At 43.9% G+C, this 72089-nt stretch overlaps 1 long non-coding RNA gene and 6 other non-coding genes across 7 annotated transcripts; 4 read left to right on the forward strand and 3 right to left on the reverse strand.

Annotated features, from left to right (window-relative positions):
* Positions 1–2984: 2984 nt before the first annotated feature.
* trnar-ucg (transfer RNA arginine (anticodon UCG)) lies at positions 2985–3057 on the reverse strand. The gene has a single exon. It is a non-coding gene; the product is annotated as a tRNA-Arg (tRNA).
* A 13279-nt stretch (positions 3058–16336) lies between these two features.
* trnaq-cug (transfer RNA glutamine (anticodon CUG)) lies at positions 16337–16408 on the forward strand. The gene has a single exon. It is a non-coding gene; the product is annotated as a tRNA-Gln (tRNA).
* A 14540-nt stretch (positions 16409–30948) lies between these two features.
* Positions 30949–31031, forward strand: trnal-cag (transfer RNA leucine (anticodon CAG)). Its single transcript has one exon. It is a non-coding gene; the product is annotated as a tRNA-Leu (tRNA).
* Positions 31032–32508: 1477 nt separating this feature from the next.
* trnas-aga (transfer RNA serine (anticodon AGA)) lies at positions 32509–32590 on the forward strand. The gene has a single exon. It is a non-coding gene; the product is annotated as a tRNA-Ser (tRNA).
* A 7596-nt stretch (positions 32591–40186) lies between these two features.
* On the reverse strand, positions 40187–40259 carry trnak-uuu (transfer RNA lysine (anticodon UUU)). Its single transcript has one exon. It is a non-coding gene; the product is annotated as a tRNA-Lys (tRNA).
* A 4607-nt stretch (positions 40260–44866) lies between these two features.
* LOC114429832 (uncharacterized) lies at positions 44867–47522 on the forward strand. Its single transcript, XR_003669951.1, has 3 exons — positions 44867–44926; positions 45016–45073; positions 47432–47522. It is a non-coding gene; the product is annotated as an uncharacterized LOC114429832 (long non-coding RNA).
* A 23564-nt stretch (positions 47523–71086) lies between these two features.
* Positions 71087–71168, reverse strand: trnas-gcu (transfer RNA serine (anticodon GCU)). Its single transcript has one exon. It is a non-coding gene; the product is annotated as a tRNA-Ser (tRNA).
* Positions 71169–72089: the final 921 nt, after the last annotated feature.

A 72089-nucleotide genomic window follows, 5' to 3' on the forward strand; every position in this document is an offset into this window, starting at 1 on the left:
GGGAACATGCCAGCAATGATACCTGTGCCAAAACATCGATGGCTAATGCAGGTATACTGTCAGGATGTGCTTGGCAGGTTAGAGGAGATCAAGGCATCCATCACCTCGCTTTTTGGCAGAGTCTTAAAGATGGACTCCACTAAGAAAATTGTCAAGAAGCTGGCAGGTGAAAGTCGCTCCACAGCATCATGGGCCACCAACATTGGCAATGAGCATGGCCAGGTCATCATGTCTGTGCTGACAGCCAGTGAGGGCTATGGCCTCGGCAAAATGATTGGTGGCCTAATCTGCCGCTTCCAGGATGCAGGAGTACCACCTCCTGAGGTGCTGTATGTGGACCGGGACTGCTGTGGGTCCACACATCTTCACAGCATGTTTAGACCATGGGGCTGCATGCAGATACGACTCGATGTGTGGCACTTCATGCGGAGGATTGCCGTGGGATGCACCACAGACTCCCTTTATGCTGGCTTCATGAACCAGCCGAGCCAGTGTATTTTCATCTGGGATGAGGATGATGTGCGTGCCCTGAGGGAGGCCAAGTGCGCTGAGCTGGCAGCAAGACACCTACACCCCTCCACCACTGCTGCTGTCATGCGGCACATCTCCAGAGCAGAGATGGCGCTGCACTGCAGACGGACCGCCAGGAGTAGCACTGAGATAGAGGCACTCATCACCCAGCTCTTGGTGGCCTATGATGGGGACAGGGGGTGCAACACCCTTGGTGTGCCCCTCATCAACAGCGAGCGGATGGTAGAGATCTGGAAGGTGCAGAAAAAACACCTCCGTTGCCTCCAGGACCCCCCTGGCGTGCAGCTGTACATGCAGACGGGGACCCTGCAGAAGGGGGGGCACACACTGCCAACATACAGATGCGCCAGGGGATCAACATCTGGAGAGCTTTCATCTCCACATGAATAGATTCATCCCAGGTGAAACTTCTTCCCAACTTTTGCACAGCTAAAATGTAGTTTGGTGTAGAGAATTAAGCACAATTTAATAACAGAGATATATTTTCTCTTTAGGAACTCTGGCCGGTGCCAACTTTTTCCAGGCCTATCTGGTGGATGGACTTGCCAGGTGGAATGAGGACAGAGGCAGGGCAGCTGAAGGAAGAGTGGAGCCCCATTCTTACAGTGGCCTTCTCCGGCATGCAGTCAACCAGCTTGCAGAGAACGTCATGGGACTGAAGCTGGTGAACTACACACCACCAAGAAAATATACTGGTACAGTTTCTTAATGTCTGATAAAGCTCATCTGTATTATTAAGTTTATTGCATCTGTTTGTACATGACATATAATTTGATGTGTTTGTGTATGTTTGTGTGATTTTCAGGAGAGCTTATTGGGGTGGAATATTTGTATGACCAGACAGGCACTGCACTAGAGGACTACAAGCACACATTGGCTGCCATGGAGACAGACACTGTGACTGTGGCTGATGATGAGGGCTATGTTGAGCAGGCGCCAGAGGAGTTTGAGGACTTCACTGTACCCTTGCCAGAAGATCCTCTACTCACAGGTCCCACTGCCACAGCTTCTCCACTCACCACAGACGTGTCTCCAGCTCCTGTTCCTGCTCCTGCTAGCTCGGGAGATTCGCTTACTGGGGCCTCTCCACTTGCCACAGACGTGTCTCCAGCTCCTGTTCCTGCTCCTCCTGCTCCTGCTCCTGCTAGCTCAGGAGATTTGCTTACTGGGGCCTCTCCACTTGCCACAGACGCATCTGCTGCTGTGTCTGCATCTACAGTAAGTTTTCACCTTTTTGCAAATGATTTTGGCTAGAGCAGAACCTCCTACAACTAACGTAAGACCTCACACCACTGCAGGCTTTATAATTGCACATTAGATGTCTGTGTACTGCAACATTTGGTCATTGCTTTTTCAAAATAACATGTAAAAATGTAGTTAAATAACATAGGAATGTTATTAAGTTTAGAATTTGAATAATTTTAACAATATATATTCACAATCAGTGGAAAAATACATGAAATATTAGAAAGCTGTTACAAGAATCAATCAGATATTTTGTTGAAGTTTGTCAATGCATTTCATTCATTTAGGACTCTGTTGGGCCAGACAACATCCCCAGCTATGCAGCAGTCCAGGAGTTGGCACGCTGCCTTGTGTCTCTGAAGGACCACAGCCTTGCCCTAACACAGGAGGAGGCACGACACATCATAGACCTCTGGCATGTGCTGTCAGACTTTGACAAGGCTAGAACTAAATACCCTCCTCGGCATCAGGATAGCCTAACCAAGGGTCGGTTTAGGGCCACAAAAAAGTTGGTGGCACCAGGGGTGGAGTCCACCAAACGGTATGTTCAATTAATTTTTGTGTTTGTTTCTTTATTGACTTGTTTTGTTTAAAGCAGGTGTGACCCATTATTGCTAAGTTTTACACTGCCTTAAATTTCCAGGTCTTTTGTCGGGTCACATGCTCCGGCCCAGTGGCCAAGCTGCAACCGGCTGGTGGAAGCCATCTTTATCCACCTCTGCATGACTATCACTGGCCGAAAAAAGAGTCCCACAGGCAGCCAGAGCAGTCAGTCTGACCCCTGTCTGGACAAAAGTCTGTGGCTGAAGGAGCCACCCACTGTCTCATGTTTTTATATTTGACTCATTTTCACAGCACTTCATTAGTTTGTTATCATAATCAGCCACCATGTACAGGTGCATCTCCATAAATGAGAATATTGTGTGATCAGATGATGAACTCAAAACACCTGCAAAGCAGACACAATCATGGGGAAGATTGCTGACTGGACAGATGTTGAATAAATAAAAAATAGTCAGCATGGTTATCCTCAGGAGCAATAATTGGAATATGACTCCCATCCATAACCCCTGCACACTGAGGGAACCCATCAAGACGGGTATAGTGGCATAGTAGTGTAGTAGACCCACTAAAGGTTCTAGCAGTGGAAGTGAGTTGCGGATAAACCACAGATAGAAGTTGGCTCATTTCATACGTGTATAAAACCTCAACCACGAAGGGACTCGAACCCTCAATCTTCTGATCCGAAGTCAGACGCCTTATCCATTAGGCCACATGGTCTAGTGTGTTTGCCACATAAACTTGTCAGAATGTTATGGCATAGTGTTCATAATAAGAGTTTTTGTTGGTGCAGTTTGCCAGCGCAAATAGAATAGAATAAAAACAGTTTACATATGAACAGTTATTGCACAGGTGAGTGGAGGGAGAAGTGGTCTGTAAGAAAACTGTACATAGTGCATCAGAAACTAAATAAATAATGTGTTGTACACTGTGGTGTGTGAATATTGCTCCTATCAGAAGTGGTTATTATACAGTCTGACAGCAGCAGGAAGGAAAGACCTTCTGTATCTCTCCTTCACACACCGAGGGTGGAGCAGTCTGCCACTGAAGCTGCTCTGCAGAGCTGACAGGGGGTCCTGCAGGGGGTGGACTCATTGTCCAGCATCAGAATCAGAATCAGAATCAGAATGACTTTATTTATCCCCGAGGGGAAATTCTTTTTTGTTACAGACATTAGAAATTAAAGATACATTGAAATATATAATAAATATCTAAATACCTAGATAGCATTTAAATCCCTGAGTTGTATCTAAAGAACATATTCACTACTGTATAAAACCTTTCCATAGTAAAGAGCAGGACATGAATGTACCAGTATGAATGTACAGTGTCTGAGTGACACTTCTACTCTTATACTCTGTACTTAACTGCATTTAATGTAACTTGATACCTCTGGCACAGGAATTTCCTTCGGGATTAATAAAGTCTTATCTTGTCTTATCTTACAGTTCAGAGTTCAGTAGTTTGATTGAGACAGGCAGGAATGACTTCCTGTGTCTCAGTGGTGCATCATGGGAGTCGGTTTTGTCAGGACCCTCCTGTCACCCACCTCCTGCACTGAGTCCAGAAAAAAGCCAGGTCTCTCTGACTATCCTTAACTGTGCTACATTGAATCAATGTGAGAGGTCTGTAAAGTATTTCTGTCTGACCTTTAATGTTTGATCATGTTTGATATTGCTACACTAGCAGAATTGATATTATAATATAGCAAACATTTATTTCCCAATTTGACTAATAGAATATCTATATTTGTATGTATATATTTGATGATATGAGAACTCTAATTTAGAACTATGTATGATACGATTTGTACTGTATTATTATTAGATAGATGGACTGTGTGCACATTAATTGGTCCTGTGCTGTGTGCAGGCCAGGGTTGATGGCGAGCTAGGATTGAGCTCTGCTTAGGCTCGAAGAATACGATTCAGCTCAACGTCTGGATCTGGCCCAGATCTCTTCTGGTTGGAGGAGTGGTAGGAGGCTCCTGCAGCCCCCTTTATTTTGAACTTTTGTCCCATCGCTGCATGAAATGAACCTTATATTAGTTTACAGCAGCATAAAAAAGAGCTAACTCCTTTAACTTCTCTCATAAATACATCTGCAGTAAACACATGTTCTGTGACAAAACATAAGACTGAAAATACCTGAAAGTCTATACTGACAACAAGCTTTGTAACAACACAATTATCTTCTTCAGAGTTGAATTTATTTCTCCACCTTTCATAGTTTCAGGGACGTCATCCAAGCCACTTGTACATGTGAACTACTATGGATACAGGTCTGTGTTAATAAGCCTCAGCAGAGGAGGCAAGCTGAGGGTCGAAGGCATAAGGCTACATAAGGCTTTGTCTCCCATATCTGACCAACCTTAACTGTCAGTTTCCACAATAGCAGGCGGAACAAGACCATCATTTGTGAGAAACATGCTTATTCATGTCACATCAGTGCCTGAGAACACTGAAAAACAACAACGCTTATATTTTATAAAAGTACAAACAGCTGGTGTGCTGAATGCCAGATGTCCTTGTGTGATGGCAATGGCTTGCTGTATTTGATGCATATATGTGTGTCAAGTAAGAGTGTTTACTCAGACACAGAACTAGCTAAAGCCTAAATGTGAGGGCGCCTCATATTGGAAGTACATATACGAATACAAGATTCTGCCCCGTATCAAGTCTGAGTGAGCATACGATATAGAAGCTAGGGTACAGTTTCATCACAAACCAATGTATATGTTCTGGGCAACAGCATTTATAAAATATGCCTATTGTATTATAACATATAGACGGATTCTTGGAAATATGTGTGTGAAAAATGCATGTCACATTTTTGCGTCATTGCTTTTATTACAGCAGTAGCCCCTACAGGTGCATTATGAGGCACTTGACTGTTGATGTTGGGAGGACTGTGAACATGAGAAATCAATCCATCTCTCATACTATCCAGTATAATTTATGATGTTGAGTGACTGAACAAAGCAGCATCTGCAGGGATTAATGAGGTTTTTCTGATTCTGCACAATATGCACTTTAGGACAGATTTAAAATGGTGGTCAGCCTCCACTCTATGAACCAGCTATTCACATTTCTTATATACATTTCTTGTTTACAATCTTCCAGTTTTTTTTTCATTTGACTCCCACAGGCTGCATGCACTCCCACCAGTCTCCTGGGCTTGAAATCTGCCATTTACAAACAGTAAGCGCCAGAGAGGAGGAAGGAGACGGCAATACCTCAGAAACAGCTCAGTCATTTCAGGGCAGGAGACTTTTCACAATTCCAATTAAGTCATTCAAATGGAAATATAATGAAATATAAAGCAAATAGAAACCTAGTCTGAAGGAAATATTGGCATTTGTAAGTCATACAAAATGTATGGTTTGTAAAAAAAACGTGAAGTTGACCCGGAATGTCCTCTGGGAGATGAACAACAGATGAGCAACGGCAATCAAACAAAGAAGAAGAAGAAGAAAGAGGGTGAATAACAAGAGTTGATTGCCTAGCAACGGCAAGTTGCCTAGCAACGGAAATCAAACAAAAAAGATGAAAGAGGGTGAATAACCAGTGTTTTATTGCCTAGCAACGGCAATCAAACAAATGAACTGAACAAGGAGAAGGAGGGGGAAGAGGAACTAGAAAGACGAGCACAGCGACAGCAGAAGTTCAACAGAAGTTTTCCACTGTAAGTGTTTTATTACATCTGAATGGCTGCTGCGGAGTCTCTGAGAGCTTTTATCAGCGAGCGGCTAACTGCTGCTGCTGCTGAAATATTGGGAGTGTTTGAACAAACTATCGTCCAGTACGAGGGAGAGCTGGACCGTCAGCGCAAACTGCTGGATCTGCTCCTGAAGCCTGAGATCAAGCTACACAGAACAGGTATGTAAACATGACAATGTCACGGAACAACAACGGCTCTGTGTGAAAAGAGTGACATTCAGCACATAGTGTTTCTGACAGGAGGACACTGACTTCATGACTTGGAGCTACAAATGTGTCCCTCCAGCTGTTCTCTCTCTGCTTTAGCTCCTCAGAGCTCTGTGCTTTGTTTATTTACCGTTGAAGTTACCGTCAGTTAGCATCAGAGATGGCGCGCTTGACCGGCATAAAATCGGCATATCTCAGTCTGATCTGCGGATGCCGGTCAAGCGCGCCACATGATCGGTTGCGTCACAACCGTTAGCTTACCTTAGCTTAGTTTAGCTTAGCTTAGCTTAGTTTAGCCTAATCCACCAGCTCAATCCGCTTGTGGAAGCGTGCTCACCTGTATGTGCGCATGTGTCTGCGTCCTATGTGCAGACTGTATGAAGTTACATTTAATCAGTGAATTAATTAATGATTTGCTGCCTGTCAAATAAGATAAATAACATAAGGCTGTTTAGTTTGTTTAATTAGTTAGCAGCTGTGGAATTATATAAGGGTACCTACGCACTGACATGATATAGAGCACATATGTACTCGATTGTATATGCTTACACTCAGAGAAAAAGGGAGTTTTTACATACACATACACCCTTACAGAGAGTTAGGGAGGATGTTTACATTACTGGAGCCCTTTTGTTATGGTGAAGGTGGACGTAAGATAAAGCATCCAACAGAGGGGGGATAGAGAGTGTTTCACAGTCATAAATAACAGTTAGACCAAGTATTATAATTGGTAGGTGGGAATAACAGGGCAACATGTCCCAATATGGGAATACCAACGAAGGTCTTGAAAAACTGTTTATATATTATGCAAATGTACCTCCACTTTTCAATAAAACGAGCCTGTGTCCAGGGAAGGGGCAGAACACTTATGGACGGGAGTGAAGCAGACTGAGAGGCCTGTGGTCACTAGGTGTTCTCCCTTTTGCAAAAGGCGAAACTACAAAACCCAGGGTATTTTCTTTCACTCAATGTTCTGATTACAGAAGACGGAGTCTGACAATCCGGGGTGACCAGGGAAGGTCACGACATTTTGGGGGCCCGTCCAGGATAGAAGGTAATTGTATTCTTCTCAGATCCGTCAATTGAACACAGGGGTTGATTACGAACAGACAGAGGACATGTGGCGCGCCAACAATAAGGTGAGCAGACCTTTTATATCTGCACTGACTACTCTAAAGTGTAACATGTCCCGAGTCTTAGTAGTAATCTGCCTGTAAATTATACGAACATTGACTGAAACAAAAAAAAAAAAAGAGGTTAAAGAATTCTTGTAAGAGTAAAGATAAAGAATAAGAGAAAGGAAAAGGAAAAAGGGGTTGCAAAATCCTGAGTGTGGCGACTCCACCGGTGCTCTGACGAGAGGCTGGAAAAGCTGGGTTTGAGTCCCGGGGCTTGAGGAACCCTAAATCACTAAAAAAAGAGAGAGGAAAAGAACAAGAACAGGCAAACACATGGTATGAATGTTGGAATGACTGGAAACTGAAACAACGACCGCACTAGTTAGGCGGAAGTTGTAGTAAGTCAACAGGCTTCCAAATTACAGACATATAAGATTCTGGTGTCGTGGAAGAGAGGCTAGTCTCAAATCCACTGGACTGAGTACTAGGGACATAGCGTGCCATATTTCTCAGTCGGCCTGAATCTAGACAGTGAAGAACACTGTTATAACTGTGAGCCGTCTAAAAGAGAGACGGCAAGAACAGATGAACTGTGAGTAGTCGGACCGGCTACAAGAACAGAGGAAAGTCCTGTGAGTTCAAAAGCACCCCTTACTGAGACACACAGCTGAGAGTGAAGCTGTAACACACACACATACTGAGCGCTCATATTATGGGTAATGCATGAATGAGAAGGGATGTGCCATGCCAGGGACGTGTGAGCTGAAGCAGCAGCACTGCTGGAAACCTAACTGGTGCTAATGTAAAGCAGTGGTCTGTTGAAGTAGGTTCACTCACGAACTGGATTAGTTTTTTCTTCTGATGTGTACATAGTTTGGTAGAGGACATAGAAACATTGTAACTGCAGTTTTGTAAATTTGAACTTAAACTATAGTTTTGTAATTCCTACGTGAGCACGAGATTAAGACTTTAATGACTGACGACATGGACTTAAGTGTGCACCGAGACACGACTGACGACAGGTGGGGTCCGCACAGCCCACTAAAGACGGTAGAAGAACAGCTGACGGTCTTAGGCGGAATACTGAACCAGACTTATGACTCTAAGACTGCAGCGGCAGAAGTGATTCTTATGAAGGATGCTGTAGATAAGTTGTTGGCAGAAAGATGTTGTGAAAGTTGATGGTGAAAGATAGAGGAAGTTTGCAGAAGGAGTTCCAGAGAAAAGGGGGAGAGAGAGTAATACTGATGTACATCAGTGTCCTCTTAGACAACATGGAAAAAAGACACCCGCAGTGCACACAACATGCAGGAATAGCTAAGCTAATTCAGAAAACTGAACACATGGTCATGGGACACCAGCTGTATGTACTCACAACACATAGTGTAGTCGCATATGTAAACTCAGAGACATTCACACTCACCCCACTGACACAGGAGGCGTATGGAGGGGACCGGATGGACGACCCATACTGCCACCTGGATTGAGACAAACTGCCATGGAAGAAGCACATGGGCTAGGCCATGTGGGGGTAGCTCAGATGTTAAGAAATCTGGAGCACTGGTGGCACCCCTACATGAAAGACATGGCTCAGTATGTAATTTGAACATGTGATCAGTGTAATAAATACAATCCGAGACCAACCATCAAACCAGAAGCAGGACACTACCCACTAGAGGCCAAGACGGGCAAAGAAATCATCATTGACTACACTGACATGATTAACTCTGTGGGATTCAGATACATTCTGATGTGTGTTGATGCATACTCAGGATGGCCAGAAGCCTGTCCTGCGAAAAGGGAGGACAGCAAAACTGTCATTAAATTTCTGATTAACACCTACATCCCTAGACATGGTTTTCCTGAAAAAATCAGATCTGACAATGGAACACATTTCAAAAACAAAGACCTCCAGCAGGTGGAGGCTATGTTGGGACTGAAGCATGCTTTTGGTACTGTTTATCATCCACAGTCTCAAGGAAAGGTGGAAAGGATGAATCAAACCTAAAACAAAAATTGGCTAAAATCTGTGCACAGACCAAATTTATATGGGTTCAAGTATTATCTATTGTATTGATGTTCTGGTAATAACGCCATATAATCTACACCCTATGAGCTTCTTACAGGTCGACAGTTTCCTGGACCAGCTGGCCGGCTGAGACTGAAAGAGTATGTTACGACCCTGGCTCAGGGGGTAGCAACATGACAACACAGCAAGTGGTTTAAAATAAGATTTACATTTATTTACAAATTAATTTACAACAGAACTAACAAAATAAACAAAGTGGTGTGGTGTGGCTCTGCTCCTGCTGGCTGAGAGAGAGAGAGTGAAGAGTGGAGGAAGGGCCTTCTTATACCCTCAGCAGATGACCAGGTGCAGCTGATCAGTAGAAGGTCCCTGTTGATTGGGCATCTGAAACAAAGCACAGAACCAACCAAAAAAACGAACACCCCAGTGGACGTAACAAGTATGTAGTATGATATTAATATAAACCATAATATAATGAATTTAAAGCTTTGGTGTTAGTATTTAGCCGAGTGGGTACTCCTGAGGGTCATCAAGAGGAAGTGGTCGGAGCCAAGGTGGACAGGTCCCTATCAGGTGACGGAACGCACCTCACACGCGGTTCGGCTGAGAGGAAAGGGGGACACCTGGTTCCACTGGAGCCAGTGCGCAGCTGCAGAGGAGCCTCAATGATCTCTACAGGACGTCCACGCTGATCTGAGGGCGCAGAAGTCTGAATCGGCTGATTCAGATACGGATCCTGTCACAAAAGGGGCAGAATAATCCCCTGACAGGAATCCAGGATCCCGGGTAGTCTAACCCCAGGGATCCGAAGAAAGAAAACACATCCTGAGGGACGAGAGGACCAGAGAATCAGGCGGGGCGCTGGACGATGAGGCAGACGGACAGGAACACATACATGAACTGATAAAAACACAATTTTGAACATTTTTACTGTAGAACAATTTTCATTATATTTGAGCTGTTAGGAGTATCTGGGGGCGGGAACGGTGAAAGACCGACCGATTAAAATACCCCCACATGCTATGATGTATAACATGTTTACTGTTTGACTGCTCACAAACTTTTACTTATATTTTTGACACATATAACCTTTGTCACGGTTTTCTTTGGGTGTTGGGGGAAAGGGGAAAAGGGGGAGTTGTGGGATTATATAAGGTTAACTACACACTGACATGATACAGAGATCTTTTACTTTTTATGTACTCTTATGTATGCTTTCACTCAGAGAAAAAGGGAGACTCTCTGCACACACACACATACTCCCTTACAGAGAGTTAGGGAGGATATTGACATTCCGGGAGCCCTTTTGATGCGGTGAAGACCGAAGCACTGGAAGGCATCAGACGTAAGATAAATCGTCAGACATAGGAGTGATACAGAGTGTTCCACAGAAATATGTTAGACCAATTATAATCATTGGTAGGTGGGGATAAAAGGGTAACATTTCCCAATATGGTAAAACTGTTTATCTATTATGCAAATGTACCTCTACTTTTGAATAAAACGAGCCTGTTTCCAGGGAGGGGCAGAGCACTTATGGAGGGGAGTGAAGCAGACTGAAAGGCCTGTGTTCACTGAGTGTTCTCCCTTTTGCAAAAGGCGAAACTATAAACCAAGTGTATTGTCTTTCACTCAATGTTCTGAATACAGGAGACGGAGTCTGACAATCCGGGGTGACCAGGGGAGGTCACAACAAGTGACACCCCCCGGGTAAATTGAGTTTGAGACCCCTGCTTTACCTTTTTTTTTACCTTTAGCAAGTCGATAGAGCCTTTTTAAAATTTGCTAGCTCTGCGTCTGTAAACACAAAATCACATACAAACAAACCAGCCTGTTTCCTTAAGGACCCACGGTGACATAGGTGTCACCGGTCCTTTAGGACCCCAATGGTACAGCAAATCATTCATTAAGGAATATGACAGCAGTTTTTATTTAGTAAACAATGTTTAGCTTTTAATCTTAGTGAAACTGAGGGAAAATCGCTGCATATCAATTTACGATGAATGAATTCCTCGATAATTTGCATCCCTATTCTGACCTGGAAGATTGAGAAGATCGGACCAGTTGTATTTTGTTTTTTTGGAATATTTGAATGGTTTTTTTGTGGAATACTTGATGCGGCCCAGCCTCACCCAGGCTCGACCCCCATCGCCCCCCGGGTAAGTTGAGTTTGAGACCCCTGCTGTAGATTTTTGTTAAAAAAAAAAAAAAAGAAGACCATACGTCCCAATTTTTAGGCCTAGGCTAGCGCCCATGTGTCGACGTTGATGCCACAAATCGCGCCACAAATCGCGCCGAGAGCGCCGGTTCGAATCCCGCTAGGTGCGTTAATATTTTGCACTGAAATTACGCGAAACATATCGGTCGTTGTATGACATTTTACCGAGGTGACGTTATAATTAAAAACAAAGCGAAAGGAGAGTGATGCACACCGTTTGTATGTGACAAATTTCACGTGTCATTTGCTGTAATAGTCCAATTGCACATGCATGCATTGAATGGGATAAATGCAATCTGCTCGCTGTTTAGCTAATATGGAAAGAGCTTGAGAGGAACAGGATTGCATATAATAATTGTATCCTTAGTAACAAGCTGTAATGTGTTAATCTGCATTTTTCTTAACATCCTTTTTTGTATACCGACCTTGTCTGCAATATAAGGCTCATCAATGGCTCCAGACTCTTGATTAACCCCCACAAACCCAAATATATAAGAACAATGGAAAAAAACCTTTTAGGTGTTATTACCATTTCAGTAACTTTTTGGGGGGAATATTGCTCACATTGAGCACATGTAAAGGACCAGTAGGAGTTTATTTGCAGTCTTTACTGCTCATAAAGCCTCTTAATATTAGTCTAAATTCATATTTGGATAAACATCATTTTTTATCAAAGTATTTTGTGAAATTAAATGGTATTTACAAACACTGAAATCAGACTGTATTTACAAATCCTGTAAAAACCGAACAAAAGCTTTTGTAATGTTTATAGCCTCATTTAATTGTGATAAAGGCAGATTCACAGTTTTAAGAATCCACACATTCCAGAGGTCAAACAATACTGTCTGGCAGACCTGTTGTTCAATCTACTATCATTCTATGAAGCTGTACATGCCCAACTACCTGAACATTATCATTAACTGAATTACACAGAGGGGGTAACTGATACGAAACTGATACCAAAAGAATGTGTTTGTTTACACTATATACACACTGATATACACTGCAGCAAAGATGCTGCGCTGGTGGCAGGATGCTGCAGTGAAGCAGATGCCGGGCTGGCCTCAAGATTCAGAGAAGAGATGGGGGTCTGTCTCCCCCAAACACCAGCTGCCTTTTAAACCTGGCCATTCTGCTGTATTGGCTGGCACGGTAAAGCTGTGCAGGTTGTCCCCTGCAGCCATGGTCAAGAGAGCTTCTCTCTGAGGTGTGGATGGCTTTGGAGACTCAATGGCTTGCTGAAGCACCTCGGTCTCCCGAGCCCGACTCTGCTTGTTGTACCTGAAAAAAACCACAACAACAAAACAGTAGTTTTACAGAAGCAATATATTTCACAAATACAGCTGACATGGTTCACATACTTCATGATTTACTCACCGTCATGCCAGCATTGCTGTGTTCACCTCAGGCAGCTGGATGGTGGTCTCAGCCATCACACAGGCTTTGTTGACAACACACTGGTGTATGCTGATGAAGAGTCTCAGTCATCCAGGTCATAATCATAGAGATGATTGAAGCAAGGCAAGGACTTGTAGAGTTTTCTTGAATGGAGTCGAACAGGTCTGGCTGCCCTTGGGACCCGATGAAACACCTGGAAAATTAAGGCAGTGTGAAATATAGCAGTAAAAGATAAGTGTACATGCTAGTTTGAAAAATAATGACCAGATATTACAGTAGCTGTCTTATAATTCACAATTATAAAGCCTGCAGTGAGTGGAGGTGCTGTGGCAGATGTACCAGTGAGTGGAGGAGCATCCAGCAAGGGGACAGTGCCGTCCTCAAACTCCTCTGGCTCCAGCAAAGCGTAGCCTGTCTGGTCATATAGATACTCCACCCCATAAGCTCTCCTGAAAATCATACACACAAACACATCAAATCATATGTCATGTACTAATATATGCACTAAACCTAAATACAAATGAGTTTTTCCAGACATTAGGAAACTGTACCAGTGTATTTCCTTGGTGGTGTGTAGTCCACCAGCTTCAGGATCCATGTCTGTCAGTAACTAGTCCTAAAAGAACAACAATAGAAGAACAAGGAGGAGAAGCATAATGTTTATCAGAACACTAAGAGAGAGTTCCTCACTTTAACACAAAACAATAATTTAATTATAACAACTACATGATCATAGGATATTGAAAACCAATACAGTGATGCTATGACACAGTAATACTACACTGCAGTAATAAAAGTCCATTGAAAGTTACGCTAACTGAAGACAAAGAGAGAGCTAACTAAAGCTAACAATAACAAGAGGCTTGTCTGTAGCTGATTAGCCGAAGCTAACGCTGTAAATGGAAATGTTTGCTAAAACACACTAAATGTAGCGTTCTCCCAGTCAAATGCTTTATAGGTGTAAACAACACAGAGGCCAGTCTATGATCAATTATTCCATCTGAGCCGTCGGTAACTGTGAATTTATCCTAGCCAGTAGAGCACCGGCTAGGTACGTTCATACATACATTGCTACACAAACGTAGCGCTTTACAATCACATACCAGCATGTACACAACGACACTCACTCACCGACACGTCGGAATCTCCGGTAGAAATTAATCTTGCAGACGGTTACTGGGGTAAATTATCCTGATAGCCGTCCACGGCGACGTAGCTCGGTAAAAGGCAATGACGAAGCCATAGCAACAGCGTCGTGACCGGGCCACATCCGCCTCAAGCAGTGGTCCGAGCTGTGATTGGCCGGCTCGTTGCCAGGGGCGGGGGCTGGCGAATCGTGGTAGAGGGCAGCTCTGTCATTGGTCAATTCGTGGTCAATTCGTGGTAGCACTCGGCCTCGCGATTGGCTGTAGGAGGAGGCGGCTTGCTCGACACACGGGCGGCAGGCCATGGCAGCGCGTCAGTCTCATAATCTGAAGGTCGTGAGTTCAACCCTCACACGGGGCACAACTTTTAGAGACAGCATTGAATAAAGAGTACACACACTCACCATTTACAGGTACATAATATTACATAGTAGCATCAACAAGCTAATTTACAGAGGAAATGACCATAAAAGCAGGTGTCTGTCAGTGCTTACTATACAATCCGGTGGTTGCCTACCCATTGTGCATGTGTGGAACACAGACCTTAACGGGCCCCACACTGAACAGACTGTGTGACAGAGGCTGGGGATCAATGCCACCATTGTGAACACAATACCAGGAAGTTTAAGGCCTTTTTTTCATATACAGTGCCCATGTTAGTGCCAATATGTCTCGTATACGTGCTGGCTACTACTCTTTTCAGACTATGAGACTGACGCGCTGCCTACTGCGGCTGTGGTGGCTCAGAAACAAGTGAAATATGGTCCTTTTTTTAACAAAGACATCTACATTGCAGTATGTTAGTGAGAATATCTCTCATATGCGCGCTGACTACTGCACCAACAAAAATTATTAATTTAACCTTTAGGAGTATGTACACACCTTAAAACTGCTGTGAAAATATGATATGTTAATACGTAGAGAAGATTGAAGCAAGGCGTCTGGACTTGTAGAGTTTTCTTGAAGACGTTTCGCTGCTCATCAAAGCAGCTTCATCAGTTCTAACTGTTTGGTGGGGAAACATGGTTTATATGTGGTTGCAGACCTCAGTGGGTGGGTCTGGGTAAAACTCACAAACAATAGCACTAAATGTTTCCATGGCTGCCTGGGCTAGGTGTGTCTAACGACTGGCTAACGACTGTGAGACTGCCGGAGGGGGACTGGTTGACAGCCCTTTGTTCTTATTGTATGTGCAAACTTCCTGGGAATGGATGGAATCACTGCATTGTATGTGGTAGAAAGATGATGTCTGAGGCCACCACCTCTGTTAAGGGAAGGTTTTTCCAGCTTAACATAGATGCTTCCTTGACTCCTCTTTCAAACCACCTTTCCTCTCTGTCTAAAATGTGGACATTGTTGTCCTCAAAGGAAAGATTATGGAGTTTGCGCTGGTATTTTTTCAGTTTTTTACACTCCTTGCTTCACAAGTAACCGTGGACACACAGTGGAGGCCCTATTGTTTACACGGGGGATCAGCTGTTAGCCCTCAGGGACACAGCGGTGCTGCACAGCGAGAGACCCGACATTCTTCGAGACATAAGGAGGAGAAGATGACGGGGAACCCGTGCCGGAGCTGCGTGTTGTTCCATCAGATGTTATAAACCTGTACTCCCCTCGGTCATCACTGGGAATGTTTGATCTCTCACTAATAAGATGGACGAGCTGACGGTGCTGACTCGGCACCAGAGGGAATATCGTCAGTGTAGCATGCTGTTGTTTACTGAAACTTGGCTAACGGTGCTAACACTGGACTCTAACGTTGCGCTAAATGGATTTCAGTTGGCGAGGACAGACAGGACAGTGGAGTGCGGTCAGAGGAAAGGAGGGGGGCTGGTAGTGTTTGTTAATGATAGATGGTGTAATCCTGGACACATCACTGTCAAAGAACAGATCTGCAGTAAGGACATTGAGCTGTTAGCCGTTAGCATGAGCGCTGATTGATTAATGATCTACTGTAGTGCTGTGTGAGTCATCAGAGGACACTTCTGTCTTCATTTGAAGCTGGTAGGTACAAACTGCACCACTGCTAGCAGGAGCTCCTTTGTTCTACACCTGGACATCAGCTCACTCATTTTAACAACTGACAGACTCCATTTCTGGAAAGACAGACCATCTGGACAAGATATGTCTCTGGTTCTCTTCCAGTCAGGTTTACTCACAGAGGAGGTTCCATGGTGTAATGGTTAGCACTCTGGACTCTGAATCCAGTGATCTGAGTTCAAATCTCAGTGGAACCTTTTGTTTGAACAGTTATCCTGGTGTCCTTTCTACACAGTTAAGCCTATGGAGAAGTCCACAGTCGGTTCATTGGTCCAGCTGTAGTCATTAATGGACTGAAGGCCATGAAGGAGGCTGTGGTGCTGAATCCTGCTGCTTGTGCTGGATGATCCAGTTATAACATGGAATCCTCTGCTGCCCATGCTGCTATGTCCTGCTAGTACTCATTATTCAGGAAACAAGAACAAGTATTAGGGAGTGCTCTCAAGTGCTCTCTAAGCAAAATAAAATAGCTTTGTTTCTATGGTGACCCCACAGGCTGCAACAAAACACCACTACAGGTGCTGGTCATATAATTAGAATATCATCAGAAGGTTGATTTATTTCAGTAATTCCATTCAAAAAGTGAAAGCTGTATAATGCAAACATTCATTCCACACAGACTGAAATATTTCAAGTGTTTATTTCTTTTAATTTTGATGAGTTATAACGGACAACCAATGAAAACCCACATTCAGTATCTCAGCTGGATGGATGAGGATGGATGGATAATGTAGTGGACTCCCACCCAGCAGATCAAGTCCCAGAGGTTACAGCATCATTTATTAGCTGAGTTTCCCCTCAGGGAAGCTGCTGTTTACAAGCTGTTTACAGAGAGAAGCAAACAACAGTCAGCATCATCGTCCATAAAAACACATGACAATAACATGTGAGACAGAGAGTTTATGATCAGTGCTCCCCCTGCTGGTTAGGACATATGATGACATTTTTAAATGTACCAGTCAAAAGTCACTCAGTGGTTTGTCTTTGTTTTTATGACTTTCTACATTATAGATTCATCCTGAAGACATCAGAGCTATGAAGGAACACATGTGGAATGATGTAGTGAACAAACAGTGTTAAACCAAGCAGAATATGTTTGATGTTTGACATTCTTCCAAGCAGCACCTGCTCTGTGGTGAAGGTGATCGGTGGAGGTGGGGAACCAGTAATTCCCAGGTGATGTCAGCCGAGGGGTCTGAGGACGAGGTGCGAGCAGGGCCATCTGGATGAGCTGTGGGAGAAGAGAGGGCGGGTGACGTGGCTGGTCGTTGTCGCTCAGCTGCTGAAGAGTCGTTAGCAGGCTGAACTGGGGTCACTAAAAAAACTGATACAGCTCATTGGCCCTTTGCACACTGCCATTAACTCCACCCCTGCTGCTCCACCTGTAACCAGTGATGGTCCTCATGCCACTCCACACCTCTCTTGTGTTGTTTTGCTGAAGTTTCCACTCCAGCTTCCTCCTGTACTTCTCCTTGGCCTCCCTGATTTTTATTCTCAGGTCCTTCTGTGTAGCTCGCACCTCCTGCCCGCTTTGAATGCCTTCTTTTTTCTATTCAAAATGGCTTTAATGTCCTTAGTCACCCATGGCTTGTTGTTGGGGTAACAATTCACTGTCCTAACTGGAACAACACTGTCCACACACAAGTTTATGTATCCAGTGATGCACTCTGTGATTCCATCAATGTCCTGGCTGTGGGGTTCACAGAGTGCCTGCCAGTCAGTCACTTCAAAGCAGTCCTGAAGTGTTGAAGCATCCTCATTCCAAAATCAATCCCTCCTCCACATAAAGTCAAAAGTTCTAAATGTGAGTCATTAAATGAGAGGTTCCAGCAGAAACGTCCAAACATCTGAAGAGAAGCTGAGAAGCCTGAGATACAGGGGCTGCAAGCTGTGCTTCAACTGTTCCTGTTTAGACAATAAGAACAGATCATCATCTTCATCACCCTCATCACCTCTCACCAACCTCCCTTCATCTGCTTGGAGCCACAGCCAGTCGGTGCCAGATCGTTCATATGGTGGCATATTAGTCATTCATTGGGTCAAATAAAGGTTTCCTCCATTTTAATTCATATTGATTCAGTTCACGCTGTGTTTATGTCTCCTTGTAGCTGACAGCAGCAACAACAGGGCTCAGTCTGTTTAACCACTGGATGTAGTGAAGTTTGTAGTTATCCAGAGAAGGACCGTGTGCTTTATGATTTGTATCTTAAGAGGAGATTTGCATATTAGGGATGAAATAAATACAGCATGAAATATAAATAAATAAATTGCAAATGTCCCTTTCGGGGCTCCATAAATGTTAATCCTAAAAAAGGAACATCCAGTGTGGACTTGCATACACAGTGAACATAAACTGCTATAATAACAACTTTAAAAACAATCAGACTAATTCCACTGTGATCCTTAGTAGCATTATCCGTAATAAGATTGTCAGTGAAGAAAACAAATATAAACACACACACACTCTTCTCCCAGCTCTTATAAAGACGTCCGTCATGGAAGCAGAGTCCTACCGGAGCTCCAGAGAGACACAAACAGCAGCAGCACTCTGTGACCCATGTCCACTCTGTGTGTCCTCCAAACAGTCTTCCTCAGGTCTTTATCAGGACAGCAGTCAGAGGAAAAGGCAGAAAGAGCAGAGCTGATAAGTCACATAACTGATGCACTGACACGCTCTCTAGTCAGCTCTTCCACCAATCAGGCGCTGCCTCACTGCTCATGCAGCCAATCAGGTTGTAGCAGTACATTTAAAGCTTTCCTCTCTCTGCTGTCAGCTGTCATTCCAGATCACCTTTGAGAGCAGCTCTCAAAGGTGATCTGGAATGGTGGATGGATCTGAGTGGTGTTTTGGAGCTGACTAGAGAGCGTGTCAGTGCATCAGTCATGTGACTTATCAGCTCTGCTCTTTCTGCCTTTTCCTCTGAATCTTTTCATCTCATCAGTGTTCCGCCCTCATACGTCCTGCATCAACATGAAGCTGCTGTTTATTCATGCATTTCTAACACACAGCTGACAGGTCCGTCACTACCTGCAGTAAGGTATTGGATCTGGACTGGAAGCTGAGTGAGGAGAGAAGCATTCTGAAGGCTTCCAGTGACTGACGTGTGGATGTTGAATCTGTCTGAGTCCAGTGTTCAGCTCAGTCCAGCTGCTGCACACAGTGAGGAGCTGTGACTGCATCCAGCTCATCCTGCTATGAACTGTGGGTCTGAACTTTAGGGTCGACCCTGCAGGATCCTGCAAAGGCCCAACAGCCTGTTGTACTGATGCACAGGAAGCCTTTCCACAGTTGAAGCAGGCAGTGTGTGTTAGGGGTGGGCGAATCGATCTAAATATCGATAGTATCGATACCAAAGTTGGGATCAGTAATTACTCGATACTAGCATGATGAGATCGATATTTCTGTGGAAGTTTCTCTTCTATATCTTCAGCAGCTTTACTCGTATTTACTCGCGGTGCAAACAGCGCTCCTCTCTCACTCTGCTCAGTGCGCAGGCACACCCCGCCCCTCCCCCTCCTTCTCCACTCTGCCGGAGCAGACGGAGCTCCTGATTGGCTGTAAAGTACAGCTAGCATCATGGAGATGGCAGAGAGGAAGAGGAGCGCTGTTTGGAGTTATTTCACAGCGACAGACGAGAAGAACAAACTGCTACTTGTGAGGTGTGCAGGAACGCGACCTGCCACTGTGGAAACACAACTCATTTACACAAACATAAAGCAGCAGAGCCCAAAGCGGAGCTGCAGAGTAAACAGAGGGAGGAGGAAGAGGCAGATCCCCAAACATGAACCAGAGACAGTGGTCACTGACAAAGGCTTTACTGCACAACACTCATGAAGATCCAGGTAGATGATTTAAAGAAGTGAAGGTTTAGACTGAGTAATCTGCAGCATGACTTAAAGGTGTCGTTCTGAGTGCAGTAATAAGACATGCAATTTTAGCAGAATGACTGAACAGTCATCATATCACCAGCTGAAATAAATCTTGTTTTTCTCAAATGCCAAAATATATCTAATAATGTAATTATATAAGTTTATATAATGATATGTATTTCAGTATGATTAATATAATTATGCTTTGGTGATAACTGTTGAAGGATCTTTATTCTTCATATTTAGGCTCCATGCAGGTAGGTGTTAAACTTTTATAAAAGTATCTTAGTCATGCTGTTTCACCTACATGATTCACAAAGAGCCATGGCTGTCACAAGGAGCATTGCTGACATGATTGTGAAGTTAAAATTTCAAACTTATACAGTTCTGCACTTTTGTTTGCAGCTTGATTTACTTAACAAATGTTTCTTGTGTATTATTATTCTGCTAATCACGATAATCTATTTAAAGGCAAAAAAAGAAGGCAAAAAATAATTATTTATGATCATGAAATTTCAAAGTAAAAGTATCGGTATCGGTATTGGTATCGGCGATACTGGCCCTGGATTTACTTGGTATCGGATCGATACTGAAATCTTCAGTATCGCCCACCCCTAGTGTGTGTGTCTGAAGCAGTGTATTGTGTGTGTGTGTCTGTGTGTTAGTGTGTGTCAGTGTCTATATTGTGGCCCTGTGTTGGCCTCTCAGGGAGTGTTGTGTTGTTGCTGCTGTCTCTCCCCTGTGTGTGCAGGAGGTTGCTGGGTGGAGCTGATCCTGAGCTTATGCAGCTCTCCTGTGCTGACGAGCTGGAGACGGTTTAAGAGTTCCCAGTCTGTTTGCTTCACTCTCTCTCTCCCCGTCTGGCCTACTAGGAGGGCTGCTCTCTCTCCAGCCTGCTGCAGGCATGGCGGTGTATTTTGTTTGCACATTTCCTTGTTTGTCAATTGTTGGTGTACAACTACTGTTCTTTCTTCAATAAAATGGTCAAACGGTTAAAGTTGTGTTTGTCCTCCCCAATGTGTCACACTTTCTGAGCCGGTGTGACAATAAATGTGTGTGCATGTCTGTAAGAGTGTGTGTATGATTGTGTGTTGGTGTGTGTGTTGCGTCTATATGTGTGCATGTGTCTATATGTGTGTGTGTGTGTGTGTGCGTGTGTGTGTCTATATGTTTGTGTTTCTGTATGTGTGTGTTTCTGTATGTGTGTGTGTGTGTGTGTGTGTGTGTGTGTGTGGTCAGCCTTCATCCTTCCTGTCAGCAGAGCAAAGCCGTATCAGTGTCTCATCCAGGTCTCAGCTCCTCAGGCTTTCTTCAGAAGAGCTGTCACTGTTGGAGTATCTGTTGCACAAGTGCTGCACATATCTGATCTAAGTTCTTTCTGAATCCTCACATCTAAAGTTACAGAGAACTTTTACAAACTCCCTTCTTGTTGGCTGCTACAAGCCGACAGCCTCCACACATCAGAGGCCTGCACACCATGAGCTTCCTGCACTTCCTGCTGTTGATGACAGCTCTCTCTCAGATTGGGAGATTAGACTGATGTGACTGTGACATCATGACGTCACTATTCAGAGCCTGCTGTTTAACATGGTGCTCACAGAGAGACAGAGACAGCAGCAGCACTCTGTGAGCCAGGTCCACTCTACTTGGAGGAAGTAAAACAGCCTCATTTCATCAAGATGGAGACACTGAAAGAACACAACCAGCAGCTGTGACACATCAGCTTTTCCTCTTAATCTACTCAGTTCATGGATGTTCTGACACACGTCCTGCCTCGTGCTTCAACAGGAAGACTCATCAAGTTGATAGCAGCTTCAAAATAAGTGTGTATAAGTATTAAAACACTAAACTGTGACTTCAGTGAGTCTCCTTTATTTGAACTGATTCATAAAATGATCATAAACACATGACAAATGAAATCCATTCAAACTCTGAAGTTCACCTCATCATATCCCAGTGGCAGACAGAACAGGCCCCCTGAGTGACAGCAAAGCAGTGAGCCCCCTGCTGGTGATCAGCTGCATGTACCAGAAGCAGACAGAGATTTCTGATATGATGTTAAAGGTGTCACAGAGGAGGATCCGACTGTCTGACCTCTGATTCTTCTGTCAGCATCAGACACATCACAGTTTGATCAGTTTTCAGATCACACACAGCAGCATCAGTAACACTGAGCAGACATTACACACTCCATCAAACACACACACACACTGCTCACTTATAACAGGGATAATAAGTAAAGTTCTTTACAATAAATTCACATTCACATGTTATTATCACTTCACACATGGCACAGTATATATGGCAGAGAGTTAAAGGTGGAATATGTAGTCAGAGTTAATACCAAATATTGACACTAGGTGGCAGCACTTCAGCCTCCATCCACTGCTGCACTACCAGCACCACTCTCAGTGCTTTTTGTTTCCATTGACTGTACAACATGATTCAATCCATGTTATTTATATGACAAACTATGTGTAGTGTTTCTATGTGTGTAGCTGACATGTTGCTCAGCTTCCATTGGACACATATACTAGATGGAAGCTGCAGCAGGATTGGCTGATGACTGATCACAGGTGTGAACAATCAGCCAGTGACGAGTGGAGCAGGAGCAGCTGCCCATGCTGCAGAGACACAAACAGCAGCAGCACTCTGTGACCCATGTCCACTCTGTGTGTCCTCCAGACAGTCTGGAAACGAGAGGAGACAGAACATTATCATACATGTTGCATAAGTAAAGTCACATGTCACGGCCATACTGCTCTGGAGACGCCCAGAGGAGGAGGTCGCAGGCGGAGCGGAGCGCAGTTTTGGAGGGAAACCTTATTAATTTTCTTGTGCTTTATTTTGGATTTTTTCGTTCTGGTTTGAACTTTTTTCGTTAAGGGACATTTGTTTTTCTCGCTCCCCGCAGTCAAACTGACTGTTGGGGAGTAGTTTTGTGTTTAAAAACTGTTTATTTGTAACGCTTTGGTCGGGAGGGAAACAGGCCGACAAAGCAGGATGGATTACACGGATAAAGAAAACAGGACTGGGAAAACGGCAAACCGAATGGAGAACGGACAGAAGGAGAAGGAAAAAACAAATGAGCAGGTAGGTACGGAAAAAGACATGAGACAGGTGAACGAACGAAAGAATGAATGGAAGGGAGGGAGAGATGGCCGGGAGGGGGGCAGACAGCCATGAAGCCACGAGGTCGGAGTCGCAGAAAGAGGGAGAGAAGAATAAAACAATTAGCTACGAAAGAGATCTAACTGTACAAGTAGAACTAAAAGGGGAAGAAATAGTATCGCCAATAGAATTAATCAGAGTAGTGAGACTGATGTGTGGAAATATATGTGCATGTAGAAGCACTGGGAAAGACAAATACGAAATCACGATGGGAAGTCACGCGGGGAAATCAAAATTGATAGATGGTTTTAAAATAGGAAACACAGTGGTGGAGGGAAAGGAGATAAATAATAATGAACTGGTGGTGTCGTTTCTGGGTCTGCCTGTGTATATCTCTGACGAGGAGATCCTGGAGAAGTTGGAGACGTGGCGTGTATCGGCGGTGTCCCCCATAAAGCACCGTATGTGGCCGGGGACAAGGGTGGCTGATGGGACTCGGTTCGTGAAAGTGAAGTTTAACGAGGATGTGCAGTCTTTGCCATATTCAGCCAAATTCAATACGGCAGGGGGAGCTGAGTTTTTCCGCGTAATCCATGACCGGCAGGTCCGAGTCTGCCGGATTTGTATCCAGCCGGGTCACATTGTGAGGGACTGCCCGGAATTCCTGTGCAATAAGTGCGGGGTTCAGGGGCACTATGCGAGGGAATGCACAAAAAAGATTGAAAAATGCAGGGTATGTTATAACAGGATGGAAAGGTGTATATGTGTGGAGGGAAGTGAGGAAGAAAATGAAATGGATGAAAGGAATGATGAGTCCAACACAGAGGAGGACGAGGACCAGGAAGCGGAGACTGGGGCGGAGCCAATGGCTCTGATAGAAGAGCCAGCTGTGAGCGAGGCAGGTGGAGAGACAGAGGCACTCCCTGTGAGGGAGGGAGCTCTGAGGGCGGGCTCTGCTCCGGAGAGGGCGAGGGGAGCTCAAAAAAAGGGTTCTGCCTTGGATCTCGAGGAAAATGAAATAATGTGCACGCCTGAGCCAGGTAGTGCAGAGATCAGTGCGGCGGCAGCTGTGGATGGGGGGGCGAAGTTCCCTGCCCGGAGGCTGTCGCGGAGACGGCAGGAGCTGGTGCTCGGCTCGAGTCTGGATGACGCAGACGTCGACACCGGCTCCCAGATAGAAGCCTCTCCAATGTCTGTCGAACCCACCTGTCGCTCCAGCGCCTTCCTGCTGGCAGAAAAAGCCAGAGAAAGGGAGGCTGCCCCTGTCTCTGCTTTTCTGGGTCGGAAAGATCTTACCTCTGACTCTGACCTGGTACGACGGCGTATTAGGGCCAATGTAAGAAAAAAAAATACTGACCCGGAAGAGGAGGGGGGGGCAATATTCTGAGATTTAAAGTCGTAAATTTACGAGATTTAAAGTCGTAGATTTACGAGAAACAAAGTCGTAAATTTACGAGATTTAAAGTCGTAGATTTACGAGAAAAAAAGTCGTAGATTTACGAGATTTAAAGTCGTAGATTTACGAGAAAAAAAGTCGTAGATTTACGGGAAGACCTCAGATATTCTCTGACATTAGGCTATAAAGTCGCAAATCTGGAGACACGCCGCTTGCTGTCACGGTCGCCGTGGAAAAGCTCATCAAGTTGTGACAATGCTGTGAAGAAGATAGCACCGTTCATAACCTTTCCTGCTTCAACCTCCCGACCATAGTCAGGGAGCACAGAGGACGAGCTACGGTGCTCGTGGTTAACCCCCACCGTCACAAACAGCTGGAGGACCAGAGCACTTTCCTGTCCTTGCAGGGCGGCAGCTTTGTTCTCATATTCTTTACGCTGTACATATACTTCTTGTTAATAAATCGCTCCTCTCTCAAGCTAACAAGTCATCTTCTCTTCCCCTCCTACACAAACACGCTGTCCTGTATCCTGCACACTCACACACAGGTAAGCACACACGTACTCACTGCCTTCCTATTATAAGGCATATAGGCCTACAACTCTCACAACACCGTGATAAAAAAACAGTTGCTTTTTATCCAGTTTACACATATGTAAACTGTACACATAAACCGTGTGCATGTATGCATGTATGGAAACGCGACATAATTCCATGACCAGGAAAAACGGATGCAAATTTCTGAGTTTTTTTCTCGTAAATCTACGACTTTTTTTCTCGTAAATCTACGACTTTAAATCTCGTAAATTTACGACTTTGTTTCTCGTAAATCTACGACTTTTTTTCTCGTAAATCTACGACTTTAAATCTCGTAAATTTACGACTTTGTTTCTCGTAAATCTACGACTTTAAATCTCGTAAATTTACGACTTTAAATCTCAGAATATTGCCCCCCCCTCCTCTTCCGGGTCAGTATTTTTTTTTCTTACATTGGCCCTAATACGCCGTCGTAGACCTGGAAAGAGAAGCGGGGAAAAAATTGCAGAGAAGGAAAAGCGCAAGAAATAAAACGGGGCAAACACAAAAGGAAAAAGATTTCAAAAAAAGATGATAATAAGGGGAAGATTCCACCTTACTTCTTGCAATGCTTAATATCACATCATTAAACATAGCAGGGGCAAGAGCAATAGAGAAAATAACCGGGATTCTTCAAACCATTCAAACGGACATACTGTGCTTGCAAGAAGTAAGGTGGAATCAACAAAAAGAAGAGCATGCAAGAAAAACATGGGGAGGGGGTTTCTTTTTTGCCCCTGGACCCCAGCTAACAGCAGGCACGGCGGTCCTGGTAAGACCGGGCCTCCCTCACAATGTGACCTGCGTACATGCCGGCGACGAGGGCCGGCTGGTGGTGATTGACCTGAAATTAAATAAAAAAGTAGTTCGTATCATTAATATATATAGTAGTAATAATGAAATGGAGAGAAAGGATTTTTATAAAAATAAATTAGTAAAATGGATAACAGAGTATAGTATAGTAATAGGAGATTTTAATACAATATTAACAAATAGTGATATAGTGCATGGAAATATACGCAACGATATAAGTAGAAACGAATTATATGATATAATGGCTAAAAATAATTTAATAGACATCTGGAGAATCCTCAACCCGGGAGTCCGTGACTACTCCAGGAGACAGCTAGTAAAGGGAAAACTAAAACAAACTCGTATTGATCTGGCTCTGGTGTCTCCTGGAGTGGTCACGGACGTGGACGCCGTCGGGTACACGCCAAACGGATGGAGCGACCACTCCCTTCTCCGGGTAACTCTGGGGAGGGCAGGCAGACTCAGAAACGGGGGGTTATGGGTTTTAAACAACGAAATATTGGAGAGGGATAATTTTAAAAATAAAATGCATAATTATTTAGAGGGTGTTAAAAACGAAATGGAGGGAGTAGAAAATTTATTAGCATGGTGGGAGGGAGTCAAAAATAAAATTAAGAAAATGTGCATTAGGGAATGTAAGAGGAAAAAATGGGAGGAAAACGAAGAGGAAAGAGAATTAATCGAAATTATTAAAATAGAAACGGAAAAAATCGGGAAAGATCCAGGGAGGGGGACGGGGATTTTAGCAGCGGCGCAAGGGAAACTTCACAACATAACTATTCAAAAGTGCAAAGCAGCGGCAATCAGAGCAAAAGCACGGTATCTAGTGGAAGGGGAAAAATCAACGAGTTATTTCCTGGGGTTAGAAAAACAAAAGCAGGGGAGGGCATGCATTTATTCGTTAATAAACAGTGAGGGAGGGCAGGAAGTACATTTAGAGGGGGTTTTAAAAACAGCGCAAGCCTTTTATGGCAAACTATATAAAAGTGAAGGAACGAACTTAGAAGAAACGGAAAAACATATGGAATACCTGGAAAAAAAATTAGATAAAACGGATAGGGATCTCTGCGACTCCGACCTCACTACGCAGCAAATCATAGACGCAATAACATCGCTAAACCAAAGGAAAAGCCCAGGGTGGGACGGGTTGACGGCCGAATTCTATCAAGTGTTCAAATACATTGAACAAAAACAGGAGGTCACAGAGGGGTTTGCGAAGGGGGTAATCACACTGGTGTATAAAAAGAAGGGAGATAAGGATAGGTTAGAGAATTATAGGCCGATTAGTTTGTTGAACACGGATTATAAAATAGTAGCACGGGTGTTAGCGAATAGACTTAGATTAGTGATAGAAGAGGTGGTGGGGGGCACTCAGGCATATGGCGTGCCAGGTAGAGACATTGCGGACTCGATCCTGGCCGTCAGATGCCTGATCAAGCACATGTGCACAACAACTGGGTTTGTAATTAGTGTGGATTTTGAGAAGGCGTTTGACCGCGTGGAACACTCCTTTCTGTGGCGAGTCATGGAAAGAATGGGTTTCGGAGAGCGGTACATAAATTGGATAAAGATTCTGTACAAAGGAGCCACGAGCTGTGTCAAGATAAATGGCACATGCCCCGGTGCGTTTCCGCTGAGCAGGTCTATCCGACAGGGCTGTCCGCTGTCTGCCATGCTCTTCACTCTGGTGACGGAGCCCCTGGCGGCAGCGGTCGCTCGCAATGTAAATATTAGAGGGATTAGCGTAGGTGAGTCCGCGTGCTGCAAAATTGTGCAGTACGCGGACGACACAAATATCACAGTTAAGGATAGGGATAGCGTTAGTGAGGTGGTGGGCACTATTAGGAACTATTGTAAAGCATCGGGTGCAAAAATGAATCTAAATAAATCACAGATCATGAGGTGTGGAGATGCACAGAGCACGGACAACACGTGGGGGTTTAAAGAGGCAGAAGGGGAACTGAAGGTGCTAGGGGTGTGGTGCGGGAGGGATGAGGTGAGGGTGAACGAAAAAAACTGGAACGTTTTAACAGAAAAAATCAAAAAAATCATAAACTTATGGAAACAGAGACAACTAGGAATAAGGGGGGAAATAATCATAATCAACGCACTCATAATGTCAACACTCAATCACACACTGGCTGTCTGTCCCCGCAGCAGGAAGCCAATATTAACAGAGCCATCGGCGGCTTCCTGTGGAGGTCTACAATGAATCAGGTGGCCCACGCTGTCATGATCCAGCCCGAGGAGAGAGGCGGTCTGAGACTAGTCAGCATACGAGAAAGGAAGCATGCATTAAGAATTAAAATAATACAAAAACTCATATCGCCACACAACAATAAAATCTGGAAAACATTCATACAAAAAGACATGTGTATCGGGCCGCCTCTGAACCTCTGGGCACTCTGCCAGGGGAGGCCCCTGAAAACGACGGGAGTGACAGACCCTCTGGCGGAGGAGATCATGACAGCGTGGACTGAGTTGAGACCTCTGCTGGAAGCCAGGGTCGACAGTGTCCTCCAGGCAGCCGCGCAGCCCCTCTTCCACAACCCAGAAGTTACCTGGGGAGGGGAGGAGGTGGTCTGCGCGGTGATGGAACGGGCCGGACTAGTCCGGCTCGGGGACGTTGTCGGCCCAGCCGGTGGCATCCAAGCTGCGGGGATCCTGGCCATCTTGAGGGAGGGGAAAAGAAAACATAATAAAAAGAACATAATTGACATCTGTGATAAACTGGAGGCTGCCATTCCTCAGCGCTGGTTACAGCTGCTGAGGAGGGGTGGGGGAGGGAGGGGGACACAAATAACGCCGTCTGCAGCTTTTCTCTCTCTCAGGCCGGGGAAAGCTTGGAGGAGTTAAGGACCAAAAAGACATATGATATCCTGGTAAAGATGAGGAGGAGGCCGCCAGCGGCAGACCGCGCGTGGAGAGGAGTTTTCCCCGGCCTGAGAGGAGACAGAATCTGGGCCACGCTCAGGAGTGGCGCGGCCCCTGGAAACGTCCTAACGACAGACTTCCGTCTAAGACACAGGAGGCTGTTTTCAGGAGTCATACTACATCAAATCAACGGGACGTTGGACAGGGGCTGCGCCACATGCGGGGCAGCCGAGGAGACATTGGAACATCTTTTCCTCGACTGCCCCGCCATCAACAACTTCCTGGCGTGGCTCAGACAGATGCTAGAGGAGAAAGCAAACGGAAAATGGGCAACAGAAAAAGACTGGAAACTTTTCACACTGTTTGGGGACAACATAAATAACAAAGGACAAAAAATAAGAAACACAGCCGGACTTTTTGCAAAGCACACCATATACACCATCAGAAATGCACGCAGGAAGGGAAACACTGGGTTGGAACTAAAAGGGTTTTTCACTCACAACTTCCAGATGTACATAAGCACGATGGTGAAGGGGCTAAAGGGGAAAAAGAGAGATGCACTGTTAGATGGGCATAGTTTGTTTTATGAAGAAGGTGGTAGGGTGTATTTTAATTTTTAGGAAAATATTTTCTGTTGTTGTTGTGGTTAAATTAGAAGAGAGATAATTTTGTGTGTATTGTGATTTCTGATGTGTTTTTTTATGTATATATTTTAATGAACATTTTGATAATAAAAGATAACAAAAAAAGTGACAGCAAAGCAGTGAGCCCCCTGCTGGTGATCAGCTGCATGTACCAGAAGCAGACAGAGATTTCTGATATGATGTTAAAGGTGTCACAGAGGAGGATCCGACTGTCTGACCTCTGATTCTTCTGTCAGCATCAGACACATCACAGTTTGATCAGTTTTCAGATCACACACAGCAGCATCAGTAACACTGAGCAGACATTACACACTCCATCAAACACACACACACACACACACTGCTCACTTATAACAGGGATAATAAGTAAAGTTCTTTACAATAAATTCACATTCACATGTTATTATCACTTCACACATGGCACAGTATATATGGCAGAGAGTTAAAGGTGGAATATGTAGTCAGAGTAATACCAAATATTGACACTAGGTGGCAGCACTTCAGCCTCCATCCACTGCTGCACTACCAGCACCACTCTCAGTGCTTTTTGTTTCCATTGACTGTACAACATGATTCAATCCATGTTATTTATATGACAAACTATGTGTAGTGTTTCTATGTGTGTAGCTGACATGTTGCTCAGCTTCCATTGGACACATATACTAGATGGAAGCTGCAGCAGGATTGGCTGATGACTGATCACAGGTGTGAACAATCAAACCTGCGAATGAAATGGAAAACAAGTAAAGGAGCACCAACACCAAACTGGACAGGACAAACTGGACAAGACCATGCACTCATGGACAGAACCAACCTGGGTCGTCAGACTCTTCATCGTTACCTTTTGCCGGTTGTTGCGGCCGAGTGGTTAAGGCGATGGACTAGAAATCCATTGGGGTTTCCCCGCGCGGGTTCTAATCCTACCAACAACGGTTCTTTTCATCTCCAAGATCACTTTATGCCCCTCCATCGTTTACACTTAACAAGTCTGATGTGTTAACAACGAGCTCTTTGAAAAAATTCATATTGACCAGTCAGAGTGCTGCCATTTATATTGACTGTCTGAGGACCAAACCCTGGCACAGTCCATCTGACACTTCCAAAAACTATCATTTTAAAAACGCTGGACCGAGAGCAACTGGTGTGCAATGAGGAGGCAAAGGATAAAACGTCCCAGCACATTTCAAACCCAGTTTCACCCTGAGGCAGAGACTGCTTCACCTTAAGGACAAAACACCTGGGAAAGGCAGATCTCAAGGTACTACAATAGTCAGAATGATTCATCATGTGGTGACCAGATGAAAAATCTCATCTCTGGCTCAAGACTTGTTGAGATAGCATAGACAGACACACTCTGAGTCTGTCCACATCAGTGTCAGTGAAGATTTCAGATTGTTTATTAAGTATTCATCCTTGAGATTTTCCAAACTTGTTGTGGACAGCACGCTTTTCATGTCAGGATGGCCGAGCGGTCCAAGGCGCTGCGTTCAGGTCGCAGTCTCCACTGGAGGCGTGGGTTCAAATCCCACTCCTGACAGTTCTGTTTATTTCCTCTGGAGGGGAAATAAGTAATCATTTAAGACATTGACTGACTTAGATTCTAACCCAGACCACAGAAGCCAATTGGATGATTTCATCTGATATGATGAGACATTACACCAAACCTACAGGGGTTCTTCCTGTTTTTTCTTGCCACTGTTGCCCCTAAGGAGGTTCAGTCTCTGGCTCTGATTGGATGACGTCACAGGCTGCTGTCAGGTTAGGGATTTAAGTCCGGAATTTTGTCTACCATTCTGGAATCCTGTCTACCATTCTGGCATGGATGGATGTCTATTCTGGTATGCTGCCGCTCGTTCTAGATTTCTGCCTTTCAATCTGGAATGCTTTTCATTCCAGAATGCTGTCTTGCTGACTTTTGTCCCGGAATGTTGCCTTCCATGTCGGAATGCTGACTTCCATGACGTCACAGGCCGCTGTCGGGTTAGGGGTTTAACTGCGGAATTTTGTCTACCATTCCTTAATCCTGCCTATTATTCTGGAGTGGGTGGATGTCTATTATGGTATGCTGCCACTCATTCTAGATTTCTGCCTTTCATTTGGGAATACTTTCTTTTATTCTGGAATGCTTTTCATTCCAGAATGCTGTCTTGCTGACTTCTGTTACGGAATACTGACCTCTGTTCCAGAATACTGACTGTTATTCGGGAATTCTGCCTATCCTTCCGGAATACTGATGTCTATTCTGGTATGCTGCCACTTATTCTAGATTTCTGCCTTTCATTGCGGAATTTTGACTTTCATTCCGGAATGCTGTCTTTCATTCTGCAAATGTGCTCTTCATTCTGTTATGCCGATGTTTGTCCCGGAATGTTGCCTTCCATTCTGGAATGGTAACTTCCATTCCAGAATACTGGACCTCATCTCAGGGCATCACAATAGTCAGAATGATTCATTATGTGGTGACCATGAATGCAGATGAAAACTCTCATCTCTGGCTCAAGACTTGTTGAGATAGCACAGAGACACTCTCAGTCTGTCCACATCAGTGTCAGTGAAGATTTCAGATTGTTTAAATAGAGAAGCAAGAAAACAAGTCAGCCTTATCTTTCACAAAAACACATGACAATAACATGTGAGAAAGAGAGTTTTATGTTCAGTGCTCCCCCTGCTTGTTGGGACAATTGTAGAGCACCTTCCTAATAAAGTAAACAGCGTAGAATGGACAGTGAAGGCTTGTAGTCTCAAACGACCATGTAATCGTGAACACAGCCGGCTTGGAAGCAATTCAACTTGTGCCATGTTGGCACGTGAGTACTTGCTCAGCTGTCGGCAACTTTCTGTGATAGCTGTCTGTCAAACGGAGACTCTGGTCGGCGCAGATTTACCTGCGAATGAAATGGAAAACAAGTAAAGGAGCACCAACACCAAACTGGACAGGACAAACTGGACAAGACCATGCACTCATGGACAGAACCAACCTGGGTCGTCAGACTCTTCATCGTTACCTTTTGCCGGTTGTTGTGGCCGAGTGGTTAAGGCGATGGACTAGAAATCCATTGGGGTTTCCCCGCGCAGGTTCGAATCCTGCCAACAATGGTTCTTTTCATCTCCAAGATCACTTTATGCCCCTCCATCGTTTACACTTAACAAGTCTGATGTGTTAACAACGAGCTCTATGAAAAAGGTCATCTTGACCAGTCAGAGTGCTGCCATTTATATTGACTGTCTGAGGACCAAACCCTGGCACAGTCCATCTGACACTTCCAAAAACTATCATTTTAAAAACGCTGGACCGAGAGCAACTGGTGTGCAGTGAGGAGGCAAAGGATAAAACGTCCCAGCACATTTCAAACCCAGTTTCACCCTGAGGCAGAGACTGCTTCACCTTAAGGACAAAACACCTGGGAAAGGCAGATCTCAAGGTACTACAATAGTCAGAATGATTCATCATGTGGTGACCAGATGAAAAATCTCATCTCTGGCTCAAGACTTGTTGAGATAGCATAGACAGACACACTCTGAGTCTGTCCACATCAGTGTCAGTGAAGATTTCAGATTGTTTATTAAGTGTTCATCCTTGAGCTTTTCCAAACTTGTTGTGGACAGCACGCTTTTCATGTCAGGATGGCCGAGCGGTCCAAGGCGCTGCGTTCAAGCTGGGGAACATTCGTCCGTCTAAGATGGGGAAGAAGGGGGGAGAAGAAAAGAAGAGGAAAAAGAGGGGAAAAAGGGAAAAATGAAAAAAGAAAGGAAAGCTGTGGAAACATATCTAATTTATGTACGTATTTCAAACTTTTGAAATACTTAGGATTTTACTTTGGACCACAGCTTGGATTCGAACCGGCGACCACAGGAATGCTAGTGTTGATCTGCATCTGCTACATTTTTGGCATCATTTTTACAAATGGACATATGGATAAACGTTTTAATAGTCTGCCTAAAGTAAACGGAGTGTTGCTATTAAGCAGGGACTCTCCTGTGTTGTACTCTATTTACCCTTGTTGCATAACACAGACCACAGACACATGAAATGAGACTGTTTCGGGTTTATTAACTCAAAATCATATTTTCTTACATCCCAAATAACGCTGTAATCCGACCCATATTTACAAATAAATGTCCCTTCAGTCCCGATCAAAAAGTAACAGGCAAACAAACAAAAAACTCCTCCTGGTGAACCCCACACAGGATCCTCTCTCTCCCTGGGCGATCCTTGTCCATAAAAACAAATGGTTATTGTCCGTATTTTTTTTTCGAATCACGGGTCCCTCTTACTCTCCCCGTTTTCCCGTTTTCCTTCTCCTGTCTGCCACCGCTGTCCTTCACGTCTCTCTCCTTTCACCCACAGCATGTCAGCTGGCAAAATAGATCACCCAACCCCCCGCTGTCCTCTGACACGCCGTGTACCACAACATATAATATAAAATATAAAATAAAATATTACAAAGAATGCCGTAGCTTTAAGCAGCATTAAGGGACAATGTTTATTTACAGGAAGACATTTCTATATGGCCATACACCATAAAAATCTAAATAACTTATGTGGTAGTGCTGTGGTAGTGCTTAAACGGTGCTGTGGTAGTGCTTAAACGTGGGTGGAAATACTTTGATTCTCAGGTTTGGTGTTTAAACACTGCACCTTAAATAACATTAGTAAGCACCGAGTGGCAAAAACAAAATCCACTTTGTGTAACGACCGTAACTCAACAAATCTATCAATCTATAAAAACGTCAACACAGTACAAGAGTTTACATGACACACAAACGTAAAATAGTGTCACACGGCACTGTAGCAAGTGTTTAATTACCGTACCGACTGTTTTTCTCGCTAGCTAGTGCAGAATGAATGACGACCGGTATGCGCCATACTGATTCTCTGCTCCAACATTTGTCCACCGTGATTGGTCAAATGTTGGAAATGTTGGACAGTGGGGAAGAAATCCGCTAGCTGATTGGGTGCACCTCCAGCAATTGAAGGCTTGTGATTGGCTCTTGTGTCCAACATTTTCCAACATTGTACGGACGATCCTTCGCCAGCTGGCGTTCAAGCTGGGGAACATTCGTCCGTCTAAGATGGGGAAGAAGGGGGGAGAAGAAAAGAAGAGGAAAAAGAGGGGAAAAAGGGAAAAATGAAAAAAGAAAGGAAAGCTGTGGAAACATATCTAATTTATGTACGTATTTCAAACTTTTGAAATACTTAGGATTTTACTTTGGACCACAGCTTGGATTCGAACCGGCGACCACAGGAATGCTAGTGTTGATCTGCATCTGCTACATTTTTGGCATCATTTTTACAAATGGACATATGGATAAACGTTTTAATAGTCTGCCTAAAGTAAACGGAGTGTTGCTATTAAGCAGGGACTCTCCTGTGTTGTACTCTATTTACCCTTGTTGCATAACACAGACCACAGACACATGAAATGAGACTGTTTCGGGTTTATTAACTCAAAATCATATTTTCTTACATCCCAAATAACGCTGTAATCCGACCCATATTTACAAATAAATGTCCCTTCAGTCCCGATCAAAAAGTAACAGGCAAACAAACAAAAAACTCCTCCTGGTGAACCCCACACAGGATCCTCTCTCTCCCTGGGCGATCCTTGTCCATAAAAACAAATGGTTATTGTCCGTATTTTTTTTTCGAATCACGGGTCCCTCTTACTCTCCCCGTTTTCCCGTTTTCCTTCTCCTGTCTGCCACCGCTGTCCTTCACGTCTCTCTCCTTTCACCCACAGCATGTCAGCTGGCAAAATAGATCACCCAACCCCCCGCTGTCCTCTGACACGCCGTGTACCACAACATATAATATAAAATATAAAATAAAATATTACAAAGAATGCCGTAGCTTTAAGCAGCATTAAGGGACAATGTTTATTTACAGGAAGACATTTCTATATGGCCATACACCATAAAAATCTAAATAACTTATGTGGTAGTGCTGTGGTAGTGCTTAAACGGTGCTGTGGTAGTGCTTAAACGTGGGTGGAAATACTTTGATTCTCAGGTTTGGTGTTTAAACACTGCACCTTAAATAACATTAGTAAGCACCGAGTGGCAAAAACAAAATCCACTTTGTGTAACGACCGTAACTCAACAAATCTATCAATCTATAAAAACGTCAACACAGTACAAGAGTTTACATGACACACAAACGTAAAATAGTGTCACACGGCACTGTAGCAAGTGTTTAATTACCGTACCGACTGTTTTTCTCGCTAGCTAGTGCAGAATGAATGACGACCGGTATGCGCCATACTGATTCTCTGCTCCAACATTTGTCCACCGTGATTGGTCAAATGTTGGAAATGTTGGACAGTGGGGAAGAAATCCGCTAGCTGATTGGGTGCACCTCCAGCAATTGAAGGCTTGTGATTGGCTCTTGTGTCCAACATTTTCCAACATTGTACGGACGATCCTTCGCCAGCTGGCGTTCAGGTCGCAGTCTCCACTGGAGGCGTGGGTTCAAATCCCACTCCTGACAGTTCCTCCTCTGGAGGAGAAATAAGTTTTCATTTAAAACGCTGACTGATCTAACCCAGACCACAAAATCCAATTGAATGATTTCATCTGTTATGATAATATTAAAGGTAACAGCTGAGACGTTGGACAAAACTTTCAGGGGTTCTTCCTGTTTTTTCTTGCCACTGTTGCTCTTAAGGAGGGTCAGTCTCTGGCTCCAATCGGATGACATCACAGGTCACTGTCGGGTTAGGGGTTTAATTCCAGAATTTTGTCTACCATTCCGGAATCCTGCCTATCATTCTGGAATGGGTGGATGGATGTCTATTCCAGAATGCTGCCTCTCATTCTAGATTTCTGCCTTTCATTTGGGAATGCTTTCTTTCATTCTGGAATGCTTTTCATTCTAGCCGTTTCGCCACTCTATATTGGTGAAACCAAACAACCACTACACAGAAGGATGGCACAGCACAGGAGAGCCACCTCCTCAGGACAAGACTCAGCAGTTCACCTCCACCTCAAAGACAGTGGTCATTCCTTTGAGGATAATAATGTCCAAATCCTAGACAGGGAGGACAGATGGTATGAAAGAGGAGTCAAAGAAGCGTCTATGTGAAATTGGAAAAACCCTCTCTAAACAGAGGGGGAGGGCTGAGGCATCAGCTCTCACCTGTTTACAACTCTGTCCTTTCATCCCTTCCTAGCAGACTTCACTCCCACTCAAACTCTAACGATGGGCCGTCAACTAGTGAGGCAACAGCTCTCACCTGTACACAACCCTGTCCCTTCATCCGAGAGTTTCTGGTCGTTAACTGGCCATTAACCAACTATAGCAGGGGTCGGTAACCCGCAGCTCTAGAGCCGCATGTAGCTCTTTAGCGCTGTCCTAGTGGCTCCCTGGAGCTTTTTCAAAAATGTTTGAAAATGGAAAAAGATGGGGGAGGGAAATATAATTTTTTGTTTTAATATGGTTTCTGTAGGAGGACAAACATGACACAAACATTCTTAACGTTTTCCAATGCTGTAAAAATGTTTAGAATAAATATTCAATTTCAACATTTCTGTCAACGAAGATTTGCGTCATAGCCTGCGATACACGTTTCTATCAGCAGGGCGGGATGCCAGGCAGGTGGCTGTTGTAAACAAACCGGTGGCTGTGTGATGGGCCATGGATCCCAAAGGACCGAATCATTTGCATTCATTGCCAATGCGGAAGGATTGCCTGAATGTTTGCTCTGTAGCGAGAAGTTGTCAAATAACAAAAAGAGTAGAAGTGGAAGCCAGTGGAAAATGTCTTTCCACTTCCTAAGCCAGTGGAAAGACATTTCCAGGGAAGGCATGTTACATTTGCAGCCGAGTGCCCAGTTGGGAGTGAGAGAAAAAGCGCGATTGCATTACTTCTGGAGAAATTAGAGCAGCGCAAAAATAGATTTAAGAAGTGGATTGCATCTCCAAACATGAACTACATCAAATCAAAATATCGCACCCGCCAGATGAGAGCTTGCAGTCCTGCGTCAAGATTAAAGTTACATCTTAAATGCCCGATGTTGAGAAGCTGACCATTGAAAATGGAAAAACCGAAAACAGACGTCACATTAAATGGGTAAGAACACAATCCTGTCATAGGCACATATTTAGTAACGAAGTGGCTGTTTCTATAAAGTGATTTCTGATTTTCGTCAGTATATATGTGGAATGACACTTGGGGATATTATTGTGTTTTGTTGCTCAGGGCCGAGGATAGCTGCGTTGGTTGCGTGCCAAAAGAGAAGAGGATGCTGCTTCGTTTTACCCTTGCACTGACTTGCTTGGTATTTGCACAGAAATCAAACTTAAACTGTATGAATTAGATTTTATATACTTTACCTTTTCAAAAGGCTGCTGTTTTATTTTTATAAATGCAGGCTGCGTTTTATTGCACTCTGTTTGTTGCCCAGATAAGGGGCACGTTATGCACGTTCCATTTTGTTGTTGTTTTTTCGAATCCTCAAAATAAAAATGACATCAAAAATCGGATTTCTTCATTGCATTTCTTTAATTTCATCAAAGCAATGAAACATAATTCATTAATATTGTAATGGAGTTGTCGTACAACAGAGCAGTCACGTGGTGCGTCATTCCCTACAGGATGCGCTGCAGGGAAAATAAACATGTAATCATGAAGGTTCATTATGTATTTGTAGCCAACTTAGTCATTTTGATAGTAGGCTAATATAGCTAATATAGATACATACAGCATGTGTTGCCTTTATTATAAGGCTTATATAAGGCTTTTAACATATTTGTTTTTTGTTTTTTTGGTCCAATATGGCTCTTTCAACATTTTGGGTTGCCGAACCCTGAACTATAGGGATCGTAGTCATGTGAGCTCCTGCAAGATCCACCCACAGAGGTCCTGAACACATAAAACTCGGATTCCCAACCAGAAAAGTAGCAGAACTGAAGAAGCCACTTGGGGAAGTGGCGAAACGTCTTCAAAAAACAATCCTTGATTGACTTTGTGGCTGTGGCATTAGCTCAACATTGAATCATAGTGTATTTGTTGCATAACAGGAAGTGGTCAGTGGAAACTGAATTGAATTGAACTGAGAAGCAGAACCTCTCCTTTATAGGGGTTGGTAATTGTCTCGCATTGGACAGAAATGAAAACTGTGTTTAGATAAGCAAAGATGCTAGCAGGTTAACAGTACTGCAGTGGTTAAACCCGATGGGCCGCTGAAGGGCTGAAAACGTGCAGGCACTATTACTTCAAATTCTGACACGGCCATGTTTGTAGTCCAAAGAAAGAGGACAAGCTACTGAATTGAATGGTATAAAAATCTCCTGGACTACAATACCCAGCTGACATAAAATCCCTGCGTAAAGACTAGATGCAACAACACTAACGCTAGTGCGCGTAGGTGTTTGTGGAGGTTGTAGTTGCTTTAGTGTGCTTCAGTGACTTTTGGTGAATTTCAGTGAGTTTCAGTGAGTGTCAGAGGGTTTTTTTAGGTTGTTAGCTAGCTTATCTCTTCTTCTTACTGCGTCGAGAGGGGCATGGAGCAGAATTTCAATGGCAGGGATTTCCGGATTTGTTTGACCCCGTTGCCAGCCAGTTGAATGTTGGAAAAGATGGACCCAGTTTATGAGTAAGTTTTGTACATTTATTTTGAAGTGTAAACTATTTGTTGCTAATAAAAATGATTTATTATATATATACATGTACACAGTATAGTATACAGCAGGGTGGTAGTTGGGGTGAGAGAGGAGGATGCAGAGGATAGTGGTGATGATTCACTGTGGCAACCCCTAAAGAGCTGAACAGAGATGAAGGATGATTCAATCCTATTCAATACTGTCTTTACATATTTTTTACATAATGTGTATATTTCAATATGTATGCAATTACAGATAAAAATAAGTGTTATTATTTTCATAGCCAATAAGAGGGAAGAGCCCAGATGGGCCTGGGACCTGGCTTTCCTCTTCAGCGAGGTCCCAGGCCCATCTGGGCTCAACGCTGAGGCATCACCTCTCCTTGTTGTTATTGTATTTTTCTTACTTTACATTTGGTTGGACTTTCATTATTTTACATTAGTTATTAGTTATGATAATAAAAACTGCTCTATTTGGAGACAAAATTATACATTTTGATGTTTTTGATTTTACACTGTGCATAATGGTAGTAGTTGATGAAGTACAAGGTAAAATTCATACCCAAAAGCTCCAGTAGATGGCAATAGACTAGTGAAATGGATATAAGTTGTATTTTTCAGCCACTTCCCATTGGAAATGATAAGTAACCTATTTGGCAATGTGGTGCCAAATTGTGCCAGAGTGTCCGCCTGGTGATATCCTTACTAAAACCTTTGTGAAGACTTTGCTCTTTGTTCAAATTCTATCAAATTTGGTACATTTGTAGCCAAGGGATAGCTGAATGTGATCAATGGCATCTGTGTACATAGAATCATTGTTAGCATAATGTTTTCTTCTGTCAAACAGGAAAAAACTCAGGCGAGGATAGAAATGTTACATTTCTCATTCAGTTTATTGTAATTCACTCAGGCATACTAATAGACACAATATTTTAAACACTGGAAAATGCATTTTCCGAGGTCCCTGGATGTTCCTAGACACCAAGAACATGCATAATGCACATTATTATTGTCTTTTTAGGTGATTTTTTTTTTCTTTTAGGGTTTAAAGGGTTAACATCTGAATGTGGTGTAACAAGAGTACAAAGCTTTCTGCCCAAACAGGGACTTGAACCCTGCACCCTCAGATTAAAAGTCTGATGCTCTACCGACTGAGCTATCTGGGCTCTACATGTCATTTCTGGGACTAATTCTGTGCAGACAGGTTAACTGAAACAGAGAGCATTGATTGGCTACATTCAAACATATAAGAAATTCGCTGAATGCTTCTTTAAGGGTGAACTTCCTGTGTGTGCAGACAGTGGAGGTGGTTTCAGGTGTTATAAATTGGCATCTCCATGGTTCAGATGAAGAAGTGGTTCCAGTTCCTCACATGCTCACATCTGCTAGTCCACAGAGGACAGTGGTCCTATACACATAAAGAACACATACTTAATGAATGTATGTGTTTTTATAGAGGACTTCATATTGTCTGAACCTGAGGAGGAGGAGGAGGAAGTCCTGTTCATATCAGCTGACAGGACTGATTCTGGTGTAAGCACATGTTGCTTTAATCTACAAAGTGAAATTGTTATTTGTTATAAAGTCATACACTCTCAGACTCTGGATTCCATTACAGGACAATGTGGACCTCATGTCAGTGTTGTATGGAAAGCCAGTTCAGCATTTGTTACATTTCTTGATATTAAATATTTTATTTCTCGCACTAGTAAGGCATTTAGACCTGGTTAGTGTTGGGTGTATGTGCTTCAGGGATGTTATTTTAGGTTTGTTGTTTGTATTCATGTTAGTAAACTTGATTAGTTTTTGTGTTGTGTCTCCTTTCTATTGGCTGTTGGCAACACGTGTTTGCAGATGGGTTAAGGGTGAGCCTATTAGAATATGAGAGAGCCTGTTCATGAAGAAGGTCATGACTGAACAGTGTATGAACGTTCAGGGAGAGCAGCTCACTGTTCACTGGTGCTTTTGTTCTTTTGTGAAAAGGTAACGGCAATTAAATAAAGAGATGTTTGTTTCAAATAACAAAAGTTAAAGCTGTGCCTGTTTTTATTGCACAGTCAAACTAATTTCATGACAAATAGCCTATATCATAGAATTTTAGTCGAATTTTAGTCGTTAAAAAATGTTGATGACTAAAATGTTTCTAAAATCAAATGACATTTTAGTCACAAGACTAAATAAAAACTAAATCAAAAATTGCTGCCAAAATTAACACTGATGACTACACATACTTATAGGTATGCTTACAATGAAGGGTTAACTACCAAATAATGTAATTGTCAGAAACAGAACTCAGCCTCATAAATATCCATTTTTACAGTGAGCTCCCAAGGAGCCATGCACAATCACTACCTTCACATAAAATAAACCACATCATGAAGTGCTGCTTACCTTTCAGAGGAATCAAACTTCTGAAAGCAATATGGCGCCCTGCACAAACTTCTCTCAGCAACTACGGTGTCACTGAAGAAAAGTGCAGCATGTGAGCTGTCACTCCAACCAAACCAACCGTGCCTCTGCGCCACCTGCTGGCCAACCGGAACAGACTTACATGTATATCTGCAGATCTAATGGTTGTTCTGTATCGTCTTTATTTTTACTTTATCTGTTGTTATGCTGCTCAGGACCTTGTTTTGATGCTGCTGCAATGGCTTCATGTTCCTCGGCCACACTTGGAGGAGCTGTTCACGTCCACAGGGAGGAAAGGAGACAGCGTGCTGATGGAGCAAACTCTGTTTACCATGTGGGGTAACATCGGCTTACAAGGATTCAACCTCCAATCTCAAAAACACATTATGGTAAGAAGTCTTATGTCTGTATTTGTGTATTTGTAAATATTAATAAAACAGTTTTACAAATATTTGATTTCACGCCTTTGCGTCTAGATCAATTGATGCGAAAATCAAAGCAAGTGAACCTGTGACTAATTAATCTGGGTCTACGCTGTGTCTTCTGCTGCTGTCCAACAACACTCTGCCTCATCCGTGTCCGGCTGCCGTTAAAAGAAAACAAGCGGTCGCTGCAGCAGTCATACAGCTAACATCAGGAGGAACATGCTAAACAAACAGTGACACATTCAACAGAAGGAACTCTATAGTACGAGAGCAGGTAGGAGTTTTCTCTGAGACATAGAAAGTGTCATCTAAGAACTTCCCGTTTGTGAGCCCAGAGATAGCGAGTAGGAAGTCAAAATGAGTGACAGCATGTAGCTCAGTCAGCAGGATAAAACCTGTTTGTAGTGCCTTTCACTGAACATGGAGGCCTTTCTTCATGGCTGTTCACTTTAATGAAGATGTGTTAAAGCACCAGAGCTGCTGAACTCCTTGTGTGTGAGAGCCTGTTTGGTTTATGTCATTTGAAATTGAACATGATCAAAGTGTCGTGCGTTCACATTAACTTTATTAATACCCATGGAGTCATTGGGTTGTGTTAGCAGCATATACAAGAAGTGACAGTAAACACAATGCATGTGTTGATGATTTTCTGTGTCCTCTTCACAGATACTGTGTGTTGATACCCCAGTATTTTCTGAGCCAGTCATCTACAAAGTAAGTTACTAACACAGCCACAACTGTTATGTTGTGTTATTTTAAATGATACAATGATTCTGTACATGGTTTGTAAACCTTCAGCTGTAATGGAAACAGTAGTGCTTTTTATATTGTTTGAATGGAAATGTAACCGTGCCCTGACAGATTTGTTTTCTTCTTTTCTTCTTCTTAGAATTCTTTTCTTCTTTCGCATTAAAAAGAAGAAAATGAATCATAATATTAATTAATAATAATTAAGAAGGAGAGGTTGGTGTCTTTAGATAAGCATGTGTTTCAGAGATTCAGTGTAGTTTTGAGTGTGAGTACCAGTATGTGTTTGGCATGGTGTGCTGCTGATTTTGATTGAGCTTTGTATTCTTTCAGGTCTTGTATACATTCAAAATGAGTACTGTGATTAAGTTTGTGCGGCATTATTATCAATACGTAGGGAGTGGCAGAGATGCCTGATTGTCAGGGCTCCTTGTACAAACAGAGCACAGTGTTGAGTAATAGGGCATAGAAACTTCAAGGTCCGCCAAAGAAACTGTTATTACTAACAGCAGCGTTACAGTGAGGAAACATACAATAATTATTCTATAACCCTATTCCCAGTTTGTTTGGGTGTTGTCAGAGCTTATTGCCTTTGATTAGGTGGTTGTTGTTGCAAAGAGCGTAAGGGAACCACACAGCCTCTGCTCTCTTGTTTCTGTGCTCCTGTAATACCTTTCATTCTGCTCTGTAGCCACTTGGGTTTATATCCATTTTGATGTTGTTGTTGTCACATACACACTGTCACAAATGTGTAATTGAACGCTGGCTATCATACACGGGAAGAGGGATGCGATAGACGTGTATCCAGTGATTAGCCTGGCTGCCTCTCTAAACCCCTCTGGAAATGGTAAAAGCATTTTTGTAACTTCTATACAGATCCACAGTTTACTAAACATCGCAGATTGACACTAAGAGGCAAGAGATGGTGTAAACTAGCACACAGAAAGATGTTTTATATAGGCTACTATGAATGAGCTGAGACACTCCATAAATCATGTGTACAGGTGTACCTGAAGGGGCAGATGGAAGCTACAGACAGCAGGTCATCAGCTCTAACAGAAGAGACGACTCAACAAAAAGGCACGAGACGTCGTACAATATGTGGTCTTAATAATACAGTTACATTGTTCTAAGTGTTTTGTTGTTGGATTTCAGTTACCACCCCCATGTACGTTGGTATCAGACGGTCAACTGTGCAGTTGCAAGAGTGATCTTGGTGAACCCAGAAAGTCAGCGCTGTGATTTCTTCTCTGACAGAGTCATCTACAGGTCTGTCAGGACCAGACCACCAGTGTTTGCTCACTCACTTTCATCACATCCAACATTCAGTGGAACTTTCTGTCCAGAGCATTTTACACTGGTGGTAGTGGGTACATGTTCGCCATGCCAGTCTGTAAATTAGACAAACAAACGGTGTCACACAGTTCCGGGTTACAGTTTAATGTAAAGGGCATCTCATTCAGTCACTTTCCTTTGGTGCTACTGTGATTGTTCTGTATTCTGTTGTTTCTGAATAATACAGCTGTCTCATAATTGGATTTAAAGGAAATCTACATTTAATTTGTGATTACATTATCATGAAATTTGATTGGCCTAACATTATACTAATTTAGCAAAGATATCTTTACTCTGCTGCAGTTACATTCATTCATGTCAGGGAACAAACTTCTTTGTTTGCACAGACTCAATATACCCGCCCTCATTTGTGTCAGATTTTCATTGTATACATTACATAACAGTAGAATAAAGCTTGTCCATCTGATTCCTAAGACCTTCTATCAGCAGCAAATATGTAACTTGGTTGTTGGTGCATTTCTTGACTGTCAGTATACATGATTCCTTGTGGTTGCTCACCTGTGGGAAGCTTCCAAGGAATTATAGTGGTTTATTGGTTCACCCTGACAAAGAATGAGGAGGGATATAGGGGGAGATTATAGAGTTTGAGAGATGATCATGAAACAATGTAGAATATTAATGTTCCCTTTTGTGTTTTTGCAAATTGAAATCGTAAATTGCCTTAAATGCTTCAGAATTGCAAACAAGTGACCTGGTATGGAGGAAACTTGGAGTGTGTTGATGCCCTCTTTTTGTTCTGCAGTGGCAGAGTGAATGGTCGTCAGTACAGAGCCGACCTGGAGCTTTACCAGAATATTGTTGCTGAACAGTGCTGCTGGGAAATGAAGTCCAACCAACCCGTTCTCAAACTAGTCAAACAGCAGCAGGGACACTGGGAAAGACTTGTCAGGACTAAGGTACTCAACTTGTGTTCAGTCTACAGCAGAAATATAGAATTTTTCCACATCATCTTTTGATTGATTTCAAAGGTGATTTATCTTTCTAGAATATTTTTGTGAGTCACGACATGGATCACCTTGACGACGAGGAAGAAACACCAAACGGTAAGCTGCTGGAGACTGACTTAATTTTTGTGATAATACCTACTTTCAGTGAGAATGATTCGCCCTCTTGTGGTTTTGTGGTTTATAGGGAACACAGGAGAGGACAACTGCTATGTGAATTCAGAGAGCGGTAGTGAAAGTGACTGAACATCTAGCTGTGCATGCATTCATACTTATTCATCATAGGATCACAGGACTGTTATAAAGTTTACACAGTTAAGTGATCTGATTTATACTATAGAAAGAGATTTTTGCTCTGAGATGCAGAGAGCCGTTTGTGTTTCATGCAAATATTTTACATCAGACAATGTTACTTTTGAATTATTAGTCTGTTGGAAAAAAATATTCTCCCTTGCTGTCATCAAAGTAAATAGTGTTCAGTACAGAGTAAGTAATAAGAGTAATCAGAGTAATTAATTCTCACCAAGTGGCATCAAAAAGTATGGAAAAAAATCATATAAAACAAATAACATAAAAAAACTATGAAACCTGTAGTAATATACAAATGCTCCACCATAGTATAAAGTATAGTTCACGTGAGGAGCAATATTGTGGTTATTATATCAAACGGTCATTCTGCCTGTTGGCATTTTGGAGAGAGAGAGAGAGAGAGAGAGACACAGTTTGAACATTTCTAACTATTTACCAGTGGGCATTATGAAAATGTACAGTTTATTATTTATAAAGATCAGCAGAAAATACTATTCTGACTGCACACACACACACACACACACACACTCTGACTGCACACACACACACACTCTGTCTGCTCTCTGACTGCAGACACGCACACGCGCACACTCTGACTGCAGACACGCACACGTGCACACTCCGACTGCTCGCACACACACGCACGCACGCACTCCCGACTGCTCTCTGACTGCACACACACACACACTGACTGCACTCCCGACTGCACGCACACACACTGACTGCACTCCGACTGCACACACACACTCTGACTGCTCTCTGACTGCAGACGCACACACACACTCTGACTGCACACACACACACACACACTCTGACTACACACACACACTCTGACTGCACACACACACACACACTCTGACTACACACACACACTCTGACTGCACACACACACACACTCTGACTGCACTCCGACTGCACACACACACTGACTGCACTCCTGACTGCACACACACACTCTGACTGCACACACACACACACACTCTGACTGCACTCCTGACTGCACACACACACTGACTGCACTCCTGACTGCACACACACACACTGACTGCACTCCCGACTGCACGCACACACACACACTGACTGAACTCCGACTGCACACACACACTCTGACTGCTCTCTGACTGCAGACGCACACATACACTCTGACTGCACACACACACACACACACACTCTGACTACACACACACTCTGACTGCGCACACACACACACACACACTCTGACTGCTCTCCGACTGCAGACACGCACGCGCGCACACTCCGACTGCACACGCGCGCACACACACTCTGACTGCGCACACACACACTCTGACTGCGCACACACACACTCTGACTGCTGTCGTGACCTTCCCTGGTCACCCCGGATTGTCAGACTCCGTCTTCTGTAATCAGAACATTGAGTGAAAGACAATACCCTGGGTTTGTAGTTTCGCCTTTGCAAAGGGAGAACACAGTGAACACAGGCCTTTCAGTCTGCTTCACTCCCCTCCATAAGTGTTCTGCCCCTCCCTGGACACAGGCTCGTGGAGGTACATTTGCATAATCTATTTGCATAATAGATCAACAGTTTTTCAAGACCTTCGTTGGTATTACCATATTGGGACATGTTGCCCTGTTATTCCCACCTACCAATTATAATAATTGGTCTAACATATTTATGACTGTGAAACACTCTGTATCCCTCCTATGTTGGATGATTTATCTTACGTCCGATGCCTCCCAGTGCTTCGCCTTCACCGCATCAAAAGGGTTCCAGGAATGATAACATCCTCGCGAACTCCCTGTAACGGAGGATGTGTTTGTGTGAAAGAGTGTGAAAACCTCCCTTTTTCTCTGAGTGAAAGCATACATACGAGTAAATATGTGCTCTGTATCATGTCAGTGCATAGGTAACCTTATATAATTCCACACTGCGCACACACACACACACACACACTCTGACTGCTCTCTGACTGCACACACACACACACACTGACTGCACTCTGACTGCAGACACACACACACACACTCTGACTGCACTCTGACTGCACACACACACACACACTGACTGCTCACTGACACACACACTCACTGACACACAGACACACGCACACTCTGACCTCCTGACGGACTGTGACTAACCTGTCACCTTCTCTCTCTCTGTGTGTTCAGAGTCGGATCCTGTCCATGTTGCTCTGCTTGTCATCTTCCTCTTCATCCTCCCAGGTACAGCTGGACTTGCAGGTCCTGGTCTGGGGTCCATGTAGAGTCAGTGGCTGTGTCCCAATTCAGGGTCTGCATCCTTCGGAGTGCGCATTTTAAGGCCGCTTACGTCACAAAGCTGCGCGAAGGCTGTCCCAATTCGCCAAAAGTCGAAGGGTCCTTCAAATGCGTCCTCCAAATGCGTCCTCCTTTTGCCTGAATTTGGAGGACGCATCGCTACCATCCTTCGTGGCCTTAAATATCCCACAATGCTTTGCGGGCCTACTTTTTGTCCAATAGTACAATGACGGACCAAGCGAGCGGCAGCGGCAGGAGTGCCGAATTCACATTTAAATGTAAGTAAAGAGCAGTAGTTCGAGAGTTTTAAAATGCTAGTAGTGACAGCGGCATTAAAAAAATGAGTTTTGTATTTACAAACATGACGTCCTGTTGATACGAGGTGCTGTAAACTAAACGTATTGATTGAATGTTGTTTCTGGACTGTGTACTGTAGTACAGTATAAAGTATAGTTCACGTGAGGAGCAATATTATGGTTATTATATCAAACGGTCATTCTGCCTGTTGGCATTTTGTTGAAGGAGGAGCAGAGAGAAACAGAAGAAACCTGACAATTGATAACGGAGGAGATGAGGCTGGAGAGAGAGAGGGAGAGAGAGAGAGAGAGGGGGAGAGGGGGAGCAGAGAGAGAACGGACAGACCTCAGCTCATTGAGAGGATGTTGGACAGCAGTGATTTTTATGTTCTGTTATTTAAATGTTACTTATTAAATTGTATATTAAATCGTTCTTGTCTTTGTGTTCTTAAACTCTTCTCACCTTGTTACATCATGTGTTTCATTACCTATTTATAATTGAAGTAAACTTTTGAACAACTTCTCAGTGGCCACAGTAAATCATTTATTGTTCTGTTATGTACAATATTTACAAAGACACAGAACATTTCTAACTATTTACCAGTGGACATTATGAAAATGTACAGTTTATTATTTATAAAGATCAGCAGAAAATACTATTCACAAAGAACATATATATAAATGTTTGGCTGAGCAGGAGTCCTTGGTGCTGCTGGACTGGATGATGCCACGGTGAAGACCTTGGAGTCCTCTGGCTGTGAGTGGGACATCATCTGGGGGAGGGGGGTGCCTGTCTCCTCTGTCCACCACATCGTCCATCAGGGTTTGCAGAGCTGACGATCGGCGGCTGCCATGTTACTAAAGATGTTTTTAAAAAGGGCAAAAATAAAAATAATAACTTCAACAGAGCGGCTTCCAAAGCAGCTTAAAATATGAAAAGCTATAAAATATGTATCCTCACCCTCCAGAGGTGATGATGGTCAGTACACCTCCTCAGGACAGACAGCTGGTCCTGCAGGGAGCCCCACTCTCCTCCACCCAGCAGTAATTCTCTGGTGCAGTGACAGACCTGATGCTTAATGACACATTAAAGCAGTGGTTTAATACAGACCCTGTATCAAGTCTTACGATTGAATCAAATATAAATTACATTTAATCATATTTGTCTATCTACTGGTTATATATCTAGCGTTTGCTCAGTAACTGGTATATTAATTATGATCAATAATATGGTTAAACAGCAGCTTACCGTCACCTCCCCACTGCGCTCTCCCAGCCTGAAGAAAATGAGCCGTCACCGGTTTTGCTGCCGCTGGAGCCGCCTCTCCTCTTCCTCCAACAACAAATAAATATATTAAAAAATTCCAAATGTCTAAATCCACACTGTTGTCCCGCTTGTTGTGTAGTCCGTGTTGTGTCGCTGTCGCTGCTTTTGTTTTTCCCGGGGCAAAATTTATGACGTCGCGCCACAATCAGGAAGTGATTTGAAGGCCAGACCGTCCCATTTACCAACGGTTGAGGATCCTCCGGAGGATCCTCAGGAGGACGCGGCCTCCTGAGACCGCGTAGGCTGCGTCCTCCGAAGGATGCAGACCCTGAATTGGGACACAGCCAGTGACTGTTCACACCTGGGATTAGCGTGTGAGGTGACCACATCACATGGCACAGCTGTGATTGGATCACATGCTACAGGCAACCTTGCCTGTTTGACCTTTGACCTCTGTGCAGCTCTGTCACTCTGTCTCTGCTTCCTGTTTTCTCTCCTGTCAGGTTCATGACAGACCTGCTCCTCCCACTAAGCCACTCCCCCCTGATCCCGCTCTATAACCTCAGCCACAGGTAACCTTGCCTGCCGGTGTCCATGTGCTGTTTCCGTGTTAATGTGTGATTATTAGAATAGTTAGGTAATAGTGTATCATTTATGAAGTCCTCTCTATCTACACACTGCCACCATCAGGGCAGACTGAGAGCTACAGCACTGGCCTGTGGCAGATCAGTAAAGATGGAGAATTCTGTAATGTCACTCTCTTTCCTGGTCATCACTGACTCGTGTGACTCGTCTGACCCCTGCACAACTGGACAGGTACGACCTGCCTCTGGCTGCAGCCTCTGATAGTGCTGAGTAGAGAAGCCGCTTGATTGATCAGTGTAATGTGATCAGGTGGTTGATCACTGTGATTATTGAACTCACCTGAAATCTGGTGTAAGCTGATTGGTCAGGGACACAGGTGAGCGTCAGGTCCTGGATTTATGTAGATTCTGATAACATTCCCTGAACTACAAATTCTCAGGGTTAGTTCGACCCATTTAATCAATCAACAAAACTAATCAGCTATTTGAACGACTAATCATGGTTGATGACATTTGATGAAGATTCCACTTTAGATATAGCGTAAACATATAAATTCTTCAGGTATCAGGTTCCACTCAGACCGGTGCTGCCCAAGAAGCCTCCCCCGGCCTGCTACCCCGACCTCCTACAGCCCCCCGACTACGCCTCTGACATCAAACCCCAGCGGCACAGAAGTGTTGCACCAGCTGCCTCTCCTAACAGGTACAGTGGTTCATTCCAGACCAGGAGAGAAAGACGTTTTAAAGCTCAAACTGTAACTGTGTGTCTCTGCAGACGGCCTCCTCTTCCTCCCATTCCACCGTCTAGCGCCTAAGATGGAGGCCATGAAGATGAAGATGATGCTTGGTCATTGGATTTAATCCTCCTCAACGCTGCTCTGTAAACAATGGTGCCTTGCTAAGCAGCCCCTCAGCACTGATCATGTCACTTCAAAGCCTGGAGCTACGCCTCGGGTCAGTGCCTTGCTCACAGATGGAGTCATGTGATGACTCACAGAGAGCTGCCCACACTCTCTGAAGACGGACTAGAACTTGAGGGACAAAGTCCTTCAGATCGTAATCAGATTACTTTACAGACTGAGTCTTCATCAGATTGTAATCAGATTATTATTTCTATGGTTCAGGCTGAAAGGTGAAAAATCTTTAGTCTGAAGTTTTGATTTTAGAATGAATGGGAGAAGTTGAGCTGCTGAAATGAATAGACGTTATTGAAAGTGAGATGTTTTAGATGTTTTCTTTTTCTCTGAGCCTTTTCAGTTAGAAGGACCTTTCCCCACCTTTGCTGAGGTGGCCAGTGAGTTTGTGGAAGCTGACACACTTCCTGGATCTGTGCTGGACTCTGAAGTTAACTGAAAGCCTTACCAGCAGCACCTGTCTGTCTCTGTGTCTCTACAGTCTTCATCTGTCTAATGTGTCTTCAGCTGCCAGAATGTACTCAGTGAGTTGTCTGCTGTTGTATTGTTATGCCAAAGAGGATCAATCATTCTGAATTAAAATATTGATCTGTTGAGAGCAGAAATCACTGAGAATGCTGTTTCAGCCATGATTCTTCATCTGAGTTCTGCTAAAGTTATGTGAGGCAGAGCACTGATATCTGAACAAAACCTGGTCTGAAAAGGTCTCACGCGGTTTGGTCTTCAAAGAGGACCAGGAGTAAATCAACTCTGCTGGGTCAGCTTTAAATCACACAATCGGTCCTTTTGTCAACACCTGCCCAGCAGCTTTCACCCCATCCAAACCCTAACACAATGGGGCCGTCAACTAGTCCTGCACAGTGTCTGGTCCTTAACTGACCATTAACCAACAACAGGGATCTTAGTCATGTGAGTCAAGATCCCCCCACAGAGGTCCTGAACACATAAAAACTCAGATTCCACACCAGAACAGCAGCAGGACCGAAGAAGCGACGCGGGGGACGAAACGTCTTCAAAACACCATCCTTGAGTCCAGCTGCCGCCATCAGACTCCTGGACACAGCGGCTCTGTTCCACCTTCACTCAAACCAAGTGTGATGTGAAATAGGAGCAGCCAGGTAGCCGTTCTTAGCTAACCTGCACAAAGGGGAGGGACGGAACTTTTGTAACAGTTTGTCTCAGCTCAGTGTGAGAGAGCGGCCTCATCACTCGGTCGTCAACACAGAAATATGAAACAATGGAAACACTCATGTCACATCTTTGACTTCAAGCCACAGAACAGTGACTCACTTCCTCTGAGTCTGAACGTTCTACTAGTCTTCTTACAGATATCAGATCTATCATCTGATACCATCAGTTCATTGTTCACTGACACTGATTGAGACAGTTTGGTTCTGTAAAGACAATGTATCCTGTCCACTCAGCTGAGTCAGCTGATCACATGCTCTCACATCTCTTTTCTCTGTATTCTGACCACATGACACTTCCTTTCATCACTTCCTGTATTTCAGACCCATCGTTTGTCGGCTCTTCTCTGGACCAAGCCGAGAAGAAACTCTACTTCTTCTTTAGTGAAATTGGGAAAGAGTTTAACTTCCTGGACGAACTGCAGATCTCCCGTGTGTCTCAAGTCTGCAAGGTAACATAAAAAGTGACAGCAGGATGTGATGTCATCTGATGCTACAGTCTGATGCCTGTGTGTGCAATTACAGGACGATGTGGGAGGACAGAGGACTCTGCAGAGGAAGTGGACGTCCTTTGCCAAAGCAAAGTCCCCCAAACAGCTTCCCTTCAACATCCTCCAGGATGTGTTCACACATGGTGGCTGTCTCCTTCCTGCTGGTGCTCTGCATCTGTGCCCTGATGATTGCTGCACTTTACGTGTGGCAACAAAGACAAGCCGACCGCAAATCACACCGTCTGGTCTGTCCAGAGGAGGGCAGCAAAAACAACAACTGTCTAGAGATCTGCTCTCTGAGCAGCCCAGAGGACCCTGGACCAGACCTGAAGGTAGTCGAGTGAAAACGTGTTGGTCCATACACCTCTCCTCTTCCTCCCAACCTGTGTGGCCTTACACTCTGTGTAATGTGCAAAGTGGACTTTAGCCTGTAGTTGTTGAACACACTGTTCTGCTTCGTTTTCACAGACGACGGGATTATTGTTTGATTGTAATGATGGCTGGGAGATCAGTTATCAAGTGATCAATATTTGCACATTTGTAATGTTAGTTTAATTGATTGTGTACAGAGCTGTTGTGTTTGTTTACAATAATGCAGGGATTGATTGTTTATTGTTTTGAATTGATCTCTGACCTCATGTGAATCTGCAGCTTTAATAAATCTTCCTCAACAGCTGGTCTCCTGTTGGTGGAAACACTGCCACCAAAATTTATGACGTCGCGGCACAATCAGGAAGTGCTTTGAAGGCCAGACCGTCCCATTTACCAACGGTTGAGGATCCTCCAGTTTTCCTGGTTACCACAGCGCTGCAATACCGTTACTATAGTAACAGACCTAACAAAGCCAGTGGTTTCTTCGGGCGAGCGTAAAACACAGTGAAGAGAACCGTCGGTGCTGGTCGAAGCTGGAGGAGGTAACGTCAGTGTCATCCCACAAAGTCCAGCTCATGCTGAAGCCTGACTGTTTGTCACATGGCCCCAGGTGACATTAGGTTGATGTTAAAGAAACTTAGAAAAGTTGGGAGGAAGCTGCTGTTTACTTCAGTTACAGTAGACGGTTTTATGTGTCTGATGACATGTTGTTGCCTTTTCTGCTCCCTCCCCACTGTTGGAATCAATGTACATAAGTTATCCTACTTTTACTTCATTATATGAGTTACATCTTACGTCATTATATGAGTTACATCTTACTCTTTATGTGTGCATAATGATTTAAGTATCTTACTGTGTGTAGTAGCATTTACCCTGTTGATTTATGCTTCTGTTTGAGTTAACCTAAATCACCTGAGTGTTTATGTTTGAAGGTATGCTTACTTTAGTTGAACCCTGACCTTCACATAGAATGTCTAAGGTATAGAATGTTTAATGTTTTACCACTTTACTGGAAGAAAGAACAAAGGCCGAAGATGACACACACACACATTCACACAGAAGCTGTTACATCTAAAACGAAACTAAGATTTGTGATGCATGAACCCTTTGTCCCTTAGTAACTATGTATTAGGGCGTTCCCAACTAATAAAAGGCTTGGAGAACCCAGAGCTGCTTCAGAGTGGCGTGGGAGATTGTAACTGAGCAGTCTCTGGTCACTCTCCTTGCAAGTAAAAAGATATCTAACTCTCTGTGTCTCTTTTGTGCAGGTTGTGTAATACAAATGTTTGGGGTTTGAACCTAACATTTAATTGGTCCTTCGAGCCGGATTCCAAGATACCTGACGATCCCAGCGGACGAGGTGAGATCCAGAGAAAGACAGTGGCCACTGCTTGAGACCCTTTCCGGGACTGGTCCCTCCCTCGTGGGCTGGGGTCCGATGGTTGACGGAAAGTCCAGGAGACACAGACGAGTGTGAGTATAGATTTCCTTAAAAAGGGGGAATGTGTGAAAGACGCGCGCAGTAAAAGATAAGAAGTACAAGAGGATGGTGAAATCCTCTGTGTGTTGACAAGAGGATAGTGAGATCCTCTGTGTGTTGAAGAAGTGACAAGAGGATAGTGAAATCCTCTGTGTGTTGAAAAAGTGAATAAAACCCTGACAATTCTAGACTCTATCAGGTCAAGTAAAAAAGTCCGCAGGAGGGTAGACTCCCCTAGTTTAAAACGACTAGTTAAATTCTACGTAGGACAGCGGAACCTGTTTGGCAACTGTGTTAAAATTAAAAGTAAAAAGTGAAGTGCACGTTCGAACAAAAAGGTGTGAAAGTGAATGTGTGAATGGAAACATAATTACCACTAGGTAATTATATTTCATATAAAACAACAAGACTCAAATGGTGAGCCTTTGTGGATGCATGTAGGCAAGAAAACTCCACCTGAAAAGGTTGAAGTGAGTTTTACCACAAAAGGTTGTTGATTGCCATCTTGTTGAAAGAAATCCAGTGATAGAATACAGCAGGTATTAAGACCCACTGGATCCAACATCTAGATCAAAATGGGGAAGGGGCAAAGCAAAACCCGACAAAAGTTAATTGATGAGTTAACTTGTAAAGATTGGAAAATAGTTCAAAAGGCAGATGAAGCCGCGATAGAACCGTTAGGTCGTTGGATAAAAAAGTATAGTTTTAATGGTAAACTATCAACTACTAATGTAAAAGACCTACAACTCAAAATTAGGCTCAAATGTAAAGATGATAAAAATAAATTGAAAAAAGAAGGTTATGAACACACGCAGGTCTGGATCAAAATAGCAGGACAGCGTGAAGAGGGATGAGAAAAAGAAAAAAGGGGCAGCAGGCAGTGACAGTGTAGGAGAGAAACAGACATTGATGTTTCACAGGAAGGAGGATGATGAATTTAGTGGGCCATATGCTGGGGTTAGACAGCTGTTGCAACAACAGGCTGAAGTCTCCGCTCCAGACACACACATAACAGCGGGGCCACCAGGGGGGCCGCCCAAATACACACCTCTTGTAAATGAAATTTCACAGCCCAGCTACGCACCTCCTGTATTTGAAACTCCACACACAATGCTAACCCGTTCAAAAGGCCGTGTAGGAGACTGGTCAAAAGGCTTAACAACCGGAATACAAAATATGTTTTCTCCGAAACCAAAAATACCTGATTTCTCACAAGAGAGAGAAGACACAGATGTTTTCCCTCTAATAGAATTACCTAATCCACGCGCAGGCCAGGAGGGTGAGAGAGAGGTAATTAGAGTATTCAGAACTTGGACTCAAAGTGATGTTAAAAAAGCAGTTGAGGGGATTCCACACCCTAAGGAGGATGTTGAGGAATGCATCACACAAATGGAAAATCTGCGACAATCATATCATTTAAATGGAGCAGAAGTTCAGCAAATTTGGATGACCTTGACAGGTCCTGACTGGTTTTATGTAAAAGGAAATTATTCCCCTACTGATGCACAAAACCAGATTCATCCTCCTGAGAGTGGGGAATTAAATGGAAATGTGAATCCGCTTTTAGACCGGATCAGAAACAGATATAGAAGGAGAGCAAATTACACTGAAATTGGAAGGTGTAAACAAAAGCCAGAGGAGCCGTTTGAGGAGTACAGAGTAAGGATGGAGAAAATTTTTAGAGCGCACAGTGGTCTAGTGATGGATGACGCTGATGATGGAGCTTATAAACAACAGCTAAAAAACGCTTTACACTCAGGCTCACTACCAGAGATTAGTGGGTGGGTAAGCCGTCATTATATAGGCATGAGCGGGGGAACACTCGCAGAGTATGTAAATCATGCCCTGCATGCGGAGAAAGTCATTAGCAGCAAAAAAGGAAAAAAGGAGTTGGTCTTCTATCAGGAAGAAGAAGAGCCAGCTGTGTTTTATCAACAAGCCAGAGGTCGAGGTCACGGACGCGGTAGGGCCAGAGGCAGAGGAGGTTTTAGGTCACGCTCAACTGATAACCCCAGAGCGTGCTGGTCATGCGGAAAGGAAGGCCACATAGCGAGAGATTGCAGAAGCAATCCCTCCCCCCACAGTCACGGGACGGCATGACTAGAACATACACAGTTAGAAGGAGAACCTGAGGGAGAGGTTGATGAAGGAGAGGAAGTGTTAAATCTAGAGGATTTGTTTTTTGAGGAGAAAATAAGGCCAGAGATCACTATAATGGTACAAGGCACTCCAGTTAAATTTCTTTGTGACACTGGAGCGTGCAGGACCACAATTAGAGAAAAGCTACCGCACCTTTCATTGGGCCCTAATTATTCTACTGTACGATCAGCACAAGGTGCTATTAAAATGGTTCAAGAAACAGAACCTATATGGCTTAGAGACCCGAAAGGAAAATCATGTCAGCTATCAGTTTTGTGGCTGCCAGAATGTCCAGTAAATTTGCTTGGAAGAGATGCCTTAGTTTCTCTAGGCCTAGCCATTGTAACAACACCTGAAGGATTAAAAATGATCAGACAGAAACCAGATGAAGTATATGTAGTGCAAGGGACAGGGAAACCTAATTACTACTATACACTTGACGTCCCTAACAGGCCACCCATTTCTATGGGAGATTCTCTTATGAATGAAGGGAAAGGAGCGGTGAGGCAGGTTCAGGATCAAATGTCACCAAATGATTTGCATATCACCATGTGGTACCATTCTGATGGTATAGCAAATGCTGCAGCTGCAGTCACTGTACCAGATCAAGTTAAAACTTTGTACAGACAACACTGGAACCACATGCACATCTCTCTATGTAAACACACACATGCTAGATGGAGAGATCTCGGACAGCTAGTGAATAGAGGAGAGAAAGCTTGTGATTGGACAGCAACAGGTGTAAACGCCTGGTATAGTGATTCAACTGAACTGACCAGAAAAGCATTATTCTGGACTGTAACTGTCCAAGCAGGAGTACATTTGGCTGAAACTGAAAAGTGATACATTTTCTTCACTGATGAGCAGGAAAATTTATTGAAACAAGTTCCCTCTGAATTATGGTCACAAGGACCCACGGATGTAGGACTAGTGAAACGAGCACAACCGGTAATAATCAGGCCCAAAACAGAACATCGTCCTAGAATAAAACAGTATCCTTTAAAGCCTGATGCAATGGAAGGAATAGAACCGGTAATTGAGGATTTAAAGAAAGCAGGTGTATTGATAGAATGCGCAGACTCCCCAGTGAACACGCCTATTTTTCCAGTGAAAAAGGCGCCTCCATCTACAGGGTGGAGGATGGTTCAGGATTTGATAGCAGTGAATAATGCAGTAATTCAGAGGTCTCCATGCGTAGCAGACCCACATACACTATTAAATTCACTGAATCCAAAAGCTAAATATTTTACTGTGATAGACATAAGCAATGCATTCTTTTCGGTACCAGTGCATAAAGATAGCCAATTCTGGTTTGCATTTACTTTCAAAGGGAAAAGATACACATACACCAGGTTGCCTCAAGGTTATTGTGAAAGTCCAACTATTTATTCACAAGTAATTGCTTCTAGTCTTTCCACTTTTGAACCTCCAAGTAAGAGTCAATTGCTTACTTATGTAGATGACATTCTCGTGGCGTCAGAAACAGAGGCAGGCTGTAAAACGGACACGATTGCATTGTTAAAACATTTGGCACAAGAGGGCCATAAAGTAAACAAAAGCAAACTACAGTTCTGTCAGGAAAAAGTAAAATATTTAGGACACCAGTTATGTACAGGGGGGAGAACAATACTGGAGGAGAGAAAAGCTGCAATTCTACAAGCACCCAAGCCACTAACAAAAAAGCAGATGATGTCATTTTTAGGTTTGACTAATTATTGCCGAAGTTGGGTGCCGAATTACGCAGAATTAACTGCACCATTACAGTCTTTGATGTATAAGGAAGAATTGAAAATGTCAGACAGCCTTAAGTGGACAATTGAAGCTGAAAATGCTCTGTGCAATTTAAAACAGGCCATGGTAAGCAGCTGCACATTGGCCTTACCAGACTACCAAAAGGAGTTTGTGCAAATGGTAGATTGTAAAGGATATTTCATGACCTCAGTTTTGACACAAATGCATGGAAATAAACTCAGGCCAATTGCCTACTACTCGACAAAGTTGGATGCTGTAGCATGCGCATTGCCTCATTGCGTGAGAGCAGTGATCGCTGCGTCATTAGCTGTAATTTCAAGTGCAGACATTGTACTTTTTCATCCGTTACTTTTAAAAGTCCCTCATGCTGTGTCTGCCCTATTATTGCAAACCAAAATGACTTTTCTCTCCCCGGCCAGACACTTATCCTGCATGTCCATTTTACTCTCACAGCCACATCTAAAAATAGAACGGTGCACAGCACTTAACCCGGCTACACTCGTGCCCACGGAAGGGGAGGGGGAGCCTCATGACTGCGAATCTCTATCAGAACAGACAGCTAAGAGCAGAGCAGACTTAAAGGACATTCCTTTACAGCAGGGACACACACTGTTTGTTGACGGTTCTTCTAAAAAGGATGATAAAGGAAAAACAAAGACAGGCTATGCTGTCGTAACACAAGATAAGGTTTTGAGAGCAGAGGCACTCCCTCAACATTTTTCTGCACAAGCAGCAGAATTAGTAGCTCTCACTGAAGCTTGTAAATTAATGAAAGACAAAATAGCAACAATTTACACTGACAGCCAATACGCATATGCAACAACTCATACATTTGCGCAACATTGGAAAAATAGAGGCATGATAACATCTACAGGAAAACCAGTAACACATGCAAAACTTCTCTCAGAACTGCTACAGGCTATAAATTTGCCGAAACAATTAGCCATATGCAAATGTGCAGCACACACAAACGGGACTGATCCTATTTCTAGAGGAAATGCATTTGCAGACAAAACAGCAAAAGAAGGGGTGAAATCAGGGCAGGGTGAAATCCATGTTTTCAGTATGTCAGACACTAGCTTAAACCATGACATACTACGTGATATGCAACAACAATCACCCAACCAAGAGCTGGAACAGTGGAAACGAAAGGGGGCACAACTAAAAGAGGGAATATACACATGACCAGAAAATAAACCAATCCTACCAAAAAATCTATATAAATGGGCCGCTATATGGAGCCATGGGCAAACACATGTCTCCACAGGGGGGATGTTGAGCTTGGTAGCCAGAAAGTACACAACATATGGATTCAATTCCTATTCAAAAAATTTTTGCAGAGCATGTTTGATATGTGCAAAACATAATGCTCAAGGCAATTTGAGACCAAAAAGAGGACAGTTTCCAAAACCTAATTATCCGTTCCAGCACATACACATGGATTTCATAGAACTAAACAAAAGTGAAGGTAAAAAATACTGTTTAGTCATAATTGATTCTTTTTCGAAATGGATTGAACTATTTCCTACAAAAAACCCAGACGCACTAACGGTAGCGAAAGCTTTGTGTAAAGACATTATTCCTCGCTATGGGATTCCAGAAAAAATCTACAGTGATAATGGTTCTCATTTTGTAAATCAACTAATCTCTAACATAGGCAAAATGTTTTGTATAGATCTAAAACACCATTGTGCTTATCATCCACAGAGCGCAGGTTTGGTAGAGAGAATGAATGGAACAATAAAAAATAGACTTAAAAAATGTATGGAAGAGACAAACAGACCATGGACTAAATGCTTAGATTTAGTAAAGTTGTACATAAACATTACAAGTACAAATGGACTAACACCTTATGAAATTCTGTTTGGCAGACCTTACAGATTGCCTTTCTTTCAAAATGTGTGGGAAACTGATGACGAAAGTACTTTAGCTGACTACATGAGAAAAATGCTGGAGCAACAAAAAGAGGTGTTTAATCAGACCGATAACGATGATACATCCTCTGTGTTCCCACAGGATGACCAGCTAGTAGAGCCAGGAGACTGGGTCCTGATAAAAAGTATAAAGAAGAAACATTGGCATTCACCTAAGTGGGAAGGCCCGTATCAGGTACTTTTAACAACTGGCACAGCAGTGAAGGTTGCAGAAAGGAGTACTTGGGTTCATTTGTCTCATTGTAAGAAAATAATCAAACATGAGTAAAATAACTTTTGTGATTATAGCGCAGGCAGTTGCTATCATCCTCTGTATTGTAGTGTTAGTGCTGTGGTATTTGGTGTAGATTAGTGACTTCTCAAAACAGGCACCTCCAGAGCAAAGGCCGACTACAAAGGGGGCCGTAACCATAGGTTGCTGTCGTCTCAAACCCGGTGAAGATTGTCCACCACTCTGGGCAGGTGATTTAGGAGGAGTCTTAGGAGTGTTGAAAAATGGTGTTGACCCCAGCACATAAGAGGATGGTAGCCGTAGCAGGAGTAATCGGACTCGTTGCTATAACTATAATCTTGTTATGGGAAAGATATGAGACACTATCAGCTAAGGAAAAGAGAGCGATCGACTTTGTTCCTGTACACCCATGCTCAGAAAAATATCAGCAACCTGACTTCAACCCAGAAGTAGTTTTGTGTTACAACTCTGTAGCTGTGAGCCAGACCATTGTTATTCCTAGTTCCGCCTTTCAGACTGCAGTTCATCGTTCACAGCCAAAAGACTATTTCGGACATACATTTTACCTTGATTGTACTCCCTACGGTAAGTCACCTAGGGGTGAAAGCGGGTCGTGGGGTACAGTTTTTAGATCTACTGATCTGAAGTGGGCTCCAAATTCCTACGGATGGGCTGAGTGTGCCCAAGAATTTAAGAGAATCATTCCTACTCTGATGGTCACTAAAGACAGTGTAACATTGAAGGTCAAATCTGGACATGTACTCTTAGACAGAGAAAACTGTAGACGAGTATACTTGTGTGCCTGGATATCAGGTCGTGATCCATGCTGGATTTTACAATTATGTTCCCTTCTGAGTGCAGGACAGGACACGACTTTCAACAACACGGAGGGTAAACTCGTTGTGGCAGGAAGCCAACCAAGGACAAAGACAATCATCATTAAGGAGGAAGATGGTGAGACGGATGAATGGTTCAAAATTACTACTGGCATTTCAGGATTTGAGAATAATTGGCTTTTAATGGCAGAACAAGCTGCCCAAGCAGCACAGGCAGATTGTGTTGTGTGTTTGAGTGCTAGACCACTCCTACAGGTTGTACCTTCAGCTTTGAATTTGACATGCCTAGTAAATGTAATGAACTATACTACTCCGTCAGCAAAATGTTCCTTTTGGGATAAAATTCACCCTCTAACTCCACCTGAAAGGAAAAAGCCTAAGTTTTCTAACAAAGTGGCTGCAGGAAATTTCACATGTGTTAACCGTACAGGTACAGGTAAAAGACTGGGAAGACTGAATGACACACAATGTTATGCTGTGGAAACTGTGGCAGATGACAGATTGTTTGATGAATTACCAGCTAAAACCACAGGACTGTGTGCTTCTGTAACACTGATTCTGCCTGTATCCCTCATTCCTCTCTCAGCTTCAGATTTAGTTGAAAATGTTAAAAGTGTGATGCCTCATCATTGGATCCATACAGCTAAAAGGAGATCCACTAGGTCTTGGCAGGGTGATGTCCCGACATACATAGACAGCATCGGAGTACCCAGGGGCGTCCCAGATGAGTATAAACTGGTAAACCAAGTTTCTGTAGGTTTTGAATCTGTTTTATGTCGGTGGTGCACTATTAATAAAAATGTAGACCGAATCAACTACATCCACTTTAATGTGCAGAAATTAGGAAACAAAACTGAAGAAGGTTTCTCCGCTATTCACGAGCAGCTTTCCGCTACCTCTTTAATGGCTTTCCAAAATCGTATTGCTGTTGATATGTTGTTGGCAGAGAAAGGTGGAATCTGTTCCATCTTTGGGGACCAGTGCTGCACGTTCATTCCGAATAACACAGCAGCTGATGGCAGCCTTACCAGGGCTCTGGAAGGCTTAAAATCCCTTAACAGCAAGATGAAAGACCATTCTGGAGTGGACACATCGCTGTGGAATGGTTTTGGAGACATGTTTGGCAAGTATAAACAATTGGTGATGTCCATCATCATGTCTATTGCTGTATTTGCCGCTATTCTCACCTTATGTGGATGTTGTTGCATTCCCTGCATTAGAGCATTGTGCACTAGAATGATAACCACCGCCATAGCACCTGTTAGAGCAGAAATGCTGGAAGTGTATGCTCTGTTACCTTTTGTTGTAGAAAATCCACAGGAGGATGAGGATGACGATGACGAAGACATGGCTATCTTTCTACCTGACTGAGATGATCCATCCCTCTGAGTGTACCATTTTATGCTGCATGTATGAATTTGTGACCGAAAATCTTAACCAGAAGTGGTCATTAAAGGATGTAACATAAAGCAGTAAAAGTGAATAAACAGGAGGGAAATGTTGGAATCAATGTACATAAGTTATCCTACTTTTACTTCATTATATGAGTTACATCTTACTCTTTATGTGTGCATAATGATTTAAGTATCTTACTTTAAGTAACTACACTGGCCTCACACAACCTCTCAGAGACCTTGTCAAAGAACATGGCATGCGTAATGTGTCAGCTCGCCTAAATTGGACGCAGGCCGCGGAACAAGCATTCATTGCTCTTAAACAATCTTTGGCCACTGCAGCAGAACTAGCCTCACCTGACTACACTTTACCTTTCTATTTGGATGTCTCTGGAACGGATGCCTGCATCAATGGCATCCTGTTCCAGAGAAAAGGGGGAGAAAGACTAATACTGATGTACATCAGTGTCCCCCTGGACAACATGGAGAAAAGACACCCTCAGTGCACACAACACGCAGCAGGAATAGCTAAGCTAATTCAAAAAACCGCACACATGGTCATGGGACACCAGCTGTATGTACTGACAACACATAATGTAGTGGCATACGTGAACTCAGAGACATTCACACTCACCTCATTGAGACAGAGGAGGTTGAGCAAGATTTTAGAAGCACCAAACATCACCTTCACACATGAGGGCATCAACATGGCAGAGCAGATAGGAGCTGGAGAGCCACACACATGTGTAGAGAGGGTAACCAGAGAAGAAAAAGTCAGAATGGATTTACAGGCCACACCACTAACAGAGGCCAGAAATCTGTTCACAGATGGGTGCTGTTTTAGACATGACACAGAAGGACTCAGAGCAGCATACGCGGTTGTTGAAGACACAGAGAACACTGAAAGCAGAAAGATTAGAGGGACAGCAGTCAGCGCAGAGAGCCGAGGTGAGGGCAGTGATTGAGGCACTAAAGATAGGTCGAGGACAGGACATCAATGTTTTTACTGACTCAGCATATGCGGCAGGAGCAGTGCATGTGGAATTAGGGCAATGGCTGAGAGCAGGTTTTCTCACTGCAACTAACAAACCTATACGGCATGAGGCTGAAATGAGAGAGCTTGCTGAAGCTCTGTTGTTGCCTAGCAAAGTGGCTGTGATTAAGTGCAAAGGTCATGGAGCAGGAACTGACAGGGTCACAAGAGGAAACAATGCAGCAGATCAGGCAGCAAAACAGGCAGCAGGCTATGTTGAGCGAATGATTTTTATGTGTTCAGAGACAGACTTGCCTCCCCCTGTTGATTGGACTGATTTGATGGAATTGCAAAACAAAGCCTCTCCACAGGAAAAAACACTGTGGAAAGCTAGAGAGGCGACTGACACAGGAGGAGTATGGAGAGGGCCTGACGGACGCCCCATACTGCCACCTGGACTGAGACAGACTGCCATGGAGGAAGCGCATGGGGTAGGCCATGTGGGAGTGGCACAGATGATGAAAAATCTTGAGCACTGGTGGCACCCCTACATGAAAGACATGGCTCAGTATTTGATCAGAACATGTGACCAATGTTGTAAATACAACCCCAGACCGACTATCAAACCAGAAATTGGAAAATATCCTCTAGAGACCAAGACAGGTAGAGAAATAATCATTGACTACACTGACATGGTTGACTCCGTGAGAGGATACAGATACATTTTGATGTGTGTTGATGCATACTCAGGATGGCCAGAAGCCTGTCCTGCAAAAAGAGAGGACAGTAAAACAGTCATTAAGTTCCTGATTAACACCTACATTCCCAGACATGGTTTCCCTGAGAAGATCAGATCTGACAATGGCACACACTTAAACATGCCTTTGGTACAGTTTACCACCCACAGTCTCAAGGCAAAGTTGAGAGAATGAATCAATCCATCAAACAAAAATTGGCCAAAATCTGTGCGCAGACAAGCATGAATTGGCTGGATGCATTACCTTTAGCCCTAATGTCTATCAGAAGTTCAGTAAATCACTCTACAGGACTGACACCACATGAATTGCAGACAGGAAGAGCTTTTCCAGGACCACATTCTAAACTTCCTTTGATGCAACATGATGATCAGATGTTAACTTCTAAAGCTTATTTCCACGAACTGCAGGGTTTGGTGACCAACTTTTCCAAGCAGGTACAGGACCGACATCCAGCAGCTGCCAGCGGGGCTCCGCCTGAGGCTGACTGGGTGCTTCTGAGGGTCATCAAACGGAAGTGGTCGGAACCAAGGTGGACCGGTCCCTACCAAGTGACGGAACGCACCTCTCACGCGGTTCGGCTGAGAGGAAAGGGGGACACCTGGTATCACTGGAGCCAGTGCGCAGGCGCAGAGGAGCCTCAACGCTCTCTACAGGACGTCCAAACTGATCTGAGGGCACAGAAGTCTGAATCGGCTGATTCAGACACAGATCCTGTCACAAAAGGGGCAGAATAATCCCCTGACAGAGATCAAGGATCCCGGGTAGTCTAACCCCAGGGATCCGAAGAAAGAAGACGCATCCTGAGGACCAGAGGACCTGACGGGGGCTGGATGGACGAGGCAGACGGATCGAGACCCACTCGTGGACGGTTGAATAACACACTTTTGAACATTTTCATTGCAGGCTGGTGTATTGTTCTACTAGTGTTTACATGGGCAGTGATTAAGACATTTCTACGTCAATGATCTGACATTTTATGATGTGTTATTTCCTGATTACACCACAGAATCTGTTTACACACCTGGCTGTTAACGTGTGCCTTTAAAAAAAAAAAAAAATTTTTTTTTTCTGCCTGAATCTGACATTCTAGCACATATACACACTCACACACGGACAGATTACCAGTTTAATTTCTATTTAGTTTGACTATTACAGGGGGCGGGAACGGTGAAAGACCGACCGTCTTTAAATACCCCCACCAGTTGTCACTCACTTTTCAGCATGCAGTACCCTCCCTCTCCTCGGTTCGTTGTGGGTTTGCTCTTTCTGACTGTGATCATAGTGTCTCTTATCTTTTGGCTGCACTGTGACTTGCCAGGACAACGCTGCAAAGGCACCTATTAACTGGGTAGTGAATACAACGTTTTGCTGAAGTATTACAATTATGCCAGGGTTCCTGTTTTTCTTGTCCATATGTGCGCTGCTCCCAGTTGCACGGCAGACGGACACATTTGATCCATGCACTGACACCACCACTGGTGTACAGAATACTGAGTGGCATGGAATATTCTGGTTTTGTTATACAGACAAAATTGATGCACTGGTCATTATTCCACGCGGCAGCTTGAGGGACCCCCGGCGGACGGGTGATTCTGCCCAGCAGTGGAAGGGATACACTTTGTATCTGGACGCCACGTCACACCCACAACCTGGCAACCGGGGCTGGGGTAATGTTTTTGCCACCACAGGTCACTGGCCTTCCGGTTCTTATGGCTTTGGCGGTCTTGTGCTGCGATGGAAGCAGGTTGTCAGCAATTTCACGGCAAGTAATAGTGTGATATCTTTTAGGGTTAACACCACCCAGTTTGATTTGCCTCGACCAGTCCCCACCACATGGCATCCTGTCCCTACTTGGGTGGCTCACAATGGTACCTGGTTTCTTGTTTGTGCTCTTTTTTCAGGTCATGACCCCTGCTGGAAGGTGGGATTTTGGCGTACTCATATTTTACTCCCCTCATCCACTCCCGCTGCTGCAGCAACCACAGGGACCTTAGTGCCCGGTAGATCCAGCTCTAACGCAGGAGGGGCTGTGGTCATACAAGGACAGGACCAGCTGTCTACTGATCAATGGTTTCAGGTTGCTGCTGGTGTTACTGGGTACAAGAACAATTGGCTTTTGCTAGCTGAACAATCGGCAAATGCATCTCAGGTTGACTGTGTGGTGTGCCTGGGGCCCAGGCCTTTGTTACAGGTGGTGCCAGCTTCCCTGACTGTTGACTGTTTTATGTTTGTTATGACTCTCTCTGTTCCTCCTGACGACTGTGCGGAGTGGGATATTATATTCCCCATCACTCAGCGGTCCATGCACCATCCCATTTTTTCTACCACGGTGGCCCCTGGAAATTTCTCCTGTGTAAACCTCACAGGGATGGGCAAACGGCTTGGGGAAATCAACAGGGCATGGTGCAACTACACTCATCCAGTGGGGAGCAAATTCTCACCTGTGTTAAGGGCTGACATCTGGTGGTGGTGTGGTGGCACTGCTCTCTTTGACCGCCTGCCCATCGATGCCAGAGGTTTGTGTGGGCTGGTGAGTCCTTTACTACCAGTCTCTGTTTTTCCTGTGTCCGCTGAACAGCTTACCCTCGCAGCAGATGATCCTGTGGGATCCGGCTTCCTGTTACCACGCCGCAAGAGGTCTTTTGCCTGGATGGCTAAGGGAGACCCTACTTACATTGATGCCATCGGAGTCCCCAGAGGTGTACCCGATGAGTATAAATTGGTTGATCAAGTGGCTGCTGGTTTTGAGTCTGCACTCTGCTGGTGGTGCACTACTAACAAAAACGTGGATCGTATTAATTACATTCATTATAACGTTCAGAGATTAGGCAATTGGACTCAGCGCGGTTTCGAGGCAGTTCACGGTCAATTGGCTTCTACTTCTTTGATGGCATTTCAAAACCGAATTGCAGTTGACATGTTGTTGGCTAAAGAGGGTGGTGTGTGCGCTATCTTCGGCGATCAGTGCTGTACTTTTATCCCCAACAACACAGCACCTGACGGGACGCTGACTGAGGCTCTTGAGGGTCTCCGATCTCTCAACCTCAAGATGAAAGAACACTCCGGAGTGCACACCTCCATGTGGGATAATTGGATGGCTGTTTTTGGCAGATACAAATCGCTGGTGTCTTCTCTTTTGCTGTCTGTGGCGGTCTTTCTCGTCATCCTTATGTTGTGCGGTTGTTGTTGCTTGCCATTTCTTAGGGCTTTGGTGACTAGATTGATTAACGCAGCCATGACACCTTCTGCACACCACAACATTAACATGTTGTAGAGAACTTGGAGGACTTGGAGGACGATCTGATTTTCGATGCAGGGATTTAAACTTTGCCATCACGTTTCGTTTTATATACTCACATGATATGTTTTTAATACACTACATTTTTCACAGAGTTTTTCTTTTTGCACCTTCATTAATGGTTTTGACACACATACGCACACACCGGGTGTTTGGATTTTACTCACAGTGTTGTTACATTTAGATGTCACTTTTACCCATAGTTTTGTTTGATTACACACAGTGTTTTCTATTTGCTGATGTGACCGTTTCTTTTTGCTTATTTTGTGTTGGACTCTTAGTAGAGTCCAAAAGGGGGAATTGTGGAAATATATGGTCAAACTTGGTCAAAATATATGTCTGTCTGCATATATGGTAAAAGTGTATGGTTGTGCATAGATCCAGACCTCTGGCTGAGGTCATAAAGCATTCTGATGTTTAATGGTGTGTTTAGATATTCGAACTGCAAACCCCTAGTTGACCCAGAGATGTAACCAAAGAGACAAGATATACTCAAGGCCGTAACAGGAGGATCTGTGAGAATACACACACACCCTCACATCTGAGATGTGAGTGGGAGAACTTCAATGTCTTTTAGTTTCGTATACGCCTTCCACCTTGTGATTATTGAATATGCATGTTTCACTGAAAAACATTACCTTTTATGCCTTTCTATGTAAATGTAACCACACCTTGTTGTGAGATTAATAAAACGAGCCTAATGCATGGGACCGACAGAATGCAAGTGGTCAGCTGCAGGAGCAGATCGAGGGGTCTGTATTGAGCTGTGCATTCTCCCTTTATATAAAGGCGAAACTGAAACTGATCAGTACTGGTTTTCATTCAATGTTCTGTGCTTCGGGGACGGATTCTGGGAATCCGGGGTGACCAGATTAGGTCACAACAATTATAAGTGTTTATAACAAATATATTATCATAGGCTATTGAAAACAGCGTGATGCTATGACATAGTAATACTATGCCATAGTAATAAAAGCCCATTAAATGTAACGGTTACTAAAGTTAAAAATAGCACTAGGCTTGAACCACGTGACACGACGTGAAGTTATTAGCCGAGCAACTTAGCCGGAGTTGGCTAAGTTGCTCGGCACCCTCAGCTAATAACTTTTAGATACAATTCAGGGATGTAAATGCTATCCAGGTATTTAGATATTTATTATATATTTGAATTTCATACTTTCACTTACTCAATTTATCTTTAATTTCTATTGTCTTTAACAAAAAAGAATTTCCCCTCGGGGATAAACAAAGGAATTCTGATTCTGAATCTGAACTTAACTGGCCGGTAAAGAGCAGCCGCTATGTAGGCTAGGTTATTTATGTTACTACACAAACATAACACTTTACAATCAAATACCAACATTACAGTCGTACTCGCCGGCAGAAATTAAAATTGCAGACAGTTAGTAAGAGTAAATTATCCTGCGGATAGCCGTCCAACAGCGATGTAGCTCGGAAAATGGAATGACGTTCACCATAGCAACAGCGCAGTGACCGGGTCATTCTCCGCCTCCAGCAGCGGTCCGAGCTGAGATTGGCCAGCTCGTTGCCACGGATGTAGGCGGGAGCTGGCAAATTGTGGTAGAGGACAGCTCTGTCATTGGTCGATTCATGGTCAATTCGTGGTAGCACTCGGCCTCGTGATTGGCTGTCGGCGGAGGTGGGGCTAGCAAATCGTGGTAGAGGGCGACTCTGTCATTGGTCAATTCGTGGTAAATTCGTGGTAGCACTCGGCCTCGCGATTGGCTGTAGGAGGAGGCGGCTTGCTCGACACACGGGCGGCCGGAGGCGCCATACGGGCTCTACATGTTGTTTCAGAGACTAATTCAGACAGGTTAACTGAAACAGAGAGCATTGATTAAGGGTGAACTTCCTGTATGTGCAGACAGTGGAGGGGGGTTCAGGTGTTATAAATTGGCATCCCCATGGTCCAGATGAAGAAGCGGTTCCAGTTCCTCATAGGCTCACTTCTGCTAGTCCATAGGGGACAGTGGTCCTATACACATAAAGAATACATACTTAATGAATTTATGTGTTTTTATAGAGGACTTCTTCATATTGTCTGAACCTGAGGAGGAGGAGGAGGAAGTCCTGTTCATATCAGCTGACAGGACTGATTCTGGTGTGAGCACATGTTGCTTTAATCTACAAAGTGAAATTGTTATTTGTTGCCAGTCATACACTCTCAGACTCTGGATTCCATTACAGGACAATGTGGACCTCATGACAGTGTTGTATGGAAAGCCAGTTCAGTTCATTTCTAGTTGGAAAGCTGCCCTGTGATGACACAAACAGAGCGATGACGCCAACGCTAGCTAACGTGGGTGGGCGTCGACTTTTGTGGAGGTAGTAGTTGGTTGATGAAACTTGGTGAGTTTCAGTGATATTTAGCGAGTTCCTGTGAGTGCCTGTGAGTGTCAGTGAGTACCTTTGCGTGACAGTAAGTGGCACTGAGTGTCAGAGCAGAGTTTCCAGCTTGTTAGTTAGTTAGCTCTTCATAATGCTGAGGCCATTTTTGGTCTCTTCATCTTTCTGATGTCACAGAAGATGAAGAGAATGAAAGAGAGGAACACCCCAGTTTGACTGAGCTGTCCCTCAGTCTGCTGGTCCTGGCCCGGAGGCTGCGCAGTCTCTTTCCTGATGGCAGCAGACTAAAGAAGCGGTGTGAAGGGTGGGTGGGGTCTCCTGTGATGCGGAGGGCCTTTCGGGTGAGACGGCTGTTGTAGAGGTCTTGGAGGGAGGGGAGAGGGACGCTGATGATCCTCTCAGCTGCTCTCACTATGCGATGAAGCGTCTTCCTGCAGGTGGCGGTGCAGGCTCCGTACCACACAGTGATGCAGCTGGACAGGATGCTCTCAACAGGCCCTCTGTAGAAGGTGCACAGGATGGAGGGAGGGGCTCTGGCTCTTTTAAGCTTGCGGAGGAAGTAGAGGCGCTGCTGTGCCTTCTTGGTCAGTGATGCAGTGTTGTTAGTCCAGGAGAGGTCCTCAGTGATGTGCACACCCAGGAACTTGGTGCTGCTCACCTGCTCCACAGCAGCACCGTCGATGGTCAGAGGGGTGTGCCGACTGTGTGCTCTCCTGTAGTCCACAACCATCTCCTTTGTCTTCTCCACATTCAGGGAGAGGTTGTGGTCTCTGCACCACTCGACCAGAAGGTGCATCTCATTCCTGTAGTTTGTTTCATCTCCACTGGAGATGAGACCCACCACAGTTGTGTCGTCCACAAACTTCACAAAGATGTTGGAGTTGTGTGTTGGCGTGCAGTCATGGGCCAGCAGAGTGAAGAGGAGGGGGCTCAGCACACATCCTTGGGGAGCCCCGGTGTTCATTGTGATGGTGCTGGATGTGTTTCTGCCGACCCGCACTGTCTGAGGTCTCCCGGTGAGGAAGTCCAGCAGCCAGTTGCACAGCAAGTAGTTAGCCCCAGCTGGTTCAGTTTGTTGATGAGCTGCTGTGGGATTGTATTCAGACTTAAAATTACGCATAATTATGAGAGTTGGCACTTGAGCGACAGACGGTTGCCATATCACAGCACGAGTTTCTCCCCTAAACTCAGCTAGTGCTACCCCTCTTTGTCCGTATTTTGAGTTTTGGCGGACTCTGTCCATAGTTTTTACTGTTGAACTTAAAACACAACACGACGAGGATGGGATTCGAACCCACGCGTGCAGAGCACAATGGATTAGCAGTCCATCGCCTTAACCACTTGGCCACCTCGTCTGTTAGATCACTATGTCTTCACAGCTTTGAGCGAAAACACGCTGCAAAACTTGAACAAGGTCATAGAAGCGCTGACTGTCATGAACTTTCCTCCTCAGTCTTTGAAGGAGAACTTGTTTCTGTCGCAACTTTTGCCTTAAACATAAGCATCTTGTTTGAAGACAAACTTTGACAAACATTGAATGTCTCTCAGAAAGGGCAGGCTGACATTCTCAAACTGGTTGAACACAGCCGAGCATTTGACAGAGATGGAAGGATCATAAGAAGGGAGAGTAATTAGGGCCCTAGTGTATGGAGCCAAATTGGGGTCATAAGTTTTGTTCACCTGAAAAAATAAATTTCATTCAAACACTAAAACTTGAAACTGAAAATTTATGTTTTGATGTTGATTTTTTTCTGTTCAAAATTTTTTTTTTAATCAACTTTGAAATTCTTTTGAATAAATAGTTTATTTTCAGGTTTCATGTCAATAATTATTTTCATATTTACCATTTTATTTTTTTCAGTTTCAGATTTTTTGTTTTCAGATTCAAATCTTAATTTTTTACAGTTTCACATCTTGTTTCTTCAGGTTCAAATCTTTTTTCCACTTTCGCCTCTCCTTTTTTCACCTTTGAGGTTTTGACCCCGATTTTGCTTGGGGTGGGGACATGGGTGTGGCCTGCTGAGTGACAGCAGGACAATGAAGGGCTTTAAGGGCTTTGCTCAGCCACGGTGCCTTCAGGGAACATTGGACATTTCAAAGGGTTACCTCAACACGCGCTATCTTTCATATTGATGTGACCTGCTGCAAAACATTGACACCAGTCAAAGTATAAGATGCTTCAAAGCAGACATGGTAACAATCACTATATTGAGTCAACACATTATGGAATAATCTACAGTTTACAGTTGACAAATCTGTCAGTGATCGCGTGCCCG

Source organism: Parambassis ranga, unplaced genomic scaffold (assembly GCF_900634625.1).
Source record: "Parambassis ranga unplaced genomic scaffold, fParRan2.1 scaffold_21_arrow_ctg1, whole genome shotgun sequence".
NCBI lineage: Eukaryota > Metazoa > Chordata > Actinopteri > Ambassidae > Parambassis > Parambassis ranga.